We start from the raw sequence: 72,089 nt of genomic DNA, 5'->3' as shown, positions 1-72,089 counted from the left end.
CCATAACCACTTGCGGTCGACCCAATATGCCCATTGAAATCCCCTCCTATGAATAGCTTCTCAGCAGGCGGAACCTTGCGCACTATCTCATCTAACCCTTCCCAGAAGCACCGTTTAACCTCCTCATCTAGGCCCACATGCGGCGCATAGTCGCTAACGATGTTTAGGGTGCACTCTCTAACCACCAACTTAATAATCATCAATCTATCATTCCCTCGTCTAACCTCTTCTGGAGGATCTTCACCAACTTTATAGATTAACCCGTCAATGTACCTACGTTCCATGACCCAATTCTCAACCTACAGACACCCTTGTTCCCTTTACCTCCCTTCCCTCCAGCCCCACCCCTTAAACCCTGCCCTACCTCCTGCCCCACCCGCCGTTCCTCCCGAGGACATGACCTCACTCGACCATCCTAGACCACAGCCACTATACCTACGGCAGAGTAAGGGGAATCACTATCATACAAGGCAACAAACCAAACCAGAAGAATACAAGTTGCAACAACAAGCACACTAATACGGTAAATAAACTAGTACGAGGTAAGATACCAGCAATTTAACTCACACAACAAAGGGAAACTGGAAAATGGGAGGTACCAACTCCCGCGAGCAGAATAGAAAATTCAAAGCAAAAACAATAGAACCTGAAGTCACCACGAGTGCCGAGAAATGTGTTGTCCACAACAGCTATGTTTTGGAAGTTCCCGCCTGCTTTGCCCGAAGCTCGCCGGAAAATTATCTCAGCCGCCACCACCACCCCCGCTAGGCTAGATCAGTGCATCAGAAAATAGGGGTACGGGGTTGGAAGAGACGAGGTATATGGGAGAGAAAGAAAGGAGAAGAAGAAAAGGGAAATATAAAAAAAGAGGGGGAGATCTGAAAAGCAAAAAAGGGGGGAGGGGAGTAACGGGGAAGAAGAAGAACGCAGGAGAGAGAGGAAAAGAAGACAGGGGTGGGGTGGGTAGTGGTGGGCTGTGACAGAGGGTGGAAAAGAAGACAAGAGAGAGAGGGGAAAATGTTACTATATTCAACCCGAAAATGTATAGAATATAGGCTATTATTGCAAAATTATATAAAATAGCTTTAAAAATAAAAATATAATTATATAAAAACAAATTAAACTATTATGAGACATATATGTGGATGCAAATAATAAATTCGGATGCTTAAGTCACCACAAAATAATTTAGAGGGTAATCAATACATATTCAAGTAATTTAAATGCAAGAAAATCTATTTTAAAGCTTTTAAAAATTATGAATAAGTTATAGAAAATACTTATATGACTCTGATAAATTGGTGATGATACAGGAATGATAGTTTTAAACATATATGATGTTTATAAAAATATGAGTGCAAAATTGGGTATCAACAACACTTAGTCATTTTTATGTCCACCCATTTTTCATGTAGCACTCAACTCTGTAGCGCCTAATTTAACATCGCGGCACGACGCAATGTCAAAGCATTTTCAAGTGAAGTAAATAACAACCACCACGTGGCTATCTCCAACCTTTCCCAAATATCAGGTGACTATTGACCCAAATATTTTTATTGTTCTTGTTCTTCAAATCCAATGCATCGAAAGGTGTCACACTAACAATTTCAAATGGACCACTCTACTTTGACTTGAGCTTCTCGGGAAACATCCTCAACCTTGAGTTAAATAACAATACAAGATCACCCACCTTGAACTCTTTGTTCCAAATATATTTGTCATGAAGAAATTTAATCTTTTATTGTACAAAGACGAACTCTCATATGCATGGTACTGGAACTTATCCAATTCATTCAAGTGTGCAACCCGCAAGTAAGCGGCTACATCCTAATCAAGATTCAATTTCTTCAAATCCCACATTGCCCTGTGTTCTAGTTCCACCAGAAAATGACAAGCTTTCCCAAACACTAGCTGGTATGGAGACATTCAACTCCCGATTGGAGACTTCCACTTGCCCACTGGCTTGTGGATAATTAGGATTCATGACCTTGTGAGTAACACCATACTTGCTAAGTAAAGTGTCAAAAGATTTGTAACAAAAGTGTGACCCCCCATTGCTTATAATTGCACGTGGAATACCAAATCTTGTAAAAATATTCTTCTTCAAGAAAGCCACTACACTTCTCACCTTATTGTTGGGTAAGGCGACTGCCTCAACACATTTGGATACATAATCCACCATGACCAAGATTTAAGTGTTTCCACATGAACTCACAAAAGGGCCCATAAAGTCAATTCCCCAAACATCGAAAATATCAATCTCCAAGATGGTTGTGAGAGGCATCTCATTTTTCTTTGAAATTCCACTGGCACGTTGACATTCATCACATCTTCTCACTAAGTCACTTGCATCCTTGTAAAAGTTAGGCCAATAGAAACCATAACTAAGAACTTTGGCCACCGTTATTGCTTCACTATGATGACCACCATATGGCGAATAATGACAAGCCCCAAGAATATCACGTTGCTCTTCTTCCGGTACACACCTTATAATCACCCGATCCGTAAAAACCCGAAAAAGGTATGCTTCATCCAATAATAATCTTTACAGTCTCTCTTGATCTTCTTCCTTTGGTTTGAAGAGAACTAATCTAGAATGATTAAACTCACAATAAAATTTGTCAAGTCCGCAAGCTATGGCACCTCTTTCATTGAAATTGCCAAAAGTTTCTCATCGGGGAAGGAGTCATTGATTTCAAGTCCATCATGTGGCCTCCCCTCCTCCTCCAATCGTGACAAGTGGTCTGCCACTTGGTTTTCATTAGCTTTTCTATCTTGAATATCAATATTAAATTCGTGGAACAAGAGTATCCATTTAATCAATCGAGCTTTAGATTCTTTTTGCTCATAATATAGCGAAGCGCCACTTGATCAGTGTGGACAATAACTTTGGCACCCATCAAGTACGGGCGGAACTTCTCAATTGCAAACACAATAGCAAGGAGCTCTTTTTCCATAACGGTATATTGTCTTGGGAACTATTCACGATCTTACTTGCATAATAAACCGAATGAAAAACTTTGTTAATACGTTGCCCCAAAACAGCCCCAACCGCTACGTCACTTGCATCATACATGTGTTCAAAAGGCAAACTCCAATTTGGAGAGGTAATGATAGGAGTAGTTCTCAACTTGTGCTTCAATATTTCAAAAGCCCTCATACAATCATTATTGAAATGGAACTTGGCATCCTTCTCAAGGATCTTACACAATGGGTTCACCACTTTAGAGAAATCTTTTATAAAGAGTAGGTAGAAACCCGCATGGCCTAGGATACTCCGCACACCCTTCACCGAAGTTGGGGGTGGAAGCTTAGAAATCACCTCAATTTTTGCCTTTCAACTTCAATTCCATTCCTTGAGATTTTATGGACAAGGACAGTGCCTTCCTCAATCATGATATGGCATTTCTCCCAATTGAGCAACAAATTGGTCTCTTCATATCTAGCCAACACTTCGTCCAAATTTGAAAGACATTCATCAAAAGAATCCCCAACCACCGAGAAGTCATCCATAAAAACCTCAAGGTACTCCTCCATCGTGTCCATGAAAATAGCAATCATACACCATTGAGAAGTCGTTGGTGCATTGCACAGCCCAAATGACATCATCTTGAAAGCAAAAGTATCATAGGGACATGTAAAGGTTGTTTTCTCTTAATCTTCTGGAATAATGAGAATTTGTTTTAGCCCGAGTACCCATCAAGAAAATAATAGAAAGCATGGCCAGCCAATATATCTAGCATTTGATATAAGAAAGGAATTAGAAAGTGATTATTCCTTGTAACTTTGTTGAGCTTGTGATAGTCCATACAAACCCTCCAACCGGTCACCGTTCTTGTAGGAATCAACTCATTCTTATCTTTGGTAACCACTATCATGCCCCCTTCTTTGGGACACATTGAACCGGAGATGTCCGTGAACTATCGAAGATGTGGTGGATAACCCTAGCATCCAACCACTTGATAATCTCCTTCTTGACAACTTCTTGCATAGCCTCGTTGAGTCTTCTTTGATGTTCAATGGACAATTTAGCAACATCCTACAACTTGATCTTATGCATGCAAAATATGAGGCTTATTCCCCAAATATCCGGCAAAGTACACATAATAGCCCTCTTCCTCTTTTGTAACACCGCCAATGTGGAATCAACCTGCACGTTAGTCAAATAAGAGGAAAGGATAATCGATAAAGTATAACAAATGGCAAGAAATTCATACCTAAGGTGTGGAGTCAATGGCTTCAACTCCAAAGTTGGTGGCTCTTCAATAGATGGCATTGTAGGAGGAGTCTTCATATTCTCAAGATCCAAAGATAGTTTTCGGGTTGCATGGTTGTATGGCCCCATTCCTTGCAAAGAATTCACACATTCAATGAAACCATCCATCTTGTCATCATCAAAATTTAACAAAACGTCTTCAAACATACCACCAACATTGATTGCAGCACTAGTATCATCAACAATAACATCGGTCACCAAATCCACAAAATAATACACCTTATTGCTATTTGGTTGTCGTATAGACTTACACACATGGAATACCACTTGCTCATCACCAACCCGGAAAGTAAGTTTTTTGGATTTCACATCACAAAGAGCCTTACCCGTAGCAAGGAAAGGTCTCCTAAGAATGATATGAACTTCATAATAAACCTCATAATCTAAAATAACAAAGTCCGCCGTAAGAATGAACTTATCAACCCGGACCAAAATATCTTCAATCATACCCAACGGCCTCTTCATGGTACGATCGGTCATTTGCAACCTCATAGAAGTGAGTCTTGGTTGCCTAATTCCCAAAGTATTGAAAACCGAGTAGGGCATCAATCACTTACCCTAAGATCAAAAAGAACTTTAGCAAACTCGACACTCTCAATTGTACAAGTAATCATGAAAGCATAGGGATCTTCCAACTTAGGAGCTATGGAATGAACAACTGTACTCACTTGATGAGTTACCTTGATAGTTTCAAAATTCATTGAACGCTTATTGGTTACAATGTCTTCATAAACTTTGCATAACCAGTCATTTGTTCCAAAGCTTCTACCAATGTCACATTGATTGAAAGACTCTTCATCATTTAAATGAACTTCTTTAATTGAATCTCACCATTTTGTTTGGCATGTCTTTGAGGATAGGGAGGTGGAGGCTTAGGCAATGGTTCCCTAGCCTTTTGCACTACTAGTTCTGGTATGTCAATAATGTGCTCCCTATACGGGTTCACCTCCTCTTGAGTCTCTTCAACACTATCATCAATATCAATTGGAGACTCATCATTTGCTTAAACAACATTGTTTGGTATCTCTTCTTCTTATACCACTTGGTCATCATCTATATTGGGGGACTTTGAAAACTCGACCCCCGGTTGCCTTGATTGTTTCCCCGACCACCTTGATTGTTGTCCCCCCAATTTTCTTATTTCCACTCCAATTTTCTTGATTGTTGTTATCATGCCAATTTACTTTATTGTTAGAATTCCAATTGCCTTGATTATTTTGTGATCACCATTGTTGTTGATTTGATCCTTGGAATTATTTTTTTGTTATTTTTTTGCCCTTGAAAATTGTTCATATATTGAAATTCCTCATCTTGCTCATGATAAGAATCATCTTGATCAAACCACAATCATCGTACACATAATTCTCCACTCGGGTTTGCATTTGTGGACCCCTAGTCTTTTTCTTGTTCATCAAAATATTAACTCCCTCCATAGCATGAACTTCCTTAAGAGCTTACACTTAATTAAGTTGGGCATTTGCTAGTTGAGTCATTTTTTGTTGTCAATTCAGAAATGGCTTGCCCATGGTCTTGCAACTCTTTGTGGAGGTATATCATATTGGGATCACCTTGTGGAACATTAGATCGATATTGCCAAGCCGATGATGTTTCTGCTATCTTATCAAGAATTTCACATGCCTCCACATACGGTGTTATCATAAAGTTTTCACCAACCAATTGATTGACCACATATTCGTTTGTAGTAGTGATACCACGATAGAAGGTTTATTGAATCATGTTGTCAGTTATATCATTGTTCGGGCACTCTTTCACCATTGTTTGATATCTCTCCCAAATCTCATACAACGGCTCATTGGGCTCTTGCTTGAATGCCAAAATTTCATTATGAAGAGTAGCCATGTGCCCGAGAGAGTAAAACATAGCAATAAACTTTGCCGCCAACTCATCCCAAGTATGTATTGAATGATTTGGCAAACGTTCGAACCAATCTAAAGCTTTATCCCATAGAGAGAAAGGAAAAAGCCTTAGCCTCAAAGCATCCTCTAAAACATTAGTTTGCTTCCTCCCCCAACATGTATCCACAAAGCCCTTCAAATATTTATAGGCATTTTGACTTGGTACACCGGTGAAAAGGCCTCATTGCTAAAGCAAAGTGAACATCACACTAGTGATTTAAAAGTTGTCTTCCCTAATACGATGGGGGACTATTGCACTACCATAACCTTTGTTGGACAATATCTGGTGTGGTGCTTGTGGTTGAGGTGGTAGAGTTGGGGGTGGTAATGGCACATTGTCTTGTGGCACTCGGCCTCGCCGATTAGGTTGTGGCACTTAAGTTACCTCATCGAGTTGTTCTTCCTCACCGTCCAAGTCCCCCAATGGCATATTTTTGAGCTCATTATTCGCAATGTTTGTACCTATGATTTCTTCAAAAAGTTAGTAACATGGAAGAGAAAGAAGATATTTCAAAAACACATTCAAATATATAGCTAACACCATTAACACTCCCCAGCAACGGCGCCAAAAATTGATCCACGCCTAATCCACACTCAATAGTGAGTGGAAACGATCGTTGGAAGAATAGTACCCAATAAGAGTCGGGGTCGATTTCCATAGAGAGTTAAATATGGGTGTTAGGGTGTACACTTGATGAGCATAGATGAAATAGCTTAATTACACTTCCAAATAAGGGATTTTTATTATCTACTTCTAAAATTAACACTAGCAATGATCAACTAAGGAAGAGGGGCTAGAAAATGAGTAATTGTTTTTGTTATTTTTATCAAATAGGTAAAAGGTCTAAGGGTGTAACATTCACCTAGGTATTAGCCTAATGGATAAATTACGTTAATGTTTGTTTTATTGACAGGGGTATAACTCTCAACTCTAAATTACCCACTCAATACCTCTCGGTTATAGAGTGATTTTTCCCAAATTGGCTTTCTCAACCACAATTAGGTATCGATTCAAATAGTTGATATGAGCTCAAGTCTGATTTTTTCAATCTCTAGTTCAAACATCTTAATTAGGCTAGGCAAAAATTTAACTAGCATAATTTTTTGTTAGCCAAGTTTAACTAGACTAAATCTCTCTTTCTCCAGTAAGAACCAAGTCAAATATGCATGAATCAATATTGGAAACCATTAATTCTAGAAATAATGCATGAACAAGGCTAAATAATAAACACCCAATCATAAACAAGCATTAGATTAGTTCACATAAGGTTTACACACTAGGGTTGGGTCACAACCCTAGGGAAAATCTAGCTACTCATAATATAAATTGAAGAAAATAAAGAAGAAGAACTAATTAAATTGATAAAACTAAAGATTCTTCAGCCAAAATGGTCACAAATACCAAAAGTAGTAAAAGGTAATGGCTACAACACTAAAAAATATAAAACATGCTCTAAAAAGTGTTTCCTGTCTATTTATAATGACCCACAATTCGCTAATAAAATACCCTTCGGGAGGTTATGCGGCCACACAATTCTATGTGCGGTCCGCACTTTTCTTGGTTCTGCAAGTGGAGGATTTCTGCAGCCGCACAATTTGGTCTGTGGCTGCACTTCAGCTTCTGCAACTGCACTTTTCCTTCTGCAGTTGCACTTTTGGCAAGGCTTCACACTTGGTCATTTTGTACACTCTCTACACTTTTTTGAATTCTTGTCAGTGTGACCATGCTTTGTGGTCGGACAAATTGTGTGCGGTCAGCACATTTCCAATCATCCTCTAGGCTTCAGTCACCAGATCGACGGCCACATAGGTGATTCTACGGTCCGCACTTTATTCTGCGGACCGCACATTTGGCCTGCTTGACTCCTTCTTGCCTTATGAGCCGGAACACTTATATTGGAGTTAGATTTCTTCGTTAAGGTCCTATTCTCCAACATTCCTACAATTTGCACAACTTCATTAGTTTTGGGGGAAATAATCAAAACTTTTAGATTAAAACTAAAGCAATAAGGTATTAATAAGTAGTTAAAATCTACATTTATCAGAATTCAATTCAAGAAAGTTGGGTCCCACATGGGAAGGCCCTTACCAGGTCTCAACTATCACCAGGAAAGGATCGTACGAACTAGAAAATCAAGATGGGGTCAAATTTCCGATCAACTGGAACGTAACTCACCTCAAAAGGTATTATTGCTGATAAACATCGCTTATTCTGAAAGTATGTGTTGCACTCTTTTTCCTTTCATCCAATTTTTATCCCAATTGGATTTTTCTAGCAAGGTTTATAACGAGGCAGCAACGTAAAGCATACTACGAAGGAAATGCCATTAGCAGAAATAAGACATTTAAATGACAAGGCATGGAAACGACAAACTACTGCGTGATGGTTAGATACTCTTTGTGTCACGACCCAAATTCCTACTACAGGAGTCGTGATGGCACTTAGTCTCTACGACTAAGTAAGTCGATTATAATTTCAATTCAAGCCTTTTATTTTGTTTTTTTAACATATAATTAAATACTAATGTCAAAACCAATAGCGGAAATAATTACAACAACCTCCCAAGACTGGTAATACTGAGTCACGAACTTTAACTGAATACATGAAATGATCTCAAGGATCGAATACTCAATACTGTTTGATTAATAATTAACAGTACAATAAAATGGAAAGACTCCAAGGGACTGTGACGACCAAACAGCTCTACCTTGAATTCTTGCGATCACACTCTAACTCTATCCGAGTCTGATATCTCTAATACCTAGTTCTGCACAAAAATGCGCAGAAGTGTAGTATGAGTACACCATATTCGGTACCCAGTAAGTATCAAGACTAACCTCAGTGGAGTAGTGACGAGGTACAGTCAAGACACTCACTAGTTAAATAATCTGTGCAATATTGCATACAAAAATAATAGAAAATAAATAGCAGTGATAGCAACACCAATCAACTAGTGATTTAAACAGCAAGACAGCAGGAACACCATAAATATTACTCAAACGAATAATAAACACAGGTACAACCAATTAATCAAGTACTTCAAAATATACATCTTTTATCAAAAAGTATTTCAATAAAAGTTTCTAGAATATAGTCCTTTTCAATAAATATATTTCGAATATACTTCCTTCAAATAAATATATTTCCATTATAATTCTTTCAAATAAATATCTTTCGAATATAATACTATCAAATAAATATCTTCCGACTATAATACTTTCAAATAAATATCTTCCGAATATAATTCTTTCAAATAAATATCTTCCGATTATAATTCTTTCAAGTAAATATCTTTCAAATATACTTTTTTCAAGTAAATATCCTTCTAATATAATTCTTTCAAATAAATATCTTTCTAATATAATTCTTTCAAATAAAAGTCACCATGTGACACCTCATTTAACTTTCCTAGCGTGAGAAATATATTCAACATATCACATCAAATGGCACGGCAATACCTTCGTACACTTGTCCCATTCTCACCCAATATATTGTCTCATTCTCACATAATATATATATGTAGATCAAATCAATTGGCACGGTAACACCCTTCGTGCATTTATATCTTTCTCACCGTGCATACATATAACAGTACCAACTAGGTGGGAGAAATGCCAATAACAATAAAAGAAATAAAGTGGAGGCACACAGGAAGCAACAACGACTACAAGTCACATAGAAAACATAGGTGCACAATAACATCTCAAGATAAAGTCATCAATATATACACAACAAAACGATATCACAATATAATGTATGTCTCTCGTTCTCGCCTGCACGGAAACACCCTTCGTGCCATGAATATATGATAATATAAAAATAATGGCACGGCATCACCCTTCGTGCTTTTAATCTCATCCTCACCTGATAATATAAATGAATTGGCATGGCATCACCCTTCGTGCTTTACACTCTCAATGGCACAGCATCACCCTTCGTGCTTTACACTCTCCCTCACATGATAATATAATTCAAATGGCACGGAATCACCCTTTGTACTTTACACTCTCAAATGGCACAGCATCACCCTTCGTGCTTTACACTCTTCCTTACCAAGCACATGTATATCATTAACAAACAAGGTAGGAAGCATAAATAACATCAAGGAGAGTATTTAATCCACAACACAATACGACAATTCATATCACAATTTGACACTGACCACAACCAAATTACAAATATGTAGCAGAATCAATATATTTCTCAACAAATAGCCCAAGGCTCCATACAACGTATATAAAACCTCAAAATAATCAACAGAGGTGAAAAATACTCAGTATAGGGCAACGCCTTCATTAATCAAAATTTTTGATAATTATATTAACTTCTCAATTTAAACTTATTTTATAAATATTTGCAGATAAAGATTCTATCATGAATTTAATTCCAAGAAAAATATCAATCAACAAACACACGGAATTCACATAAAATCCAAGTGACAACACCACCAAATTATTATATAAAATACAAACTCGACAAATAAGGAATGAGGCGTGATAATTCAAGGATTTACCAGATGCCAATAATTATCCAATTTAATACATAAAGATGCCTAAAACATTAAACCAATAAATTTTACACATATAATCCCGAGTACGTACTCGTCACCTCGCGTACACGGCTTCCAATCACACAATTTCCACATAAGGCTCAATGCTAAGGGGTAAGTCCCCTCACTCAAGGTTAGGAAAGATATTTACCTTTTTGAAGTTATGCTGATATTCCAAAATCGCCATCTTGCTTGAATTGACCTCCGGACAGCTCAAAACTATCCAAATTAATTGTACAACTTCATTAAACTTCATCGGAAAGAATTCCGGATAATAAAACACCAACTTAAAATTCTATTCTAAAAAGTTAGCTCGGGGACCGCCCCTCAGAACCCAACAAAAGTTTTACAAAATCCGAACACCCATTCCGATACGAGATCAACCATACCAAAATTATCAAATTCCGATAACGGATCGCCCTTCAAATCTTAAATTAAATTCTAGAGGATTTCTACCATTTTCAACCCAATTCACTGATTTAGTGATAAAAACAACAATAGATTCATGCAATTTAACCAAAATCAAGTTAGAAAATCTTACCCCCAATGTTTTCCTTGAAACACTCTCGAAACATCGCCTCACCCGAGCTTCCTTGGTCCAAATATGAAAGAATGAGATGAATTTGGACTTTATTCTGCTGCCCAGGGGTTTGTTCTTTGTGTTTGCATTCGCGACCCTTCCCTCGCGTTCGCGATGAACAAATTCTCCAACAACCATTTTCAAACGCTTCTCAGACAACCTCTAGTATAATGGTCATAACCATTTGTACAAAACTCCAAATAATAAATGGTTTAATTTTCTGAAATCTAGACTCCAAGAGCTATAACTTTAATTTGTTGCTCATCTCTCCATTCCTTATAGATTGCAAGATATAAGCTTCCAAAGTCAGCCCTGTGCAACAAAGATTTCCAAACTCTTCCCACACAGAGTGTATTTTATCCACCATAACCTTTGGTACACAACTCCAAATGAAAAATGCTTTACCTTTCTGAATACTAGATACAAAGGGCTACAACTTTCATTTTTGGATCATCTCCAAATTCCATATAGATTGCGAGATATGAGCCTCCAAAGTCAGACCATTGCAATATAGATTTCCTTCTTCGCGAACGCGAAGAACAAAATCCCAGAAGCCAAATCCTTCTTCGCGAACGCGAGAGGCTCCTCGCGAACGCGAAGAACAACACTAGATATCAGAAAATCAGCATCCAAAGTAGCCCAAAATGATCTAAAACACACTCGAGGCCTCCGAGACCCCAACCAAATATACCAACAAGTCCTAAAACATCATACGAACTTAGTCGAGACCTAAAATCACATCAAACTTCGCTAAAAACATGATTCACACCCCAATTAAAGCCTAATGAAATTATGAAATTCCAACTTCTACATTCGATCACGAAACCTATCAAATTAAGTCCGATTGACCTCAAATTTTGCACACAAGTCATAAATGGCATAACGGAGCTATTCCAATTTCCAGAATCGGATTTCGATGCCGATATCAAAAAGTCAACTCTCCTATCAAACTTCCAAACTTAACTTTCTATTTTCTTTATTTCAAGCCTAATCAATTACGAACTTTCAAATAAATATCCGGACACACTCCTACGTCCAAAATCACCATACGAAGCTATGGACATCATCAAAAATCTATTCTGGATTCGTTTGCTCAAAAATCAAACTCCGGTCAAACTTTGGAAATTCAAGCTTTATAAAATCAAACCTTTTATTTTATTTTAGTTTTTCAAAAACTAACGGAAAACGTTCCTACGCACCTCGGAATAACTTTATATTTTATACATAAGTCATAAACATTGTTATGAAGCTGATCAAACTCTCGGAATCCATATCGGGACCCGGTATCAACAAAAATCTAATTATGGCCAAATTTAAGGATTCTTTAAACCTTTAAATTTCTAATTTCCGTCAAATTGAGATAATTCTAGATACGGACTTCCAAATTTGATTCCTGGCATACGCCCAAGTCCCAAATCATGATACGGACCCACCGAAATCGTCAAAATGCTGATCTGAATCGGTTTGCTCTAAACATTGACCGAAGTCAACTCAAATGAGTTTTAAAGGCAAAATTGCATATTTTCTTTCGTTTTTCACATTAAAATTTCCGAAAATAGATACATATTGTGCACGCAAATCGTGGAAGGCAGAATGGAGCTATTCGAGGTCTCGAAATACATAAATAAAATTTAAAATTAAAAAAATAACATATCGGGTCATCACACTTTGGCTCGATAACAAAGTTCCTAACGGGAAACAAAGTTTGATATCAGACCAAAAGCTATTCAACTGTTCACGAGTTCTCTTTCCCTACAAGCCACTGAGGGTGGTTAGATAATATTTGGTTCCATAGTAAAGTTCCTAACGAGAAACGAAGCTTGCTATCGGACCAAAGATTATCCAACCATTCATTAGTGGGATTCTCAAAGGAGAAAGACTTCTAGTGTTCCAATTCGCATTATTCACATTTGAACACTGGGGGAATGATATGAGAATATGGCAATCTAATTGCAACATAAACCAGAACTACAAAATTCAGGAACAAAAATGTCTCATCGGGACCAGGGACTGCACAACCATCACTGTAGAAACAAGTTGAATAAATTAGCCACAAGTAATGGCAATTTCTTTTTCAACAAAATGAATGCGTATATGTACTTTTTAATATAGAAATAAGAAAAAAAAATTCTTTTATTTTTATCTTGTTTCTTATCCAAACGATGAATTGATTTTATCATTTGAAAGTTAATCAAATACTTCAAATGCTAGTGTTGGAATGAACAGGAGACGTCCTATACAAGAGCACCATAACCATAAGAGAACCCTGTCTTATGAAACCCTCACAGTAAAGGGTTAGTTCCAGAAGTGTTTATGCCCGGAACCCAAATTATATTGGGAGAAAATACACCTGAAGCCTTGCATAATTCAATGCAAAAAAGTAAACTTTGCACAATGCTTAAAAAAGTACTTTTATTTATCAAACATGCCAAGCAGCACAAGTACAAAAATACGAAAAGAAAACAACACAAGAAAAAAACTAAATTATATAACCCAGAACTCGGGAGTAGAGAAGCATTTGCGTCCCCAGGAAAAGTAGGAGGATCTGTCGTCCGCTCAGGATCTTGGCCTTCATCATTATCCTCTTCAAGTTCCTATTTGGTTCTCGAGAACTCGGAACTGGAACCAGAAGAGTCAATTGCATCGGGCTAAGTCGAGAGGCGTCTTCAATCGGTTGACTCTAGTTCTCGGTCATTGGCAATTTAGGCATCAATATCAATGAGACCCTCTTTGGCCTCTTCCAAGGTTTTTCTTCTCATTCTATACATAGAATGTGTGTTTTCAATAATGAGGGAATCTGCTTCGTGATGGAGTTCTGATTTAAGCTGATCAACCTCGCTTGAAAGGCTATCCCTCTCGGATCTAGCGGCGCTAAGACTAAGATCAAGATCAAGGATAGTGGCTATATGAACCTTATAATGTTCCATGATCCTCTTATACTTATCCTCCATCTGGGAACGCTTCTCCTCAGAATAAGTAGCTTCTTCAGCTTTGGAGTTCAAGGCTATTTCCAAGTTAATCAATCTCTCAATGGAGGCAGATTCACGCTCAGCAGCAATGAGCACATCATTCTGGACCTTAGACCATTTAGCCTTGGCTTCTTGAAAATATACATTTAATTGAGAGGCTTCTTGGCTGAGGGCCATCACTTCCTTCTCGCTTTGCTGCAACCGAGCCTCTAACTCATCAGCTTCAGCAACTTTTGCTTCCAGCATAGGGAGGCGAGCAGCAATTTGGTCCCGTTCGGCCAACAGTTGATCCTGCTCAGACTTAAACTTTTCTTTATCAAGGATCAATTTTGAAAGGCCTTCGGAAGTAAGGAAGTTGGCATGCGAAGCAACGCTCAAGTTAGAAACTCTTTCATAACAAGTCAAAAGGAAATAGGCAGTAAAAAGACCAAGTACAATATGGAAGTTGCATTGTGCATTACCTTATTTATCATACACTCCCCCAAAAGAGAGTGTATTTTCTTCTTATCTTTCTCTGAAGTTAGTGGCTTCAGGTAATTAGGGAGTTCCACCGGCCAAGACAACAGATGGTACTCATTATATACTGAGAGGGAGACACTTCATCTCCTCTATGGATCTATAAAAGGAGGCAAATAGTTGTGCCCAAAATTCCTATAGTCTAGGGACTGGGGAGGAGGGGCATCCTCCTCTCGGGTGTCTACGGCCGGTGAGGGTGATGTAGAAGTTGCTGGTGATGAAGGTATGGACGACGTGGAAAGATATGAAGATGATGGTGTTGTGGGTTGAAAAGCAGCTACGACAAAGGCAGTGCTGGTTGTTGGTTTCTCACCCTAACCGAAGACGGAAGAGGCCCGGTACTCAGCCTCAAAGTACCGGGAGCAGCAACTGGGACTGGAAAGTGAGAATTAGCATTCTCTACCAAGTCAAACTCTCCCAGAGTGCTTGGGCATCGCCCCCGATTAGGGTTTTAAGCTCTTCAGATTGCGCATTCTATTGAACTGATGAAGGTCGTTGTCTCTTCTATAGGGAAGCCCCTTCATCAATGGCTTCTCCATCATCATCAATCACCACAATGACTACGACTGGCTTGGTTCAACTTTATTCACCTTTATTATTCTTCCCCTCAGCCGAGGAAGAACGCCGCCTTTTTGGTTGCTTTCTCTTCGGCTGGGGACTCCTAGAGGAAGAGCTTGCATCAGAAGTAGATCTGATGGCGCCGGTTCGAGTGAAAGCCTCCTTCAACAACCTCGCAGCCTCCGTGGTATCGGCCAAAACATCCTCCTCATGGATGGTAACAAAGCCCTGTGGGAGACTTGAATTCAATGAAAAAGAGGTTAACCAATTATTTTCTTATGCACAAAAGTTAGATGAGGACAATCAGTTTCAAGAGTCAACTTACCATAATTTTTGGTCTTCCACCCGTATTTGGGGGCTAGTTCTTTCTACCGGCGGGTCTCAGGCGTGGTGATGCCCAGAATTCTTTGAACCCAGTGGTCCAAGCCTTCAACCATTTGAGGTGTCCACTGAGTTGCTAAAATAATGAAAAGAGAAGAATCAACAACGGCATGAAATAACCTCTTTTCATAAGAAAAAAAAGACAGATTTTGAACTTGTGTGTACGAGTTCACGACTCAGGGAAAGATGGAGTTGTGGTCGGGATGATATCCCTGGTGGCGACAATGACAAACCGTTCCATCCATACAGGGTCGATGTCGTCATCCATGCTGGTGAGCAATGCATGGTAGCCACGTTTGCTGAAATCTATTACTCCCCCACGGAAAATCTTGGAGAGTAGAGATTAATCATGCGAGCCAAGGTGAGCTCCTCTTTCGTCTCCTAGCACAGTCGCCATAGACAAGTCACCGTTCTCCATACAAAAGAGCCCACTTGTGCCAAGCAAACTGGTATTTGTGGCACAACTCCAAAATTACGGGGTCAGTTCTCCCTCTCAAAGAAAACGCACCCAAAGTAAATGGCGGTATAAACGTACATGAATCCCTTCTTAGAAAGGTTACTCGCTCTACCAGTTCAGGAGCAATAATGTTTAGATCATGCCAATCACAATCCTCCTTCACAACAGGAATGCTGGAAGGGTGAGTGGAAGAAGGGTATATGCCAACATCCCAAGTGCGAGAACTTGAAGAAGGAAACTTCTATTCGAAGTCCTTGGATGTGTTGAATCTTTTGAGGATGATGGTGCTCACCGTAGGGGGGTCAGCATCAACATTGATTTTTTTATATTTGTTCTCCTTCGGAATCCCACCGAAGAGAAAATCGGGGTTCTAAGAAGAGTTAGTGGAAGAAACCATGATTAGAAGAAGGTTTTAAGAGTTCTTTGAAGAAGAAGATTAAAGAAGAGTGAAAGCAGGAAAGAGTTGATTTCAAAGATGTTGAGAGAGTTTGTAAAACTGTTAAGTGTAAAAGAAGAAGAATGAGGCGTATAAGTAAAGGAATATACGATTAAAATTGTGTCAATGATTACCTCGTGAACCAGGAAAAAATATTGCTAAATCATGGAGTAACACGTATTCCGGGTTTTAAATGCGGAGAGATGTGCATCTAATCAAGCATCAGAAACTTTTTCAAAGGGTTCAGAAAATTTCTCGCCAAGAAATGAATCTTCACAAACTTCCCGGTGACACAAAGATGTACCACCGGAAAGTAGGGGGATTATCTGTATAAGGTAAAATTAGTTCACATTAAATACTCGAATGATAGAGTGACACGTGGACCTAGGGACACACAGAAGACGAAGCGAGTGGAAGCCAAGACCGAGGACAACAGTTTCGGTTGGCATCGGGTAGACCCCGAAGGGAACATTATCAATGGGGACAAACAAATATTTGTCACCATATGACATTCAATTAAGAATATTGCTCAGCATTAAATACACATCCGTTATAGAGAATTTTGGCACTCATAGTCTGTCGTTGCATATTCATCAATGGCCCTCATTATTGTCATTTAAGAGGGGATTGATCCTAGGACATTGTTCCCTAGGTTTAGCTATAAATAGTCACTTCAACAGCCAGTGTAACACACGAAATTTCGGACAAATTTATGCTACACATTATTCCAAGCTAAAAAATATTTTATTTTCTGCCTATCAATATTCTTATTGCTGCCTCCGGAAGCATGCTCCCCGAATCAAGTTGTCTGCTACCTTATCTCGATTTGAACGCTAAGTCTTCCATTTAATTTAATTTATTTATCATTTTGAGATCAAGTTGATTCGCTTGTCTATAAACCACGCTATAAATTCAATTATGCCATTTTACGGGTAAATAATTTTGGGATTTCAACGTTGCTGAGAGGTCCATTGAAAATAAAATTATTACCAGATTAGAAAGGAAGTGAAGAAGACAAAACTTGGAATTATATTTCTTATTTTTTTTCTTTGACCCTACATACTAGGACTGGTAAACGGGCGTGTCAAGTCGGATATGGGTTGGTCAAATCAGGAAATGCAAAAGAGGATAAATTATCTGACCCGATCTGAATTTAATACGGGTAAAAAAGTTGTTTAACCGACAGATAATATTGATTATCCATGACTTCTTGAATATGATCACTTTTGAGAGAATTCTTAGCCACCCAAACTTGAGGAACCCCCAATTTGAGATTTTACAAATGTAAATGTTAAACCCATTACTTATTCATTTTCTAAGTGGATAATATAGTTCTTATTCATATTTGACCCGTTTTTAAATAGTTCATTATCCCTCACATTTAATGCATAATATGGAGAAATAACTATTTTCTTTCAACAATTTTGTCACCACTACTGCCTACACTAAAGAGAGTTTAACTGTATATTTTTAGTTACCATTTACACTGCTGAATTTGGAGTAAGGAAATAGATGATGTGTTAACAGGGGCGGCTCAATCAAATTGATGGTCTAAAGCAAAACTTATTAAGAGGCCTTTAGTTTCTTTTTTGGAAAAAAAATACTTCACATATATACTTTTATTTAATGTAATTTTTCTAGTTTTTTAAGATGCAAAGTTGTTAATAAGTTCTTATAATTTATTCTACTTATATTTCTTTTTCAATTGACAATTTATCTGATTCATCTTTAAGACCCTGTTTAAATAGCTCTTTTTTAAAGATTATATTGAGGTTAAATTCTTGATCTCCTCTCTTTTTTCGTGTGTTTTAGATAACCTGATTTATATTTTTAGTTTACATATTTCAATTCTAATATTCAATGAAAAGAAATATACGTATATAAGTAAAATTTACAATGGGAAAATTTAATTATAAGATAATAAAAAGTTAGAGTAATATAACTTGATTCGAGAAGTTGATAACTTGATATCACTATAAAATTTCACTGCTTTAATTCACTTGTTGCTATGTTTGAAAACTTAAAATAAATAAAAATGAAAGATCAATCAACTTATTCAATGTCTTTGCCTTATTTTTGAGAATAGATAGATTAATAGGATGGGAAAAAAGTACATGGTACAAGTTTTATTATGAGATAGAAAAGAAAAGAAAAGAAAAAAATGTATTGATATTAAAATAAATGTGTTTAAACCAAAAATAGTTTTTCGGTCAAAGTCAATATATAGAAGAAATCGGGTTACTGATAACCAAGATTTACTTCACTTTCCCAACAATTTGAAAGAATAAATTATGGAAATACGGCTCGAAAAATTAAGAAAATATGAAATTAACTGATAATCACTCCCAAAATTACGGCTCGGAACATTAAGAGTAACTTAAAGAATAATTGTATAAATTTCAATAATTGTTTCTTGTCATTACAAATGAGATTTCAGTCCTTATATATGAGCATACAATTATAAAGGTTCCCTTACTTAATTCGGGCTCACTAATGGTATTAATTGTGTTAATTGCCCCTTACCATGTACAACTGTAACGGAAATATTTATGATTAAAGATTCCTTGTAACTGTACCGATTTCCATTCCTTATTTATGACAGGTTCGTGTATCTTCCCTTGTTCACAACCTTTATTCATTTCATTCTTGTTTCTTCTTTTACAGTTGTCGGGTCCGGTTTTTTTCTCAGTGTAATTTCGTGGGTGTTTTTTCCGTGCCTTTTCAGCATTCTTTAACTCGTCTAATTAAGAACTCCACTTGTCATCACATCGATTTTCCACGTACCATGCCCTGTGAGCTTGTTGATAGTCCACGTGTCATGTCTTTTTTCCACGAACAGAGAATGGTTAAATGGTTCTCTTTCTTTCTTTTAACAAAAATCTTATAGTGTACCTTTTTACTATACAATATTCAATGGTATTTTGTAAAGAAAGTATAATAAAAACTACACTATTAATAACAAATGGGGCCTCAAAAGCTATGGGCCCTAAAGCCTTTGCTTTAGAGGCTTGACCCTCTAGCCGGCCGTATGTGCTAACGAGAACGGTCTATACGAAAAGTCTAACTTGTGCTATTATATACTAGTGGTTATGGTTAATGGCGTAATGAATAATGACAATGATTTCTTCATGAGTAAAAAGCTAAGAATCTGCAGGTATATTTTTGCTTTGTGTTTTACTGCTGTAATAATATTACCCCTTTATATATACACATCAAGTCTACCAGTTCATTCACCTTCTTTTGGGATTTGTCTTAGAGTAAAAGTAGAGAAAAAAGATGAAGAAAAGGGCGCTTTTTAATAAGATCAAGAAAGAGGAGCTCAAGGCCGGGGATCACATTTACACATGGCGACTCGGCTATCTCTACGCACATCATGGTGAGCGTTTACAGCTCTCTTTTACTTTAAGCTCGTTTCAGTTCAATTCTCATTTGTCTACATATTTGGGAATTTACTAAATGTTGAAAGTAGAGCTGGGAAATTTGCAAAAGGAAAGTAGTCATTTTCCTCATTTTGGTGAAAACATATTTTTGATCTCAAGGTAACCAAGCACTGAAAAACGTTTTCTTGATGATTAGATCTTCATACAGTATCTTTTCGATCAATACTACGAGCACTTAATGTTTGATCATATTTAAAATTTTCACCATTTTTTAGTATGTAAATATTTTTATATTTAATGTACTTATTTTAGCTTTTATTTTTAACCTTTTTATACGTTTTTTCTTAAGGAAAATTAAAAATCACAAAAAAGAGTTATATTTTTAGATAATTAATTTTGTTTTCATTTACAAAAGAAACAAAAAAAATTAAAATATATTTTTATTAGTATAACTTTTGTTTAAGTTATAAATATTCTGCAAATAAATATTGAATATTTAGTACTTTATTCCTTTGATTAGTAAGATGTAGCATTTTACGTTATTTATCTATTATCTCTAAATAAATAAAAAGAAAAAGAAAAGAAGAGTAAAAAAAATGGAATGAACGAAAAGGTGGTCAACGAATTGGTCTTGGAAAAGGTCCATTCTCTTACTCATTTCTTTTATTAGTTGTTGTGTAGCTGGTATGGTTTTAAGAGTGATATTAGCTTCTTGTTCAGCTATTTTTACGTGTTTGCTTTGTTAGATGATATGCTACATTTGTTTTTTATTTTAAAAGTCTTCTTTTATTAGTTGTGTGTAGTTGGCTATGGTTTTAAGAGTGATATTGGCTTCTGCTCTATTATTTTTACGTGTTTGTTTTGTTAGTGTCACGATTCCAATTTCTCTCCGTAGGATGTCATGACGGCACCTAATCTCTAAGACTAAGTAAGCCTAACAAAATATGAAGAATAACTAAAACAATAATAAATTAAATCTCAAAACATCCACAACTATATATATATATATATATATATATATATATATATATATATATATATATATATATATATATATATAAAGAAAATCTGCAACCCAACATATACATCTCCCAAAACCCGGTAAGTATTAGTCACTAACTCTAGATACACTACAGAATACTCTTATACATCACTGTCTACAAAAATATAAAGAAACGAGAAAAGAACAGGATAAAAGGAGACTTCGAGGCCTACGGACGCGGGCATGTGTACCTTAAAGTCTTCAAAACAGCAACACATCGCACTAATATCGAGGCTAATAGATGTACCTGAATCTGCACAAAAACATATGCAGAAGCGTAGTATGAGTATACTACAACGGTACCCAGTAAATTCCAAACCTAACCTCGGTAGAGTAATGACGAGGTCAGGTCAAGGCCCTACTGGAGATAATAAGAAACAAGACAGAAGATATAACGATATAGTGAAATTGACAAGAAAGTGAACAATAAAGAATTTATGAAAAATAATAACACGGAATCAAGGGAAGCTAATACAACACGGAAGAAAAACAAGAATTTTACATGTTAAGGAACCAAAAACCAAACAATATAGCAAATAAAGAAGATCAACAAGGGCACTCCCGAGGTACCGCCTCGTAGTCCCAAATCGTAAAAAAACAAATCTCAATCTTTCCTTATATCACCGCAGAAGCCTTGGTTTTGAAAATCATTTTCCTCAAATAGCATACCACGTTTTAGCCCACCTTATCACACCGCATTACTTCTATTAGTTCCCCTACTAGCTACGTGTATCAAGCCCACCTTATCTCACATTATGCGTTTCAACACCCAGACCTTATACCACCGCATGCGTATCAATAATCACAACAGCACGACAGAAATCTCGTGCAAATAATAACAACTGCACGGCATAAACCTCGTGCAATAATAAATACCGCACGGTAGAAACCTCGTGCAATAATAAATACAGTACGGAAGAAACCTTATGCAAACAATCACCTCAACAATAACACGAAAGCCAAAACACAATAACTAAATAAATGATCTTTCACAACTTACACCTCGCCACAAAAGAACCACGACCTTGCAATTCAACACCAAACTCAACAGCAAAATACTTCAAGGATTGCAATTTCAAGTAAGGAATTCCAAAGTTAAGTAATGAATATAGAAATTAAGAAAAACAAGTAATTCAACTAAACAAGTGATACAAGTTGCAAATAGGAGATAAGGCAAGTAGACACGTGATATTAGGCTAAACATAATGACTACAACATGCTAAAGTAACTCAATTAAGGCATGAAAAGAAAACTACGTAGAAAAAACCGGAATTTCAATATTTAGCCCGTGTACGCACTCGTCACCTTGCGTCACGGCCTTCACATATCACAAATTATCACCACAATACCAAATCCTAAGAAAAATTTCCCCCACACAATGTTAGACGAGTCACTTACCTCAAATAATACTCAATCAATCAATTTGAAGGCTTTTCCCTCGATTTTTCAACTGCAAATAACTCGAATCTAGCCAAAATAATTTCATACTATAAATATAACTATAGGAAACTAATTTAAATAATGAAATAATGATCTTAGCTAAAATTGAAAAATTGCTTTAAAAGGTCGACCCGGGCCCACGTCTCAGAACCCCGACCAAAATTATAAAATTCGAACACTCATTTGATATCGAGTCCAATAATACAAGAATTATCCAAATCCGACCTCATTTAGCCCTTCAAAACCCAAAAATTTGGTCTAAGAACTTCTACACTTTTTCCCCAATTCTTTCACCCCATATCTCTAATTACATGATAAAATCAATGATATATTAGCGAAATTTAATAAAAAACGAGTTAATAATCCTTACCCCAACACTTTATCTAATAATCCCTCAAAATCTCGCCTTAATCCGAGCTCTCAAAGTCCAAATGTGAAATAAGAAAATGAACCCTCGTTTTGAAATTTAAGTTCTCCTGTCCAATTATCCTTAATCGCGAATGCGGGAAATGCCTCACATTCGCGAAGCACAAAAATGATCCAGCCCAGATTCCTCTTACGCGAACGTGAGGATCCACTGGCGAACGCGGTGACCAAGGGTTCTCAAGCTTCGCGATCGCGAAGCCCTTCTCGCGAACGTGTAGACCACGCATGAGTCTCATCCCACGCTGCCTTCCTCATCGCGAATGCGTAACCCACTCCGTGATCGCAGAGCACCAAGTCCTGCCCCTTCGGAACTCGAAGGGTAAACTTCCAGCAAATCTCTGAAAGACTCTACGCAAATGCATAGAAGGACACCAAAACTGAGAAAAACCAGCAACTTCAGAAATTCTTCAAAGTTCTGAAATGCGCCGAACATGGTCTGAATCACACCCGAGGCACTGGGACCTCAACCAAACATATTAAAAAGTCTTAAAATATGATACAAACTTAGTCGACTCAAATCACATCAAACAACATAAAAAATCTGAAACCAATGTCGATGCATAACAAAACAACTCCGATTGACACTAAATTTTACACACAAGTCATAATTGATAATACGGACCTACTCCAACTTCCTAAATCAAAATCCAACCCCAATATCAAAAAATCTACTCCCGGTCAAACTTTTCAAAATCTTCCAACTTTTGCCAATTAACGCTGATATGACCTACGAACCTCCAAATCAACATCTGGACAAGCTCATATGACTCAAATCACCATACGGAGCTATTGGAATTGCTAAAACTCCATTCCGTAGTCGTCTTCACATACGTCAAACTACGGTCAACTCATACGACTTAAACTTCCAATTTAGGGACTATATGTCCCATTTCACTCTAAAACTCTTCCGAACCTGACACCAAGCTCCCCGGCATGTCACGTAACCACAAATAAAATAGAGATAGAAATAAATAGGGGATCGGGGTTAATATTCTCAAAATGACTGACCAGGTTGTTGCATCATCTCCCTCTTAAAGCAAACGTGTTTCCTCGAACGAGTATAGAGACATACCTAAAGTGGTGAAAAGATGAGGATAATGGCTACTCATATCATGCTCGGTCTCCCAAGTCGCCTCCTCGACTGGTTGACCCCTCCACTGGACCTTAACTGAAGCAATGTTCTTTGACCTCAACTTTCGAACCTGCCTATCCAAAATAGCCACCGGCTCCTCAACATAAGACAAAGTCTTGTCCAACTGGACTAAGCTGAAGTCTAACACATGAGACAGATCGTTGTGATATTTCTGGAGCATAGAAGCATGGAACACTGGATGAACTGCAGCTAGACTAGATGGTAGTGCAAGTCTGTAGGCCACCTCTCCAACCCTCTCAAGAATCTCAAAAGCTCTGATATACCTAGGGCTCAGATTTACCTTCTTCCCGAACCTCATAACACCCTTCATGGGCGAAGCCTGGAGCAAGATCCACTCCCCAACTATGAATGCAACGTTGCGAACCTTCAGATCTGCATAACTCTTCTGTCTGGATTGGGTTGTACGAAGACGATCCTGAATCAATTTAACCTTTCCAAATCATCATGAACCATGTTTGTACCCAATAGCCTAGCCTCACCCTACTCAAACCAACCCACTGGAGACTGGCACCACTTACCATACAAAGCTTCATACGGGGCCATCTGAATGCTCGACTGATAACTGTTGTTGTAGGCAAACTCCGCAAGCGGCAAGAACTGATCCCAAGAACCCCCAAACTCCATCACACACGCACGAAACATATCCTTTAATATCTTAATAGTGCGCTCGGATTGTCCGTCCGTCTAAGGATGAAACGATGTACTCAACTCCATCTGAGTACCTAACTCATGATGTACGACTCTCTAGAACTACAATGTAAACTACGTACCCCGGTAAGAGATGATAGATACAGGCATGCCATGAAGCTTGATAATCTCGCGAATGTAAACATGAGCCAGCTGCTCTGAAGAGTAAATAGTCCCCACTGAAATGAAATGAGCTGACTTGGTCAATCTATCCACAATCACACAAACTACATCGAACTTCCTCTGAGTCTCTGGGAGTCCAATAACAAAATCTATAGTGATCCTCTCCCATTTATACTCTGGGATCTCTACCTTCTGAAGAAATCCACCTGGTCGTTGATGCTCATACTTCACTTGCTGACAATTTACGCATTAAGCTACATACTTCACTATGTCCTTCTTCATTCTCCTCCACCAATAATGCTGCCTCAAGTCCTGACACATCTTCGCGGCACCTAGATGAATGGAGTACCAAGAACTGTGAGCCTCTTGGAAAAACAACTCATGTAAGCCATCTACATTGGGCACACAAAGACTGCCATGCATCAGTAATGCACCGTCATCTCCAATAGTGACCTCCTTGGTATCGCCATGCTGAATCGTGTCCTTGAGGACAAGCAGATGGGAGTCGTCATACTGACGCTCTCTGATACGATCATAAAGAGAAGACCGAGAAACCACACAGGCCAAAACTCAACTAGGCTCAGAAACATCCAATTTACCAAACTGGTTGGCCAAGCCTGAACATCCAAGGCTAATGGCCTCGCTACTACCGGTAGATATACTAAGCTGCCCAAATTCTCTGCCTTGCGACTCAAGGCATCGTCCACCATATTGGACTTCCTGGGATGATATAGAATGGTGATATCATTGTCCTTAAGAAACTCTAACCACCTCCATTGTCGCAAGTTAAGATCCTTCTGTTTGAACATATGTTGTAAACTCCGGTGATCGGTGTAGACCTCACAAGGGACACCGTACAAATAGCGCCACTAGATTTTCAAGGCATGAACAATAGCTGCTAACTCGATGTCATGGATAGGATAGTTCTTCTCATGCACCTTCAGCTGTCTAGACGCATTGGTAATCACCCTACCATCGTGCATCAACACCGCACCGAGACCAATACGCGACGTATCACAATACACAGTATAAGACCCCAAACCCGTAGGCAATACCAATACTGGCTTGTAGTCAAAGTAGTTTTGAGCTTTTGAAAGCTCTCCTCACACTCCTCGGTCCACCTGAACGGAGCACCCTTCTAGGTCAGCCTGGTCATAGGTGCTACAATAGATGAGAAGCCATCTACAAATCGATGATAACACCCCGCCAAACCCAAAAAACTTCGAATCTCCGTAGTTGAGGATGAACTGGGCCAACTCTGAATGGCTTAAATCTTCTTTGGATCTACCTTGATCCCCTCAATCGAAACTACATGACCCAAACATGCCACGGAATCTAGCCATAATTCACACTTCGAAAAGTTTGCATATAACTTCTTTTCTCTCAAGGTCTGAAGCACAGTACTCAGGTGTTGCTCGTGATCCTCCCGGCTCCGGGAGTACACCAAAATGTCGTCAATAAACACAATGACTAATGAGTCAAGATAGGGATGAAATACATTGTTCATCAAGTGCATGAATGTTGTTGGGGTGTTGGTCAGCCCAAAAGACATCACAAGGAACTCGTAATGTCCATACCGAGTCCTGAAGGCAGTATTCGGGATATCTAGCTCCCGAATCTTCAACTGATGATAGCCTGGACGCAAGTCGATCTTAGAGAATACTAGGCACCTTGTAGATGATCAAATAGGTTCAATATGTGGTAATTGATACATGTTCTTCACTGTAACCTTGTTCAACAGGCAATAATCAATACACGTATGCATAGAAGCATCCTTCTTCTTTACAAATAAGACAGGAGCACCCCAAGGCGACACACTGGGGCCGAATGAAGCCCTTATCATGCAAGTTTTGTAACTGTTCCTTCAACTCGCCTGGGGCCAGATGATAGAGTGGAATAGAAATGGGTTGAGTGACGGGTTCAATACCAAAGTCGATATCTCTATCGGGCGGCATGCCCGGAAGATCCGCCGGGAATACATCTGAATAATCCCTCACTATCGGAAATGACTCAACAGTAGGAGTATCAATACTGACATATCTCACATATGCCAGATACATATCACACCCCTTTCTCAACCATCTGCTAAGCCTTTAAAAATGAAATGATCCTGCTAGGAACATAATCTAAAGTACCTCTCCACTTTAACCGCAGTAGACCTAGCATAGCCAATGTCACCGTCTTGGCGTGACAATCAAGGATAGCATGATAGGGCGACAACCAGTCCATGCCCAAAATAACATCAAAATCTATCATACTGAGCAACAATAAATCAGATCTGGTCTCAAAACCACCGAGAATAACTAAACACGACTGGTACACATGGTCAACAAAAATAGAATCTCCCACATGTGTAGACACATAGACAGGAGAACTTAAAGAATCACGGGATACACTCAAATACATAGCAAAATAAGATGACACATATGAATAAATGGATCTTGGATCAAATAAGACTGATGCATCTCATTGACAGACTAGAACAATACATGTGATGACTGAGTCGGAAGCAACTGCCTCCGTCCTAGCAGGAAGAGCATAATATCTAGTCTGGCCTCCCCATCTAGGGAGAACTCTGCCTTCCCGACCTCTACATCTAGCTGGTTGTGCATGTGGGATGGCAGATGGTGCGGCGACCATGGACTGAGAAGCCTGAGGACTTGGTGGAATACGCGGATCTTGAGTAGTCTGTGGAGGTGCACCCCTCATAAGTCTGGGAAAATCCCTCACCATATGGCGAGTGTCACCACACTCAAAACAAGCTCTCGGGGGATGTGGCTGATGTGGCTGGATCGGGCCTAATCGGCTGGACAGACCGCTGAAAGCACCCCATGCAGGAGGTGCACTAGAAAATGGAGGTGCATAATAGGGAGCCTGAGGCCTAGGAGTGGCCGGGATACCGCTGGAAGCTGGAAGTGTTGAATGAACAGGGAAACTCACATAGCCCCTACCATGACGAGCTGTAGCTGGGGCACGAGTACCACTATATGTGCCTAAATCTCGAAACCTCTTGGGCTCCCTCTCCTCTCTCTCCTGAGTCAACATACCCTTCAATCTCTTAGCAATCCCCACTAACTGCCGGTATGCGATGTCCATCTCCAACTCTCGGGCCATGCTAAATATGATATTGGGGTTGAGCCCCTCGATAAATCGACAGACTCGCTCTCTATCAGTACTAACCAAGGCTGGTGCATGCCTAGCCAAATCACTAAACCGGACATACTCCGACACAGTCATAGAACCCTAGCGCAACTTCTCAAACTCTGCGCGTCATGCATCTCTGGGGCTCTGGGGAACATACTCCATCAAGAACATATCTGAGAACTAAGTCCAAGTGATTGGAGCTACCTCGGCCGGACTACCCAACTCATATGCTCGCCACCACTTATAAGCTGCTCCCCTAAGCTGGAACGTAGTGAAAGCAACCCCACTAGACTCTGTAATACCCATAGTACGGAGGATACGGTGGCACTCCTCAAGAAAACCCTAGGCATCCTCTGACGCCAAGCCACTGAAAGTAGGAGGGTGGTACTTCTTGTACCTCTCAAGCCTAAGTTGCTCCTCCTCATAAATTGTTTCCCTAACCTCAGGCTGAACTAGGGATATCGGCGGCACTAGTATGATCTCTGGAAACTGGTCAACCTGGACCCACTGCTTTCGGGTACGGGCGACGGGATTCTGTGCTCCTCCACCGGCCTGAGATGTCGCAGGCGCAAGTGGGATCAACCATGCCTGAGCTAAGGTGTCGAACATGCTCAGAAACTGGAAGAGAGTCTCCAGGAGAGCTGGTGCAGTAACAGGCATCTCAGGTGCCTGCCCCGCAACCGGAGCTACTGGTGGCTCCTTTATAGCAGGATAAGGAATCAGAAGTAGAAGATTCTGCATGATAAGGAATCAAAGAAGTGAAGTTTTTCCTAACAGTTCCACAGCCTCCCGAAGATAAGCACAGATGTGTCTGTACTGATCCGTGAGACTCTACTAAACCTGTTTGTGACTCATAACACCTATGAACCTAGGGCTCTGATACCAACTCATCACAACCCCAATTTTCATCTATAGGATGTCGTGACGGCACCTAGGCTCTAAAACTAGATAAGCCTAACAAAACATGCAGAATAACTAAAACAATAATAATTTAAATCTTAAAATATCCACAACTATATATATATAAAGAAAATCTGCAACCCAACATGTACATCTCCCAAAATCTGATGAGGTACAAGTCACAAGCTCTTGATACAGTACAAAATGCTCTTATACATCACTGTCTACCAAAATATAAAGGAACAAGAAAAAAACAGGATAGAAGGGGACTCTGAAGCTTGCGGACGGGGGCAAGTGTACCTTGAAATCTCCAAAGCAGCAACATAGCGCACTAATATCGAGGTTGATAGAATGTACCTAGATCTGCACAAAAATATGTACAGAAGCGTAGTATGAGTACATCACAGCGGTACCCAGTAAGTGCCAAGCCTAACCTCGGTAGAGTAGTGACGAGGTCAGGTCAAGGCCTAACTGGAGATAATAAGAAACAAGACAGAAGATATAATGATATAATGAAAATGACACGGAAGTGAACAATAAAGAATTTATGGAAAATAACAACACGGAATCAAGGGAAGCTAATACAACACAAAAGGAAAACAAGAATTTTCCATGTCAAGGAAACAAGACCAAACAATATAGCAAATAAAGAAGATCAACAGGAGCACTTCCGAGGTACCGCCTCGTAGTCCCAAATCGTAAAAAACAAATCTCAGTCTTTCCTTATATCACTGCGGTAGCCTTTACATTTGGTTTTGAAAATAATTTTCCCGAAATATCATCTCGCATTTTATCCCACCTTATCACACCATATGACATCTAGTAGCTCCCCTACTAGCCATGCGTATCAAGCCCACCTTATCTCACCACAGGCGTTTCAACACCCAGACCTTATACCACCGCATGCGTATCAATAATCACAACGGAATGGCAGAAACCTCGTGCAAACAATAACAATCGCACGGCAAAAATCTCGTGCAATAATAACAATCGCACGGCAGAAACCTCGTGCAACAATAACAACCGCACGGTAGAAACCTCGTACAAATGACCAAACAATCACCTCAACAATAATAGGAAAACCAAAACACAATAACTAAATAAATGATATTTCACAACTTACACCTTGCTTCAAAAGAACCACGGTCTTGCAATTCAACACCAAACTCAACAACAAAATATTTCAAGGATTGCAAATTCAAGTAAGGAATTCCACAGTTGAGTAATGAATAAGGAAATCAAGAAAAACAAGTAATTCAACTAAACATGTGATACAAGTTGCAAATAGGAGATAAGACAAGTAGACACGTGATATTAGGCTAAACATCATGACTACAACATGCTAATGTAACTCAAATAAGGCATGAAAAGGAAACTACGTACCAAAAACTGAAATTTCAACATTTAGCCCGTGTACGCACGCGTCACCTCGCGTACACGGCCTTCACATATCACAAATTATCACCACAATAACAAATCTTCAGGAGAATTTCCCCCACGCAAGGTTAGATGAGTCACTTACCTCAAATCACGCTCAGTCAATCAATTAGAAGGCCTTTCCCTCAATTTTCCAACTCCGAACGGCTCGAATCTAGCCAAAATAATTTAATACTATAAAAATAACTATAGGAAACTAATTTAAATTATGATCTTAGCTAACAATTGAAATATCGCTCTAAAAAGTTGACCCGAGCCCACGTCTTGGAACCCGACAAAAATTATAAAATCCGAACACCCATTCGATATCGAGTCTAACAATACAGGAATTATCCCAATCCGACCTTATTTAACCCTTCAAAACCCAAAAACTTGGTCTAAGAACTTTTACACTTTTTCCCCAATTTTTCCATCCCAAATCTCTGACGAGCTCGAAACACACATTTATATTATGCTCGTTAATCAAATATAGTATAGTATAATATCGTATCCATACAGATTGGATTTAAACAATATTCTCGTAGTTTCTAACTTGATCGTTGTCCAAGATTATCAACAATTGAGATTTATAAGATTTCTAACTAAAATAAACGAAGATCTAAAGTTATTGAATAATGACAATTGAAATAAGGATAAGCAAGGAAGTTATCAGTGGGAGAAAATAGGGGTTGATAGGATAGGTGCCAGATAATTGTTTGAGATCTAACTCTAGATAATTCACTTCTAATGTTAAATGAGTCTCTCGAATTCACTCAATTATTAGTTCAAACGTTCAGCAAAAACTCCTCTCTCGATTAAGACGTAACCTCACGAGATGAACCACTTAAAGCACATGACGATATGCAAGAATGCGTAGTGAATTGGTCTTTAGGAAAACCTCTTTCGATTATTGTCCTAACTAGGGTTAATCAATAATTCAACTAGCCTCTTTCAATTACTAAGAAGAATTAATAAACTCAACCAACAATATAATGCAAAGATATCACAAGTTATGCCTCTCTCGATTACATGAACAAGTGAATATAGATGAAATAATTAAATCATCCAAAAACGCTTCAATACATAAAACTATAGTTATAATCCATAAACAATCATCAATACACCAAATCCATCAAACATTTAAGAGAACTACTCCATGGATATGGAGCAATTCATCACAATTAAAGTTAAAGTATATAAAAATATAAATTCAATCCAAACTCGGGTCTTGAGTGAGGAAAGAATGATGAAATACTTGTGCTTTTACTCTTCCCACTTCTCTTTAGGCTCAGTAGGTCGAATATGTGTCCAAAGTCCAGAAAATAACGTTTTCCATGTATTTATACCAAGTAGCGTTGGGCCTAGACGAAACCACATTCTCTTAGCTAAAATATGATATTTATTCTGTAACAATTGCACAGGCGCGCCGCATGGGGAGACACGCCATGCGGGGCATTAATGGAGAAATCCAGAGAGCTCAACTTCTGTCAGGTTGCTACTGCTGCCTCGCACAATGCGCCGCACAGTGCGTCGCATCAGTGCACATTTCTCAGAGTACGGATTTTGCTTGCGTTTTGACATCCACACTTGGTCCTCAACACCCGAACACGATCCCGGCTTAATCCCTTGGGATTTTACTCAGATTTCAAAGCTTAAAATAGCTAGAATTCATTCCAAAATATCTACATAGCTCGGATTCACTCCTACAAGGCGTAAAACACACAATAAATACTAAACACTACCAATTAAAGCTCAAACATGAATAAAGTGCAGTAAATTAGAGTACAATAAGTGACTAAAATACGAAATTATAGCCTACCATCAACACCCCACACTTAAACCATTGCTCGTCCTCGAGCAATCAAACTACACTTCATATAGAAACAACCTTTTTAAACAACTCTAATAACTCATCACACCAAAAATATTTAAAATAGACTAAGCACAATACCGTAACATCCTAGCCTTAAAATATGACTCAAAATCACCACACATTATTTATAACCCGCTCACTTACTCTAACACAGAGGTCAACAATATTACATTTCCTTCATGAATCAAGTGCCCTCACACAACAATAGAGAGTAGTTCCACACATAATGAAATTTAAGAACAATAAGGAACTCAAGATAGAAAGAATTCAGTTATTACGGCGCAAGTTTGATGAACTCGAAACACACACTTAAATTATGCTCGATAATCAAATATAGTATAGTATAATATCGTATCCACAGGGATTGGATTTAAACAGTATTCTCGAAGTTTCTATCTTGATCGCTATCCAAGATTATCAACAATTGAGATTTATATGATTTCTAACTAAAATTAACTAAGATCTAAAGCTATTGACTAATGACAATTGAAACAAGGATAAGCAAGGAAGTTTCAGTGGGAGAAAATAGTGGTTGATAGGATAGGTGCAAGATAATTGTTTGGGATCTAACTCTAGGTAATTCACTTCTAATGTTAAGTGAGTCTATCGAATTCACTCAATTATTAGTTCAAACGTTCAGCAAAAACTCCTCTCTTGATTAAGACTTAACATCACAAGATGAACCAATTTAAGCACATGAAGATATGCAAGAATGCGTAGTGGATTGGTCTTTAGGAAAACCTCTTTCGATTATTCTCCCAACTAGGGTTAATCAATAATTCAACTAGCCTCTTTCGATTACTAAGAAGAATTAATGAACTCAACCTACAATATAATGTAAAGATATCACAAGTTATGCCTCTCTCGATTACATGAACAAGTGAATATAGATGGAATAATTAAATCATCCAAAAACGCTTCAATACATAAAACTAGAGTTATAATCCATAAATAATCATCAATACACCAAATCCATCAAACCCAAAGAGAACTACTCCATGGATATGGAGCAATTCATCACAAATAAAGTTACAATATAGGAAAACATAAAATCAATCCAAACTCGGGTCTTGAGTGAGGACAGAATGATGAAATCCTTGTGCTTTTGCTCTTCCCACTCCTCCTTAGGCTCCTTAGGTCGAATATATGTCCAAAGTCCAGAAAATAACGTTTTCCCATGTATTTATACCAAGTAGCGTCAGGTCTAGACGAAACCACCTTCTCTTAGCCGAAATATGATATTTACTCTGTAAATATTGCACAGGCGTGCCGCATGGGCGCCACTCCATACGGGGAATTAGTGGGGAAATCCAGAGAGCTCAACTTCTGTCAGGCAGCCACTGCTACCTCGCACAATGCATCGCACGGTGAGTCGCATCAGTGCACATTTCTTAGAGTAAGGATTTTGCTTGCGTTTTGACGTCCAGACTTGTTCCTCGACCCCCGAACACGATCTCGGCTTAATCCCTTGGGATTTTACTCAAACTTCAAAGCTTAATATAGCTCGAATTCATTCCATAACATTTACATAGCCCGAATTTACTCCTACACGGCATAAAACACACAATAAATACTAAACACTATCAATTAAAGCTGAAACATGAATAAAATACAGTAAATTAGAGTGCAATAAGTGACTAAAATACGAAATTATAGCCTACCATCAACACCCTACACTTAAACCATTGCTCGTCCTCGAGCAATCAAACTACACTTCACATAGACACAACCTTTTTAAACAACTCTAATAACTTATCACACCAAGAATATTTATATAGACTAAGTACAATACTGTAACATTCTAGCCTCAAAATTTGACTCAAAATCACCACACATTATTTATAACCCGCTCACTTACTCTAACACAGGGGTCAAAAATATTACCTTTCCTTCAAGAATCAAGTGTCATCATACAACAATAGAGAGTAGTTTCACACATAATAAAATTTAAGAACAATTAGGAACTCAAGATAGAAAGAATTCAGTTATTACGGCGCAGGTTTGACGAACTCGAAATACACACTTAAATTATGCTCGATAATCAAATATAGTATAGTATAATATCGTATCCACATGGATTGGATTTAAACAGTATTCTCGTAGTTTCTATCTTGATCGCTATCCAAGATTATCAACAATTGAGATTTATATGATTTCTAACTAAAATTAACTAAGATCTAAAGCTATTGACTAATGACAATTGAAACAAGGATAAGCAAAGAAGTTATCAGTGGGAGAAAATAGAGCTTGATAGGATAGGTGCAAGATAATTGTTTGGGATCTAACTCTAGGTAATTCACTTCTAATGTTAAGTGAGTCTCTCGAATTCACTCAATTTTTAGTTCAAACGTTCAGCAAAAACTCATCTCTCAATTAAGTCTTTAACCTCACGAGATGAACTAATTTAAGCACATGAAGATATGCAAGAATGCATAGTAGATTGGTCTTTAGGAAAATCTCTTTCGATTATTCTCCTAACTTGGGTTAATCAATAATTCAACTAGCCTCTTTTGATTATTAAGAAGAATTAATGAACTCAACCAACAATATAATGCAAAGATATCACAAGTTATGCCTCTCTCGATTACATGAATAAGTGAATATAGATGCAATAATTAAATCATCCAAAAATACTTCAATACATAAAACTAGAGTTATAATCTATAAACAATCATTAATACACCAAATCCATCAAACCCTAAAGAGAACTTCTCCATGGATATGAAGCAATTCATCATAAATAAAGTTAAAGTATAGGAAAACATCAATTCAATCCAAACTCGGGTCTTGAGTGAGGAACGAATGATGAAATCCTTGTGCTTTTGCTCTTCCCACTACTCCTTAGGATCCTTAGGTAGAATATGTGTCCAAAGTCCAGAAAATAATATTTTTCCATGTATTTATACCAAGTAGTGCCAGGCCTAGACGAAACCACCTTCTCTTAACCGAAATAGGATATTTACTCTGTACAATTTGCACAGGCGCGCTGAATAGGCTGACGCGCCATGCGGGGAATTAGTGGGGAAATCTAGAGAGCTCAACTTTTGTCAGGTAACCACTTCTGCCTCGCACAATGCGTCGCACAGTGCGTCGCATCAGTGCTCATTTCTCAGAGTACGGATTTTGCTCGCGTTTTCACATCCAGACTTGGTCCTCGACCCCCGAAAACGATCCTGACTTAATCCCTTGGGCTTTTACTTAGACTTCAAAGCTCCAAATAGCTCGAATTCATTCTATAACATCTACATATCTCAAAATCACTCCTACAAGGCATAAAACACACAATAAATACAAAACACAATCAATTAAAGCTCAAACATGAATAAAGTGCACTAAATTAGAATTCAATGAGTGACTAAAATACGAGATTATAGCCTACCATCAATCTCTAATTACGTGATGAAATCAGTGATAGATTAGTAAAATTTAATCAAAAACGAGTTAAGAATCCTTACCCCAATACTTCCTCTGAAAATCCCTCAAAATATCGTCTTAATCCGAGCTCTCAAATTCCAAATGTGAAATAAGAGAACCACGTTTTGAAATTTAAGTTTTGTTGCCCAGTTATCCTTAATCGCGAATGCGGGAAATGCCTTGCGTTCGCGAAACACAAAAATGATACAGCCCAAATTCCTCTTACGCGAACAAGAGGATCCACTTTTGACCAAGGGTTCTCAAGCTTCGCAAACGCGAAGCCTTTCTCGCAAACGCGTAGACCACGCGTGAGTCTCACCCCAGGCTGCCTTCCTCTTCGCGAACACGTAACCCAGTACCACAATCGCAGAGCACCAAGTCATGCCCCTTCGCGAACACATGGCCATATTCGCGAAGGTGAAGGGTAAACTTCCAGAAAATCCATGAAGACTATGCGAATGCGAGAGTATCATCGCGAACGCGTAGAAGGACACTAGAATTGAGAAAAACCAGCAACTTCAGAAATTCTTCACAGTTCCGAAATGCGCCAAACATGGTCTGAATCACACCCGAGTACCCCGGGACCTCAACCAAATATACCAACAAGTTCTAAAATACGATACGAACTTAGTCGAGGCCTCAAATCATATCAAACAACATCAAAAATACGAATCACACTCCAATTCAAGCCTAAGAATTTATGAACTTCCGAATTTTGAAACTAACGTCGATTCATACCAAAACACCTCCGATTGACACCAAATTTTGCACACAAGTCATAATTGATATTACGAACCTACGCTAACTTCCGGAATCAAAATCTGGCCCCGATATCAAAAAGTCCACTCCCGCTCAAACTTTCCAAAATCTTCCAATTTTCCAACTTTCGCCAATTAACGCCGAAATGACCTATGAACTTCTAAATCAATATCCGGACAAGCTCCGAAGACTCAAATCACTATACGGAGCTATTGAAACTGCCAAAACTTCATTCCGGGGTTGTCTTCACACAAGTCAGACTACGGTCAACTCCTACGACTTAAACTTCCAATTTAGGTACTATGTGTTCCATTTCACTCTGAAACTCTTCCGAACCCGACACCAAGCCCCCCCGACAAGTCATGTAACCACAACATGAAATAGAGGGAGCAATAAATAGGGGATCGGGGCTAATATTCTCAAAACGACCGACCGAGTCGTTACAGTTAGATGATATACTACAATTATTTTTAAATCTAAAAATGACTTTTGGGATCTACCATTTAAATAAATAATCTTTGAAAGCATATATGAATTCATCAGTGAAGTTTGATTTGATTCTTAGCCGTTGGTTTAGTGTTAAAGGAATATTCATGATAAATGGGTTAATTGCTCTAAATGCAGAATTCAACCGTCTGTCTTTTTGGGTTGTGAATTTTAATTTTAAATTTTCTTTCTTTCTCTTTTGTTTATGTAGTTTCTGTTGGGAATTAAGTTGCTTTCCTAGGGGCCGTTAAAATTGACACAGAATTTAAAAGAATTTGAGGCCCTTTTGTACATATGGGACGGAATAATAAAATTGCAAGTTAATTAGCGCATTTTCTGTTATAAATCCATAAGAATAGAATAGACTCTGTAATCCTTCTCCCACAAATAAATTTTCATTAATGTATGAACTTCACAATTATCTCAAATGTACTTCCTCTGTCTCATATTATGTGTTGTATTTCTCTTTTACACGCCCCTTAGGAAATATTAATTAGAAAAGCGATTGGACTATTTTACCCTTATTTATGTCTTAAAATATAATCTCTCTTCATTAAATATATATTTTATTTATGTGTTTTTTTTATTTTCAAGAACAATTATTACTAAGGGTAAAAAAGGAAAAAACGATCAATTTTGTCTTAAACTTCTAAAATGATAAATAATTTGAGATAACTATTTTAATAACTACGACTGTTAATATGAGACGGAGGGAGTAGCGAACAAAAAATAAATCATAAATACGTTAAAATGCTTTAGGCATGCTCTTAATTAATCTGTTATCGTGATAATTTGGTATATAGAGTTGATGATAAATAGTATAACATTGTTATCTCGCAAGCCAACTCTTGTTGTTCTTGGGAATAGTGTAATAATATGTCCTTGGGCAGTACCTTGAACATCCATCTTGATTTAGATTTCTTAGCAATGACAAAGGCAGATCCGTTCTTGTCTTAGTCAAAACTTCTATCATTATCTTTCGCATAGCTTTTCTGTTAGATCATTAAGATGAGTTTAGTCACATAAAGAAGATGTTTGAGTGATCTTCCCAATCAAAATGTTGGAAGTGATGAATCGGCTTCTTAGTGGTACAACTTCGGATGAGTTTTTTTGCTAATTGTTTGAGCCAAAATTTAAATTCAGGTTCAACCAATTAGATTTAAATAAAGTAGAGTCAATCTTAGCCAATATTAATATCCAAAAAATATGCTAACGGACTTTGTAGTAGATAATATGTATGTTTGACGAATGGCAATAAATGTAGACAATACTGACAATATTCAATGACTCAAAAGGAGGATGATAGCATTAAATAACAATATATAGCAATGAATGACATTTAAGTAAATAAGAACATGTGAATCACCCGAAAAAGGGTGAGATCTGTAAATATTTCTTCTCACAATGATGAATTATTGATGAGCCTTCGAATATTCAGGTTGTTCTTGTTATTTAGCTGTATTTGTAAAATAATTATGGAGAAGATAAAATAACATAAATGTAAAAGAAACATAATTTAATCTGAGCCCACTGAATTCACAGTGTTTCCTTAAGGAATTTAATCCCCTTCTAGTACCCAAGGTTCTGGATTATTTCCTCCCAGGATAGAACGAATTGCACACTGATGTAGCGATACTTCAAACACCAATGTTTCAGCGAATACAAAGATCGGTAGCAAATCACACTTACTGATGCTTTATTTGTAGTTAAAATAATGCAGAAGAAAGGAGGAGAAGTCAGAAATTCGTACGAAAAATCTGAGAGAATGGACTGGTATTTATAGCCAATGTTGAGCTCAAACTGAAGAGGTGCAACTCTTCAAATCCGAAGAGGTGCCAACTGTTTCTTCAAATCTGAAGAGGTGCAAACTGTTCTTCAACTCTTCAGATTTGCAGAGGTGCAAACTGTTCTTCAAATCTGAAGAGATGCAAACTGTTTTGTAAATGTCTTTTACAAAAAGCGAAGGGCATATACTATTACGTTTGGATTTAATATTAATATTCCGTTTACAAAAAACCGGCTATTTAATAACAATTCTGTTAATATTTACTATTAACAAATAAATTTGGTCCAAAAAATTAATCAATCGATCGATCATTTGACCGAATCCGAAGCCGAAGCCGAAGCCGAAGCCGAAGCTGAGCCGAGCCGACCGAGCGAGCGACGACGACGGCGCGAGGCTTGCCTTCTTCTTAACTCTTTAAGAGCTAGAAGAAGTGCAATTGTATATATACCCATCAAAATCTTTTCCTCTTCCAATATGGGATAATATTCCTTTGTCAAGGAAGGAAACTCAAATATTTTTAATTTTCCTCCATTTCCCATTCACCCTCTTTTAAGCTACATTTAAGCTTAAAAAATCCAACAATCCCCCACATGAATGGGGAATGTCTATATCACGGAAATATGCATGAAAAACTGTGTGATTCGCAAGCAAGGATTAATTGTATCAGGATAAGTAGGTTTCCCTTTGAACTCTCCGTAGTGAACTTATGTCGGATATACTCGGTCAATCGGTAGATTTGATATCTTTGAACCGTCGAACTTTGGTGTATACCTAGACAACCATAAGTCACACAACCAACCCTTAACCGTCTTTGGCTCTCATTGTTGTGTTCGTTTCAGCCATGAACACTGCCTGGTTTAATAAGTGCGTAGAGAATTGGCCTTACAAAATTCTCCTTGAAGCGGCTAACACTTCACACTTACATAGGTGATTCCTAAACGTGTTATCCCGTAGATACACTATTTGATATACCCAGTATCAAATTTAGAAATCATTAAAAAGCCTTAATGCTTTATCCTTGGTACTGAACATTATCTCATCACGAGAATGGACCAAACTTTTAGTTGACAATGTTGAACCGTCATTAATGACTTTGTTTGATCTCCTTGAAATTAGATCTTGGGATCTCCAGTCTTCTAGGTAGAGTTACTGCCACAATGGCTTGTTCTCGGCCATAGTCCCATTCCCCTCGATAATTTCTCAACTACCTCTCTAGTTAGGCCTTTTGTAAGTGGATCCGATACATTATCGCTTGATTTTACATAGTCAATCATGATAATTCCTCTAGAGAGTAATTGCCTAACGGTTTTATGTCTTCGTCGTATATGACGAGATTTACCGTTATACATCACGCTCCCAGCCCTTCCAATTGCAGCTTGACTATCGCAATGTATGCATATACATCCAATGGTTTGGACCAAAATGGAATGTCTTCCAAGAAATTCCGGAGCCATTCAACTTCTTCACCGGCTTTATCTAAGGCTATGAATTCAGCTTCCATTGTAGAGCGGGCAATACAAGTTTTCTTGGACGACTTCCAAGATACCGCTCCTTCGCAATGTATGAATATTGGTGCCAACGGTTTGGGCCAAAATGGAATGTCTTCCAAGAAATTCCGGAGCCATTCAGCTTCTTCACCGGCTTTATTTAAGGCTATGAATTCAGCTTCCATTGTAGATCGGGCAATACAAGTTTGCTTGGACGACTTCCAAGATACCGCACCTCCACCAATAGTGAATACATATCCACTTGTGGACTTAGAATCAGTTGAACCGGTGATCCAATTTGCATCACAATATCCCTCAATCACCGCAGGATATTTACTGTAGTGCAAAGCAAAGTCCTGGGTATGTTCTAAATATCCCAAAACTCGTTTCATTGCCATCCAATGAGATTGACCTGGATTGCTCGTGTATCGACTCAATTTTCTTATAACACAAGCTATATCTGGTCGTGTACAATTTATGATATACATTAAGCATCCTAACACACGAGCATAATCCAATTGTGATATGCTTTGGCCTTTGTTCTTTGCTAATGCAAGATTCACGTCAATTGGAGTCTTTACAACTTTAAACCCTAAGTGCTTGAATTTTCCAAGTACTGTCTTAATATAATGAGATTGTGACAATGCCAGACCTTGAGGAGTCTTATTGATCTTAATCCCTAGAATTAAATCAGCAACTCCCAAGTCCTTCATATCAAACTTGCTAGTTAGTATACGCTTAGTCGCATTTATGTTGGCAATGTCATTACTCATTATCAGCATATCATCCACATATAAGCAAACAATGACTATGTGATTTGGAACATTTTTAATGTAAACACATTTATCATATTCATTTATCTTAAAACCATTTGACAACATTGTTTGGTCAAATTTCGCATGCCATTGTTTGGGTGCTTGTTTTAGTCCGTAAAGAGACTTAACAAGTCTAAATACCTTATTTTCTTTACCAGGAACCACAAACCCTTCAGGTTGTTCCATGTAGATTTCTTCCTCCAAGTCTCCATTTAAGAAGACTGTCTTAACGTCCATTTGATGAATTTCAAGACCATAAACTGCAGCTAATGCTACTAACATTCGTATGAACGTAATTCCTGTAACCGGAGAGTATGTATCAAAATAATCAAGACCTTCTCGCTGTCTATACCCTTCGACTACAAGTCTTGCCTTATATTTATCAATAGTGCCATCATCTTTCATTTTCCTCTTAAAAATCCATTTAGAACCCAAAGGTTTATTTTCAGAAGAAAGATCAACCAATTCCCATGTATGGTTATTCAATATGGATTCTATTTCACTATTGACTGCCTCTTTCCAAAACAATGATTCCGATGAAGACATAGCTTCTTTAAATGTTCGAGGCTCATTTTCCAATAAGAAAGTCACAAAATCTGGTCCAAATGAAGTAGGCGTTCTTTGACGTTTACTACGTCTTGGATCCTCCTGAATAAATATACTTTCTTTTGTTTCTTCCCGAGGTCGTTTAGATCCTTCACCAATCGACTCACATTCCTTGTTATACGGGTATATATTTTCAAAGAATTCAACATTATCTGATTCTATAACCGTATTATTATGAATGTCGATATTTTCTGATTTATGAACCAGAAATCGATATGCTTTACTATTGGTCGCATATCCTATGAAAATACAATCAACGATTTTCGGTCCTATTTTTACTCTTTTGGGTTTATGAATTTGCACTTTTGCCAAGCACCCCCACACTTTAAAATAATTCAAGTTGGGTTTCCTTCCTTTCCATTTTTCATATGGAATGGATTGTGTTTTGCTATGGGGTACTCGATTTAGTGTCCGGTTAGCCGTAAGAACGGCTTCCCCCCACAAGTTCTGTGGCAAACCAGAACTTATCAACAATGCGTTCATCATCTCCTTTAATGAACGATTCTTTCTTTCCACAATCACATTGGATTGGGGCGTGTAAGGGGCAGTTGTTTGATGAATTATTCCATATTCTAGACATATTTTTTCAAAAGGAGATTCATATTCGCCACCCCTATCACTTCTTATCATTTAAATTTTCTTGTTAAGTTGCGTTTCAACTTCATTTTTGTATTGCCTGAATGTATCTATTGGTTCATCTTTACTATTAAGTAAGTAAATATAGCAATATCGAGTACTGTCGTCAATAAAAGTTATGAAATACTTCTTTCCATCGCGAGATGGTATTGACTTCATGTCGCAAATATCTGTGTGAATTAAGTCTAAAGGATTTGAATTCCTTTCAACTGACTTATAAGGATGTTTAACATACTTAGATTTCACACATATTTGACATTTTGATTTGTCGCATTCAAACATAGGCAATACTTCCAAATTAATCATTTTTCGCAAGGTTTTGTAATTGACATGACCCAAACGTATATGCCATAATTCATTTGACTCAAGTAAGTAAGAAGAAGCTGAAATTTTATTATTATTCTCAATAACCATTACATTCATCTTGAAAAGGCCCTTAGTGAGGTAACCTTTTCCTACAAACATTTAATTCTTACTTATTACAAACTTATCGGATACAAAAACACACTTAAACCCATTCTTAACAAGAAGTCCAGTAGAGACTAAGTTCTTTCTAATCTCGGAAACATGAAGGACATTGTTCAAGGTCACCACCTTACCAGAAGTCATTTTCATAAATATCTTTCCAGATCCTTCAATTTTTGCCGTTGCAGAATTTCCCATAGAAAGCGTCTCTTCGGGTCCAACAAGAGCATATGTAGCAAATGCTTCTCTAACAGCACAAACATGGCGAGTGGCTCCAGAATCAATCCACTACTCCTTAGGATTTCCTACCAGGTTGCAGTCAGAAAGCATAGCACACAAGTCATCGATATCTTCGTGCTTTTCAACCATGTTTTCTTGGCCCTTCTTCTTGTCTTTCTTTGGAGCACGACAATCTGCAGATCTGTGTCCAGCTTTTTCACAGTCGTAGCAATTTCCGTTGAACCGTTTCTTGCTTGGGTTGCTTTTCAGTCCATAAGCCTTCTTCCTCTTTCTATCCTCAACAATGTTTGCTCCCATTATTGTTGAGTTTCCACGTCCTTTCTTTTCAGCAGTTTTATTGTCCCCTTCGATTCTCAATCGAACAATGAGATCTTCAAGGGACAACTCCTTTCGTTTGTGTTTCAAGTAGTTTTTGAAGTCCTTCTACAAAGGAGGCAACTTTTCAATCATTGCTGCAACTTGGAATGCTTCATTGATGACAAGACCTTCAGTGAAAATTCTGTTAGTAGAAACAATATAATTAATACTTTCAACATTAGTATTAATTTGACTTATACCTTCAGCAAGGAGATCATGAATAATCACTTGCAATTCTTGGACTTGGGTAATAACAGACTTACTATCTACCATTTTATAGTCCAAAAATTTAGCGGCAACGAATTTCTTTAACCCGGCATCTTCCGTTTTGTATTTCCTTTCAAGCGCTATCCACAGTTGTTTTGACGTCTCTATATTACTATAGACATTATACAGATCGTCCTCTAGTCCACTAAGAATGTAATTCTTGCATAGAAAATCAGAATGCTTCCACGACTCATTCACGAGAAAGCGTTTATTTTCTGGAGTTTCGTCGGGCAGAAAAGGAACATCTTCCTTAATGAACTTCTGCAGACTTAAAGTCGTCAAGTAGAAGAACATCTTCTGCTGCCAGCGCTTGAAGTCAATCTCGGAAAATTTTTTGGGTTTTTCTGCCGGCGCCAATGCCGGTGTTGTTCGGCTTGTCGATGCATTGGCAGTTACCATAGGAACAGTCTGGTTCCCGTTGTCATTCGTCATTTCTGTAAAAGAATGACACAAACAAACGTTAAAATCACGTAGATTTTAATCTCCACTGGAGTAGAAAACCACACAGGTTTTAGTCTCCAGAAATAGTGAATATAACACAAATACAGAAAATACTAAATTCCTTAAGCTTGTTATTTAGCTGTATTTGTAAAATAATTATGGAGAAGATAAAATAACATAAATATAAAAGAAACAAAAATTAATCCGAGTCCACTGAATTCACAGTGTTTCCTTAAGAAATTTAATCCCCTCCTAGTACCCAAGGTTGTGGATTATTTCCTCCCATGATAGAAAGAATTACACACTGATGTAGCGATACTTCAAACACCAATGTTTCAGCGAACACAAAGATCGGTAGCAAATCACACTTACTAATGCTTTGTTTGTAGTTAAAACAATGCAGAAGAAAGGAGGAGAAGTCAGAAATTCGTATGAAAAATCTGAGATAATGGACTGGTATTTATAGCCAATGTTGAGCTCAAACTGAAAAGGTGCCAACTGTTTCTTCAAATCTGAAGAGGTGCAAACTGTTCTTCAACTCTTCAGATTTGAAGAGGTGCAAACTGTTCTTCAAATCTAAAGAGGTGCAAACTGTTTTGTAAATGTCTTTTACAAAAAGCGAATGGCATCTATTATTACGTTTGGATTTAATATTAATATTCCGTTTATAAAAAATCAGATATTTAATAACAATTATGTTAATATTTACTATTAACAAATAAATTTGGTCCAAAAAATTAATCAATCAATCGATCATTTGACCGAATCCAAATTATCCGAATCTGAAGCCGGCGAGGCTTGCCTTCTTCTTAACTCTTTAAGAGCTAGAAGAAGTGCAATTGTATATATACCCATCAAAATCTTTTCCTCTTCCAATATGGGACAATATCCCTTTGTCAAGGAGGAAACTCAAATATTTTTAATTTTCCTCCATTTCCCATTCACCCTCTTTTAAGTTACATTTAAGCTTAAAAAACCCAACAGTTCTTGGATCAAGTGGGAAAGTTATGCAAGAATCTTAGTAAAAAGGTATTTCTCGTGTGCTTGCAATAAAGCCAGATTCTCTACATAAAGTCAATATGTATTCTTACAAGTGAATATCATATGTCTCATATCTTTCTCTCTCTTTTTATTTATAGGAACATATACCTAAAAATCCTAATAGTACATGTACAGAGAATGTCCACTAAAATATTTTCTTTTGTATCTTATCCTAAAACTAGCCGTTATAACTCTTTCTAAGATGCTCGACCTCGGTCTTCACTGACTGGTTGACCCCACCCTTCATCTCTTAAGGGACTACTTCGACCTCTGGCAGGCGTTTGTTAAAGTCGTATTGGTAGTACGTGGCAGCCTAGGAAGACTCTCTTAATGCTGACGCGGCCTGTTTGTGTCAAAGATAAATTTTGGCCCATATACTAATATTTGTCTGTTGATGAGCAATGTGGAAGATAGAATTAAGCAAGGAAAAGTACATTCTCTCTAACAATTTAACAAGCGCGTGTGGCATATACCCCTGAATTAACTGACATATATATCCTCTTTTCAATCTCAGGAATATATGTTGATGCTGGAAAAGTGATCCATTTCACGTCAACAGCAGGTAGGGAGATAGGAACAGGAACAGATGCTGATCGTTTCATCTTTAGCTCATCTTCCTCTCTTCGCTCTAAATCCCAGTGTCCAACATGTGGTGATCGACCAAGGAATAATGGGGTCATCTCTTCATGCCTGGAATGCTTCCTCTCTGGTGGTAAACTACGCTGTTTTAAATATGGTGTATCAATAGGTGTCTTTCTTGCCCAAGTTAGAGGAACATGTACTACTGCCCCTTCTGATCAGCCAGAGGATGTCCTTCACCGTGCTGAACTTCTTCTTAGTAACGGTTTTGGAGATTACCATCTTTTCAAGAACAACTGTGAGGATTTCGCAATCTACTGCAAGACGGGTTATGTGATCCTAGGAAAGCCCGTAGGGTGCAGTGGTCAGGTAGGTGGTGTGGTAGCTTCAGTTGCTGCTCTATCATGTGTTTGTGCTTATTCTGTCATGTGTCCATCTCTTGCACCTATTGGTCTTGGAACGTACTGTATTTCAAGGTATCTTTCTGATATTGGAGTCCGCAAGGAAGCGGAGAAAATAGCTGTAGAGAAGATTGTTTCCGGTGATGACCTTATACCTCTCTGAACCTGCATTACTCAAAATGGCTTCTTGCATGGGACCAAATTCTGAATTTACTTAAGCAAGAATTCTTGATTTGAACTAAGTGTTTTATGATGTGTACCTCACTATTCTTATCATTTCTGAGATACTACTTATTATCACACACCTTGTTGTGATTTTTTCCTTTCTAGCTATCTGGATCTATGATGAAAGAACATATCCTGCATCGTTTGTTTGCAGGCGTATCATTTGGTAATCAGTATTGCCTATCTTTTGATTTGATTTTTGCCCTTGCTACTGTTATTTCCCTCCTTCAATATTATGCTAAACTACAGTTCATGTGGTCAGTTGGACACCCTTCGCCAGAAAATATATCGTGCATATAGATCAAATAATACTATTCTTCTCCACACACATACTGCAAATTCCTGACTGTGTTACACTTATTAAGCTGTGCTGATGGTACTTCAGTGCAGAACTGTTGATGCACAATATACCCTCCGTTTTAATTTGTAGTAACTTATTTGTCTAGGTACGAAGTTTCTGAAAAAAGAGTGCACTTTTGAAACTTGTTGTCAAAAATAATTCATAAATATCTATGTAGCTATAAATTATCTCATTAAGGGTAAAATAAGAAGTTTAAAGTCAAATTTACAAAGGTGTTTTATTTTTTAAAGTGATTAAAAAGGAAATAGGTTCATTCTTTTTTAAACGGAGCGTATAATATTAACATATATGATTTGGGCTCTTCCATTTTGCTACTGTATCGCTCCACAAAACTCTGCCTATGTGAGCAAGGCGGAGCTAGAGTATGACTTACGAGTTCAGGAATCTAGTCATTTTAATCCAAATCATATTGTTGTCTTAAGAAATTCATTGAATGTGTACAAATCATTAATTTAGGATTCAGTAATTTAAAAGAATTAGAATCCTAAATTCATAAATTTCAAATCCTAATTTCACACGTGAGCTTCTCAAGTATAATCGAGTCAAATCTGAATAATGTGGCTCCTCTAACTGTCAATACTAGTTTAAAATGATGAAATGTATCCATTGAATTTCAAACGCTAAGATCGCTTTAAGTTTAGCCTGTATTAATGGTAAACCGGTGAATTTTTGCGCTCTTCGCACGGTTATAATTGGATAATGTTTTGAATGATATTTTTTGAGTTTACCTGAAATAAAATAGATACTTTGTAGAAGAATTAACCCAAATAGTCGTACACCCTACCACTTAAACTAATAATAACTGTGAATGTATATTATATGTGTAATTTATGTACTACATGTATATAATTATGTATAATTTATATATATGACTCGAAAAAATAAATAATTAATATAGTAGGCTATTTGTGTAAAGATCCCTATTTTTTATCCATAAGCATATATAAATTGTTTATATCACAAATAGTAATTTTTTATCATTATGAACAACTTGGTCAACTTGAGGGACGTCGTGTTATTATTACTGGCATTAAAGTAAAATAATTGAGTACTGGCTTGGCAATGTTGCTGAAGTTTCTAAACTCTTCAATTGGTTTATGTTTATACACTAAATAAACATGTTTTAACATATGAAATTTATTTAATCGTAAGTGATAAAGAAGAGTCATAAAATATGTGTACTTCTTGAATTTTAATCAAATTCATGTAAATATTGGACGCATTTCGCAAAACAAATATGCGATACATATATATATCAAATGCTACTATTTTTTTACATACATACAAATATAACAACCAAACACACTTAGAAAATTCCTGAGTTTGTCGTTGTGCTACACTTATTAGGCTTTGCTGATGGCACTCAGAGTGCAGAGACAAGTACTGTGGGAGTTGTGTGCAGGATTGAACACGCCAATTCTATTGCTGGGATTGAGTATATCTCCTTTCCAAAAGCACGTTCTTTTCCCTCTTTAATAAATTTAACAATTTTTTAAAAATTAATTAAACATAATTAATTTAATTTTTTTAGTTAATAAAGATTGCTTTTTTTTTTTTTTTTTTTTTTTGCAAAAACCTATTACTTGAGATATCTTATATAAATATATGTCCACTATTCGTATGTGTTAAAAATGATGTAATTTTAGATGGTAATTTTACTGAAATTGTATTGGAAAGTCAAAATAATCTTGAGATATCTAAAGAAAATTTCTCCTACCACATGATGATTTATTCATGAAAATAATTTTTGACAACAACATCCCAGTGTAATCCCACAATTGGGGTCTGAGAAGGGTAGGATGTATGCAGCCAGATGGGGGTAATGAGTACTAACTGAGGGGTCTCCAAAACCAACCCTTCTTGCCGACTCATTGTACTAATTAGGGAATTTGGCATGACATGACAATCAGGTTCAACAATTGGCATAAAAAAGCCTACATTTTAGAATTTGGCATACGGTAGCCTAAAGTTATTCTCTCTCTCTTCTAATGGTTCAACCATCATCCTAAACATGAGCTCCATCAAAATTATTTTCATTAAAAATAGCAAAAAATATTTAAAACCCTCTCTCTTCTCTCATAGCAACCATCATCCTAGAAATTAGGTTCCATTTCCTTGAATTGTATCCGACAAATCTCCCTAATTTTTCTAAATTTTTTTTTTGTTATTATGTATATCCAAATATACATGAGCTCCATTATCCGACAAAAGCCTACATTTTAGAATTTGGCATACGGTAGCCTAAAGTTATTCTCTCTCTCTCTCTCTTCTAATGGTTCAACCATCATCCTAAACATGAGCTCCATCAAATTTATTTTCATTAAAAATAGCAAAAAATATTTAAAACCCTCTCTCTTCTCTCATAGCAACCATCATCCTAGAAATTATGTTCCATTTCCTTGAATTGTATCCGACAAATCTCCCTAATTTTTCTAAAAATTTTTTTTTGTTAATATGTATATCCAAATATACATGAGCTCCATTATCCGAAAAAAGCCTACATTTTAGAATTTGGCATACGGTAGCCTAAAGTTATTCTCTCTCTCTCTCTTCTAATGGTTCAACCATCATCCTAAACATAAGCTCCATCAAAATTATTTTCATTAAAAATAGCAAAATATATTTAAAACCCTCTTTCTTCTCTCATAGCAACCATCATCCTAAAAATTAGGTTCCATTTCCTTGAATTGTATCCGACAAATCTCCCTAATTTTTCTAATTTCTTTTTTTGTTAATATGTATATCCAAATATATATAATTCCGTAATAATTATATTATTTGTGTGTATCATTGTGTATAACATAATAAAAATGTATATATCAAAAAGTTTATCAAATATTTATTTTCCTTCTGTGTATAACACATTTCAGATTGCAAACTCAAGTTTCAAGAGGACTCCACATGTGCCATTGTATCCCATGTATATCTCCGTGTACATAAGTGATATCTCATGTATATCAAGTGTATCTGTGTATATCCATGAATATTTGTGTTATATACACGACATACAATGTGATATACATATGCGTCCATACATAATTTATATTATATACACGATATACAAAGTGGTATACATAGACGTCCATAAACATCTCTATGAGATACACTGATGTGCACGCTATACAACGTGAGATACACATGTCGTAGTTGACTTTAGGTCTGATTTTCTTACCTAAATCCAATCTAAATCACTTCTAATCTTGCTCAAACTTTTTATATAGCCTCATCTAGATGTTTTCAACCATTTTCAATCACACTCACTCGTTCAATCTAACAACACCCAAAACAAAGTTGAACTCTATTTTTTTCTTTTCTCTCTTATATTTTGCTTCTGATTTTCTCTGATGTAAGATCAACCTTACCTTTTCATCCCACTGATAAACTTTGGCTATACAATGCTAATTTTTTTGGGGGCTGCCTTTGTCAAAATAATTTATGGCTAATAATTTACCAATTCCTCTTGTATGTTGTTCCCTAGTGTCAATTTCTCTACAAACTAACTGGATCTTCATTACATCAGATTCAAGCCCAAAGGTAGGCCCAAGATCAACAAACAATTGATATTGATTATGTAGAACTTCTATCGAAGAAAAGCGCAGATATACCCGATTTTGGAGCCTCCATTGAACTCAATATTCACATTGCACAAAAAATTATTATTTTATCCACTTTGGAATACACTTCAGACATAAATTTATAATTTTACCCACTTTGAGACACACTTCGGATGTCACGTCTGAAGTTTCAAAAATTCGCATATGAAGTTAAAAAAATTTTAGTAGCGTTTGCATCTAAAGTTCTCCTTATGACAGTGCAAACTTCAAACGTACATTTAAAAATTTCAGATAATGTTCGCGTCTGAAGTTCTCTCCCACCTCCTGCCCCAATAGTGAAAAAATTATACAATCGCATCTGAAGTTATGTAGTGTAAACTTCAAAGTTCAAAACTGCACTTAAGACTAACTAGTATGAAGTGCAACCAATTTTTTGCATGCATTCTAGACGAATTAGTCTTAAGTGCAAAAAATTATATACTTAAGATACACTTAAGACTAATTAGTCTGACTTAAGACGTTTTCATTTGAAGTTCATATGTCCAAAAATGAAAATTGTTTCTTCAATTTTAATAATCCAACACACGATTCAATGCTCAAATCTACTCAAAATAAGCTTAAATTTGAAACTTAAGTTTTAAATATCATAAAAAAACAAACCACAATCATTAATTTATCCAAACAATAATAAATCTAACAAACCATTTACGTCATCTTTAAGAATCTCTCTTTCTAATCGTATTATCGTGTTGGCTTTATAACATAATAACAAATCAATTGTACCATTGATACCCATTAGAAACCCAAATTATTCTTTGCAAGAACAAGAATTTACCCCAAGAAATAAATTATAAAATATTACACTTAGCCGAAAAGTCCGAGAAGTACATGCATCATAGTGAAAATAGTAAAGAATAATTAATCCACATAGTCACCCACCTAATTTATTAAATTAAAAATAGCCGACAGATGTATAATATATGTAAAATTCATGATCATATATGTATAATTATGTCTAATCAATGTATAATTTATGTATACCGGCTAGAAAAAGTAAACAGTGAATATGATCGGCTATTTGTGTAACAATCCCAATAATAAATATACAGTCATTCAATTCACGAAACGGAAGAACAAACAAGAATTTGTAGTCCGATTGGAAACAGAAATAACCTAGTTGCGCATTATCTATAGATAACCCATGATGCACATTATTGAGTTGTTGATGACTCGCGGATGGACCAACATAATCCAAACCTCCAAAATTAGGTATATTTTAAGTGTTAGTTGGTTCATAACTTGTAAATTTCATATTTGGCTAGTAACCCCTTTGGAAAATATAAGTGTTAGTAAGAATATGATATATAAAAAATGCTACAATAAGGAAAATTGATTTACCACCCGAACAGTGAATTATGTAAACTTGGCGACATTCTATGCTACTGCATCAGGGAGAAATTATGTCCTCGCTCCTCATTCGCCCGTACAGATAAGTTTAGCTCTGGCCAAACTCTTTCATACGGAACATGTTCGGATAAAACTACTCCAAAAACACCACAAGATGATTGAGGGTTATCCGTATTTTGCAGAACATCAATATTGTTGACGTATTCGGACTTAAACGTACATTTCTAGCATTTTTAACACAAGAACATCCCGATGTTCATTCGGAGTCCTCAAAATATCTTGCAAAATTTCATTATCTTCGATGTTAAACTAAGCATAACAAGCAACCCCTTGCGGAGTAAACGAATAAGGATATCTTCCGGTTACCTTAATATTTACCGAATGTGTCACATCCCTTTTTACCCCAAAATATATGTATGTCCTGGATTGTTGTGGGTTAAAGAATTTTTCCAATTAAAATGACAAATTTGAGTAGGGATTATTTTACTTACAGAGTCGCCACTTGAAATTAATTTTTTGGGTATTCCAAGTCACCTTTTATTTGAATCTCTAGTCAAAGGAATGTTTGACTCTATTATTATTGGTCTACGAAAATAAAGTCCGGGTAAGGAGTTCTGTTGAACGGGGAGAAGGTGTAAGGTATTCCCAGAATTCCGTAGTTCTAGCACGGTCGCTTTATTGACTACATTTGGCTTATATTATTTTTGGATAACCTGTGTTTTATTGGTTCTCATGTTTTACCTATGTTCGCTTTTATTTCTTCATTAGATTTATGAAAATTATCTTGAAATAAGTCACGCGTACGTGTACTCATTTTTATTTGGCGTGTCAAGAATCATATCATGCGTACGTGTACACAATCAATAACACATTTATTATTATTCAAAATTGATTGGTCAAGTCACGTGAACGTGCGCTTGTATTTGAGGATAAGTATCACAGCTATGCCACGGAAACCGTACACATAACCATGATATTTAATTATTTAAAGCGTGCCTAAAGAAACTAGCGTACTTGAATTATTTTCCTAAACTAATATGAAATTATTGTACGGCCGAGAGTTTATGGAAAGTAAGTTATTTGGAAGTCGGGAAATATTTTAGCTATTTAAAGTATTGACAAGTTATCCACACTTAGAAATATTTACAACTTACTACTTTATCTTTGAAATTATGAGACATTTATCTATTATGGAAGAATGAGCTAATTATTAATCTAGTGACTAAAACTATTGGGCCTGGCAGATTTATACTCAATCCGACCCATGTTTAATTCTTTCTTTCCTATTAAATGTCGTAGCTCATTTCTAGTTCACTTACTTGAACTCCAACGCATGGCCCATTAATATGGCAAGATCTTCATTCTTAATTCTAAATAGCAAATCTCATAAAGGTGAAATCCTATACAAATAATATGTTGATAAATAGCTTGAAACGTGTAAAAAGAAACTATAACATGATAATGTGTATAAATAAAACAGCACAACACATGAACCTTTATAAGAATATCACACAAACAATAAAATAATTAACAAAGGGAGGATAAGTAATGAACCTTTAAGCAAAAAATTCCTTCAGAACTTGATTAATAAAAAATATTGATCCAAACAAGTACACCAAACCAAGGGCAAATTGACAAATGAACAGAAAATCTAGCGACGAACCTTCTAAAATTCGAGCCCGGACTGAAACTCGACTGTACCTCGTGAGACTGTTTGTTTTTAGCGTGAGAGAGATGACTACTAATGAAGCTTCACATGGTATTTTCAGGCTTGAATTTGAGGCATTTTGAGTCTGAAATAGGCAGATGAATTGCTGGATTTTTTGAAAGAAAGAGGAAGAAAGAATGAAACGAGCAGAAATTCCCTTAGCGCAGAAGAAGAATTTTTCCCCCTCAATTCTCCCCCCCCCCTCTCTCTCTCTCTCTCTCTCTCTCTCTCTCTCTCTCTCTCTCCTGGTTACATTTCATTCTCAGTAATACAGGGTTCCAACCCGTAGTTACATTCCTTCTTAATAATATAGGGTGCCAAACCCTGGTTACATTTTCTTTCCGTAATATAGGGTACCAACTCCTAGTTCCATTCCTTCTCAGTAATACAGAGCTCCAACCCCTGGTTACATTATCTCTCTTTAATATGGGGTACCCCCGGTTGCATATCCTCATATAGCTAGTTTATACTACTGTCTTTGTATACCTTTCATAGATTAGATAATATATAACTTTCTCTAATAACTCACAAAACCTTTCTAGTGCTAAACTAAAGCAGAAAACTTTTGTTCATTTTGTTCGTCTTTTATGATTTTGCAGGACCCTGCCGTAAAGCACAAATTGTGACGATTAAAGCTTGCAGTATCAATTCTCGTCAAAAAAAGAAAAAAGAAAAGAAGAAGAGGTCTTTCGATCACAAGATAGTCGGAGTTAGCTTTGATAATATGTCAGCAACCCGGTTTTCCAAGAATCAAGTTTCAAACTCTGATAAAAAAGCAGGTCATCAATCTTCAAAGTCAAGGCACCCATCTTTCAATACGGGTTTACAAGATTTCAAGTGAAGATGAAAGATTCAGGACACAAAGAGTAGATAAGATTTTGTATTTTCCTTCTTCTTTAATGTAATTTTCTTTTTCATTTATTGTTGTAATAAAAGGACTGCGGGACGGAGCCTCGACCACACCTCACTTGATTCTCCAACTCATCATTCCACCATTCCATTCTTCATACTTGAATTACACACGACATGATTCCCCAAACCCGGGATATGTAGGTTTTTCAAAACCAGGACCCGGTTGCACTTTTTTCTCTTCTCTATATTTCTTTCACTTTGAATAAAGATATGTTCAAAATTAGTCACATGGCTCATCTTTTCTTTGCGTGAAAACTCTTTATCTTTCCATACAAAGAGGGGTATGCTGTGAGCACATAATATTTGACCATATTTAAAATTTTCTCATCTTCTATTATGTAAATATTATTAGGGGTTTAATCTACAGTTTTTAGCTTTGTTATACTTTTTTATAGGGTAAAAATTTAAAATAATTTAAAAGGGCAATTATTACTATTAATATTATCTTTATCTTTATCTTTATTTTAAAATAAAAAAAAAATTAAATATTTTTTTTAAATTTCGGGTGGAAAAGAAAAAGGAAAAGGGGAAGTATGGAATTAAAAAATAAAAATAAAGGAAGGTGAAAATTTTAAAAAATTAAAAGAAAGTGGGAAATAACAAAAAATAAAAGTAAAGGAATGTGGGAAATAAAAAAATGAGTAAAAGAAAGTTGAATTCTTTTAAATAAAGTAAGTGAACGTGGAATTTTATTAAAACAAAAGTAAAGAATGTGGGAATTAAAAAAATAAAGTAAAGGAAGGTGGAGAATATCTTTTTTTAAAAAGAAGGAAAATGGGAAGTGGAATTTTCTTAAAAATAATTAATTAAAAGAAAATCTGAAAGATTTCGAATTTTTTTCTATAAATAGAAGAGATAAATGGGAGAAGAGAAAGACACAAAGAGACAGATAGATAGAGATAGATAGAGAGAGAGAGAGAGAGAGAGAGCGATAGAGAGAGAGAATTGAGGGGAAACAATTCTTCTTCTGCGCTAAGAGAATTTCTACTCGTTTCATTCTTTCTTCCTCTTTCTTTCAAAAACTCCAGCAATTCATCAGCCTGTTTAAGACCCAAAAATACCACAAAATTCAAGCCTAAAAATACCATGTGAAGCTTCATTGGTAGTCATCTCTCTCACGCCAAAAACAAACAGCCTCACGAGGTACAGTCGAGTTTCGGCCCGGGATCGAATTTTAGAAGGTTCTTCGCTAGATTTTCTGTTTATTTGCCGATTTGCCCTTGGTTTGGTGTATTTGTTTTGCTCAGAATTCTTTTTGCATTAATCAAGTTCTGAAGAAAATATTTTCTTAAAGGTTCATTACTTATCCTCCCTTTGTTAATTATTTCATTGTTTGTGTGATGTTCTTATAGAGGTTCATGTGTCGTGTTGTTTTATTTATACACATTATCATGTTGTAGTTTCTTTTTACATGTTTCAAGCTATTTATCAATAGATTATTTGTATAGGATTTTATCTTAATGAGATTTGCTATTTAGAATTAAGAATGAAGATCTTGCCATATTAATGGGACATGCATTGGAGTTCAAGTGAACCAGAAAAGAGCTACGACATTAAATAGGAAAGAAAGAATTAGACATGGATCTGATTGAGTATAAATCTGCGAGGCCCAATAATTTTAGTCACTAGATTAATAATTATCCCATTCTTCCATAATAGATAAATATTTTCTAATTTCAAAGATAGAGTAGTAAGTTGTAAATATTTCTAAGTGTGGATAACTTGTCAATACTTTAAATAGCTAAAATATTTCCCAACTTCCAAATAACTTCCTTTCCATAAGCTCTTAGCCTTACAATAATTTCAAATTAGTTTAGGAAAATAATTCAAGTGTGCTAGTTTCTTTAGGCGCACTTTAAATAATTAAATATTATGGCTATGTGTACGGTTCCCGCGTCATAGCTGTGATACGTAACCCCAAATACAAGTGCACGTTCACGTGACTTGACCAATCAACTTCGAATAATAATAAATATATTATTGATTGTGTATACGTATGCGTGACATGATTCTTGACACGCCAAACAAAAATGAGTACACGTATGCGTGACTTATTTCAAGATAATTTTCATAAATCTAATCAAGCAATAAAAGCGGGCATAAGTAAAAGATGAGAACCAATAAAACACAGGTTATCCAAAAATAATATAAGCCAAATGTAGTCAATAAAGCGACCGTGCTAGAACCACGGGACTCGGGGAATGCCTTACACCTTCTCATCGGTCAACAGAATTCCTTACCCGAACTTTATTTTTGTAGACCAATAATAATAGAGTCAAACTTTCCTTTGACTATAGTTTCAAATAAAAGGTGACTTGGAACACCCAAAAAATCAATGCCAAGTGGCGACTCTATAAGTAAAATAATCCCTACTCAAATTTATCACTTTAATTGAAAAAACTCTTTAACCCACAATAATCCATGACATACATATCTTTTGCGGTAAAAAGCGGTGTGAAATCTCTGGAGACTCTGCTTGGGAACTTCAAGAATTAGAGCGTGTACATTGACTTCATTTGGCTTTATTAATTTTTGTATATATTGTGATTTATATGTGCTACTTGTCCACTTTTTACCGCTTTGATATTGTTGAACTGTACATATAAACTGTCTTCTCATGCACCCCTCTGAGTCTTTTGAATATAACCTTGGGAATCACAGATACATGCACCATTATTTTTTGAGATAAAGCCTGTGGGCCTGGGCTCCCATTGACGATTATTAGTCATCAATGTTTAAGAACGGGAAGGGTACAGTAGTTAAGACGGATAAGTATTGCTCCTGGTATGCTACCCTTTCCCAACTCGAGTTATTCGCTCCTTTTATGGCAAGTCTAGATACACCTCATCCCCTTGGATTTTTAAAACCTAGAAGAACAAGCAACATGCCCGGTTATCCCTAGTAGGATTGTTTTATTGCATCGTGTGCATTTGACTTAGCGAAACTCGGCACAGGGTCGGGTCCGTATAGGATAGGTACATTGTTGAGACCAATATGTTCATGTTATGTGCTATCTGTTGCATTAATTGGGAGTCTTGCATTTTGATCGGCTTTAGGATAAATCAGTTGAATGAATAAGAGAGAAATTATCCGATTTTTGTACAAATGTCCATTAAAAGAAAAATAAATTAAAAATAATATAAAATAAGGGGACGTTGTGGTCTGAATTGTATAAGAGTAAGAATTACCTTATTCTTGATCTTCCCGAACTACGCAAAATCTTATTCATGTTCCCACATGATACGTAGGCAACCAACATCAGGTTCGATCGAATGATTTTGAAAAAAGAAAAGTGAAAAAAATAGAGAAAAGAAAAAAAAAAGAAAGAGAAAAAGAGTGTGTTCATTCTAATGTGCTTGTTGTTTTGAAATAAAAGCTAGTTAAAGGTGGTCGATTTTTTGGTTTGCAGTGGTGAATCACGAAAAAAATCCAGGATCATTCTATCATCTTCTCAACTAAGGGAATAAGCACCGCTAATGTTGATCCAACTATGATCACGAAAAGGCAAGTACACAGTTTGGTGGTGAAAAATATAGGCAAATGTTTGTTGACTCTTACCAGGTTTGAGCAACAGGACATGCTTGGTGTGAGATGATCTATGATGATAGGGAGACATGTGAATGTTGCTATGAAATTTCTTATGCCGCCAGTCCTAAAATTCAATAGCCAATATTGGGAACGATTTGACCACAAAGTCGAAATTTGTTGATTCCAAAGCAATCAAAATTGTTGAATGCCTTGGAATGCTTATCTGCAAGTCCATGGATAGGATTTCGCTTAGTAACTGAAAAGTCACTCCCTTTTCGCCCGGGTAGGAGTCATAGTAGCTTATTTTGTCATGTTTTCTTCATCTTTTTGTGTTATCAGACCCTTCCTTTCTTTATTCAATAAAATACAGTCAGTCATATTGTGTCCATTTTATGCATAGTTCTTTATCCGCTAGTTCTAGTGACATGACATACATGCAGAATTTTTGGCCAGATTTTAGAACATTGATCTAGTCATGAATTTGATAACTAAAAGAAAATGATACTTTTGAGGATGAATAAAGAGTTGAAACACTTCGAAAATAAGTATAAGCCAAGTATACGTGGAACTAAAGCATTCATACCTATGGAGGTTAAAGATCTCTACCTATAAATTATTGTGAAGATCAGGCTTAAGGATGATCAGATGGGTTGAAGTCTGTTTAGCACTAAAAGATAGAAAGTGTGTTTCAAAAGAAGATGCAATATAAATAATTTGAAACGAATCAATCAGTATCAAAATGCACACTTCCACATCAAGAAAGAAAGGTCACCCAAATTGACAGGGGTGATTCCCTGCGAGAAAATTATTACTCATACAGCTTTACACTGGACAAGACTAGAAGACAGCATGTTTATAAATGTTATGATTATGAAGAGATAATATGTTTGGCGTTCTCGAGGCTAGGAGACTTTTTTTCCTAGTACCCACTCATTTTATACCACTTGTTACCCCTTTTGAGCCTATGTTATAATCTTTGACTCCCCTCTCTTGGAATCAAGTCTAGCGTCAAAAGTCCAAAAAATAATAGTCTAAGGTCCATGCACCTAGAACATAAGAGCTGGGTCATTTTGCAAAAAAAGAAAAAAAAGAAAGTAAGATGAAAAAAGAAATAGTTAGGATTTGAACGTAGGCAACTCTATACTAGGGTTCAGTCTAATGAAATCAAAAATAAAAATCTCCCAGTATCTGAAACTGGGGCAGAAGTTAATTTTATGTTATAATGATGAGTCGATTCCAAGAGTTGTAAGATATAACCCTTTATCTTGAATCTATTTTAAGCCTTTATGCAGCCATTTCTTTTTAACCATATCAAAAGCCTTCCAAATAAAGATCTTCTGATAAACCTTCAAGAATACCAAGAGACGCATTGCAATGAGCAACCATTGTCATACGACATAGAACACTATCAAGTTGCTCACACAAGAAAGCAAAAAAAAAAAAAGTAAAAAGAAATGAGAGAGCCTTACTAGTGAAAACCTTCACGGGCACTTAAGGCGACGGTAAGTAGAGATAAATAAATGAGACAGACATGTTGGTGAAAACCCCTCGGGGAACCACTAGTCGAAGGTGAGACGTGAGTCTGATGCAAAATAATTGGCATAAAGATGCTCAGTTTCAAAGCTCGAAGGAATGACAAGAGGAAAGGTTAGATTGGTCTGAAAGATGAGGCCGTTAAGTCCAAAATGCATGTCATGATCACTAAGGCTGGCTACCACACTCACATGCCCTCTTTTCCCTTCCTTTCCCATAAAGGTTTGCATCTCTTGTTAACAATAACTTCCTTTTATTTGTGCATAGATTTGTGTTTTTGCTTTTGGGTCAGTCCTCATCAAAACACGCAAGAAATGATTTCAAAATCTGCTACCAACTTTTCAGTTGCACAAAGTAAATTTTGGCTAGAACGTTCAAGATAACGCTTTTCGGGAGCAACATGCACTCAGTTGTTACAATTAACATATCTTGAGGATTCGCGCAATACAAAGGTTCCTCCCAAAAAATACTCCTATTGGCCTACTTGTCAAAAGCAAGCAAAGAAAAGACCGCAAGATTAATCATGGATTTCTTGTAGTATCGAACAAAGCTTATGGTGTATGCACAACATACAAAAGGCACATAGCCAGTTGAGATTCGTTCTAATAGACAAATTGCTTTAGAACAAAAGTCATGCAAGATATCAGAAAAATGGTTAAAAATGTGTGTTCCTTTCTGAAAAAGGCAGATTGAGCCACAAACACAATCAGAGTTGATGCAGAGAGAAAAAGTCTCTTGAAAACAACAATTGAGTCTACCAGCAGTGGAGACAACTACCACTACAGTCAGTCTTCCAAAAGCAAATGGGCATAAAACTAAGCTCCCAAAGACATCATGGCCACAAACCGACCACCACTTTTAAAACTCACAATTTTTCTTTGTTTGAAGCAAGAACGAAGCAGTGCAGAATGACAATTCTTAAAGGATGAATGGCATCAAAGGTAAGTTTCCTCAAAATATTCTCTTTCCTTTATTTTTAGCATGTATCACTACCGCTCATACCTCTTATTTTCGGAGCTTAATTCAGGTAGAACTGTTTCGCCTAGGGGGATCCAGCTCATAGTTTCGGGTAGAAGTGGTCTTCGCATAGGTTGGTTTACGTAGCTTAACTCAGGTAGAACCATTTCGCCTAGGGGAATCCAACTTATAGTTCCGGGTAGAAGTAATCTTCGCTTAGGTTGTTTACATAGCTTAACTGAGGTAAAGCCTTTTCGCCTAAAGGGACCCAACTTATATTTCCGACTAAAAGTACTTTTCACTCAGGTTGTTTTACATAGCTTAACTCAAGTAGAACCTTTTATCCTAGAGATACTCGACACTTTTTGAATAATACAGGGCGCCAACACCTAGTTATATTTCCTTCTCAGTAATATAGAGTACCAGCCCCTGGTTACATTCTTTTCAGTAATACATGGTACCAACTCCTGGTTACAGTCCTTCTCAGTAATACAGGTTGCCAACCCCTGGTTACATTCCTTCCTAGTAATACAGGGTGCCAACCCTTGGTTGCATTCCTTACTAGTAATACAAGGCACCAACCCCTAGTTACATTCATTTTTAGTAATACAGGGCGTCAATCCCTGGTTACATTTCTGTCACGACCTTATTCTCTCTCTGTAAGATATTGTGACGGCACCTAGTCTCTAAGACTAGGTAAGCCTAACAAAAATGCGGAAATTACAAAATAGAAGTAAAGCTAAACAAATAATTGCAATAGATAGCTAAATAACTGATAACAATACCGCTCGGTATTTACAATAATCAACACTCTAGTAATACACAGTACTCCCAAAACCCGAAACATCATAAGTCACAAGCTACAGAAGGAAACTAGTATCTCTATACACCAGAGTCTAATAAAAGAAGTACGAAAGGTAAATGACATAGGAAAGAATAGAGGGGGACTCTGAGTCTGCGGAAGCGAAAAATGTACCTTGAAGTCTCCGTGCAACAGCAAACACTCTCAGCTAATAGCCGGGCTGATAAGAAATACCTGAATCTGCACACAAAACATATGCAGAAGAGTAACATGAGTACACCACAACGGTACCTAGTAAGTGCCAAGCCTAACCTCGGTAGATTAGTGATGAGGTCAGGTCCAGGCCCTACTGGGATATAATAATAAGACATATGCTATAATAAAAATGAAGTAAAACGGAGAATACAACAACAAGTATTCACAAAGCAATAACAAAACCGCACAATGATATAACAACAAGGGCGCTCCCGAGATATCGTCTCGTAGTCCTAAAAGTAAATATACAGGGAGAACTCCCGAGGTACCGCATCGTAGTCTCAGAAGTAAATATGCAGGGAGAACTCCCGAGGAACCACCTCGTAGTCTCAAAAGTAAATGTGCAGGAAGAACTTTCGAGGAACCACCTCGTAGTCTCAAAAGTAAATATGCAGGGAGAACTCCCGAGGAACCGCCTTGTAGTCTCAAAAGTAAATGTGCAGGGAGAACTCTCGAGGAACCGCCTTGTAGTCTCAAAAGTAAACACAAAACTTAAACCGATAAATACAACAGTTAACAGCGAGAATGCTACAGTATGATTGATAAATATCAAGGGAAAACAGGAAATCAATTAGGCATGTTGCACAAAGTTCAAATAAGCAGTTAAAACACGTAGACATGGGATATTAGACTAAACAGAGTAACTACACATACTGGTATAACTGAATTAAAATGAAAACAAATTACTACTTAGTGAAAAATCCGATTTTTACAACAAATAGCCTGTGTACGCACTCGTTACCTCATGCACACAACGCTCACATATCACAACAGTACCAAATCCTAAGGGGATTTCCCTCACACAAGGTTAGGCAAGCCAATTATCTCAAACCAAGCTCAATCAACCAGTAACAATGCCTTTTCCATTAATATCCGACTCCAGAATGGCCCAAATATAGCCAAAATCAATTACATACCATAAATACAACTATAAGAAATTAATCTAATTAATAAAATCAAAGCTAAAGAAAGAAATTAAAAAATCACCCCAAAAGTTCTCTCCGGGCCCACGTCTCGGAATCGGATAAAAGTCACAAATATGAACACTCATTCACTCATGAGTTCACTCGGACCAAAATTATCTAAATCCGATGTCAAAATCTTAATCAAAACCAAAAAATCTTAGTTGAGGAACTTCTTCCCAATTTTCCCAAAATTTCAACCCAAATCCGAAATTAAATGATGAAATCAACAATAGATTAGTGGAATATAACCATAAATGAGTTAAGAATCGTTACCCAAAGGTTTTCTCTGAAAATCCCTCAAAAAATCTCCCAATCCGAGCTCTCAAAGTCCCAAAATCGAAATTGGAAATCAACCCTCGAAATCCTATTTTCTGCCCAGCAAACTCGCTTCTATGAGCCTTCCCCCGCACCTACGGAATACTCATCGTTGGTGCGAAAATGACTTAAATGGCTAGGACCGCATTTGTGAGCTTTGGGCCACACCTGCGATCCCGCTACTGCGGCTTGACTTCCGCACCTGCGCTCACAGACCTTCTTGACCAACAACTTACCTGTTCCCTTCACATCGCACGTACGATACCGCGCCTGTTGTCCCCCCACCGCAGGTGCGAAACACCAAAAACCAACAAAACTTCAGCAATTGCATAAGTCCAATATTTCATCCGTTAAGCATCTGAAACACACCCGAGGCCCCCGGGACGTCAACCAAACATACTCACAAGTCCTAAAATACCATACGAACTTAGTCGAGCCCTCAAATTACATCAAACAACGCTAAAAACACGAATCACCCTCCGATTCAAACTTAATGAACTTGAAACTTTAAATTTCTACAACCGATGCCGAAACCTATCAAATCACATCCGATTGACCTAAAATTTTGCACACAAGTCATATTCAACATTGCGGATCTACTCCAACTTCGGGAATTAGAATCCGACCCCGATATCAAAAAGTCCACTACTGGTCAAACTTCCCAAAAATTCAACTTTTATCATTTCAAGCCTAATTTAGCTACAGACCTCCAATTCACATTCCGGACATGCCCTTAAGTCCAAAATCATGCAACGGAGCTAACAGAACCGACGAAACTCCATTCCAGAGTTGTCTTCACACAATTCCAACTACGGTCAAAATCCTAATACTTAAGCTTCCGTTTTAGGGATTAAGTGTACTAATTCATTCTGAACCCACAAGAACAACCTCACGGCAAGTCACATAAGCAGAAAAAGATACGAAAAAGTAGTAAACAGTGGATCGGGGCTATTACTGATAAAACAACCGGCCGAGTCGTTACAATTTACTTCTCAGTAATAAATGATGCCAACCCCTAGTTATATTCCTTCCTAGTAATGCATGGTTCCAACCCCTGATTACATTTACTTTCAGTAATGCAGGGTACCAACCCCAGATTACATCCTTTCTCAATAGTATATGGTGCCAACCCCTGGTTGCATTCCTTCTCAGTAATATAGGATACCAACCCCTGGTTGCATTCCTTCCTAGTAATACACGACACCAACCCCTGGTTACATTTATTTTTTAGTAATACAAGGTGTCAACCCCTGGTTACATTTCCTTCTCAGTAATACAGGGTTCCAACCAATAGTTACATTCCTTCCTGGTAATACAGAGTGCCAAACCCTGGTAACATTTCCTTTCAGTAATATAGGGTACCAACTCCTAGTTCCATTCCTTCTCAGTAATATAGAGCTCCAACCCCTGGTTACATTATCTCTCTTTAATACAGGGTACCCCCGGTTGCATATCCTCATATAGCTAGTTTATACAACTGTCTTTGTCTACCTTTCATAGATTAGATAATATATATAGCTTTCTCTAATAACTTACAAAAATTTTGTAGTGCCAAACTAGAGCAGAAAACTTTTGTTCATTTTGTTCGTCTTTTATGATTTTGCAGGACCATGCCGTAAAGCACAAATTATGACGATTAAAGCTTGCAGTATTAGTTCTCGTCAAAAAAATAAAAAGGAAAAGAAGAAGAGGTCTTTCGATCATAAGATAGTTGGAATTAGCTTTGATAATGTGTCAGTAACCCGGTTTTCCAAGAATCAAGTTCCAAATTCTGATCGAAAAGCATGTCATCAATCTTCAAAGTCACGACACCTATCTTTTAATACGGGTTTACAATAATTCAAGTGAAGATGCAAGATTCAAGACACAAAGAGAAGATAAGACTTTGAATTTTCCTTCATCTTTAATGAAATTTTCTTTTTCATTTTTTGTTGTAATAACAGGACTGCGGGCTAGAGCCTCGATTGAACCTCACTTGACTCTCCAACTCATCATTCCACCATTCCATTCTTTTTACTTGAACTTGATAAGTAGGGATTTTGACCACTTATTTGCTCTCTTTTACTTACGTTTTAGCTAAAAAATGCTTAAAGGTATTCCCGAGAACTAATGAAATGTGCTTCCTTGCAGGAATATTGGGAAACGAACCTAAGAAGTAAAAATCAAATAAAAAGGAGTAAAATTGGACAAGAACCAAAACAAGGCAAAAAGGGCTACAATGCGGACATCACAATACTATGTGTGGCTGCAAACTTTGAAGATGCACTGATAGAATTCCTTCACAGAGTGCGGACCAGACAATTATTGTGCGGCCGCAGAAGACTAGATTTAGAAACCTGTAGTTTGGAAGCTTGAAGATGTGCGGACCGCACTATTATTGTGCGGCCACAGGATGCCAAAATGCGACCGCACTCATAAATGTACGGTCCGCATAATGAAGCCCGGATCCAGTCCAAGAACAAGAGTGCGGCCGCACTCAGAAATGTGCGCTCCGCACAATTAGAGGAAGTGCGGCCGCATCTCACTTTTATGCAACTGCAGAAAGTCAACCTGGCTAATCAATCTCAAAGTGCGGACCGCACACATAATTGTGCGGCCGCACAACCTTCGCAGGGGTAATTTTGTCAGATATTTTCAACTGGGTATAAATAGATCTTTTTGTCATTATTAGGTCAAGTTTTCTACACCTGAACACTTTTAGTCAATTTTATTTACTATATTGGGTAACTTTGTACTAATTAAGCATTTAAACATTAGATTTTCTTTCCTTAATCAATTATTATGCATTTTATCTTAGTTTTTTCTTTAATTTCTTCATTTTACATGAGTAGCTAAATCATTAGCTAGGGTTGTAACCCAATCCTAGTATGGGTACTTAATGGATGATTGATTTAGGGCTTATTTATGATTGAGTATATGATATTTAGCCTAGTTCTTGCTTGAATTTGAGAATTGATGGTTGCAAACGTTGATTCATGCCTAATTGACTTAGTCTTTATTTGAGAAAGTGAGACTAAGTCTAGAAAAACTTGACTAACAAGAATTTGTGGCGAACTCCTTTAGTCAGGTTGCCGGGGAGCAACATTAATAAAGACTAGTGGTGTGACAAATTCCTGAGTTCGCCACAAATTCTTGTTAGTCAGGTTTTCCTAGACTTAGCCGGGGAGCAACATTAATAAAGACTTGTGCCCAAACTCACTCTAATTTGTGGTGTGTGTTTGGGCAATATTAATTTTTGGCGCCGTTGCCGGGGAGCAAAACGGATTTAGCTATATATTTAGTTTTGTGTGTGACTTGTCTTCTTTTATTTCTGGTTTACTAACCTTTTAATGAATTGATTGTAGGTAAAAAAAATGACTCTCAACAATGACCCTCTCGAAAACATGATGTAGGGGGATGTGGACGTGGAAGATGACCCAGTTGAAGAGGTTCCTCTTGAACCTCAAGCAAATAGACAAGGTCGACCGCCTCAAGACAACATTCCCGTTCCTCCCCCAAATCCACCAAGAGCGGCTCCACACCGGGTGTTTCCGAATAAAGGGTACGCAAATGCCTTAGTCCCGTCCCGCATTAGGGAGGGCAACTTTCAAATCACAAATGTTATGCTTACATTGCTTGAGCAACGGGGATTCTTCACCAGTGCTCCGAATCAAAATGCGTACAAGCATTTGATAGGATTTGTGGACACCTGCTGGGGGAGTAAACAAACCAACGTTTCCGAGGATTCTTTAAGGTTGAGACTATTTCCCTTTTCTCTATGGGGGAAAGCCTTTGACTGGTTAGAAAGATTGCCAAACCATTCTATCCATACATGGGATGAATTGGCAGAAAGATTCATTGCCAAGTTCTTTTCTCCCGGGCATATGGCTACTCTTAGAGGCGAAATTCTAGCATTCAAACAAGAATCCAATGAGCCTTTGCACGAGATATGGGAGAGGTATCGCACTATGGTGAAAGAGTGCCCGAATAATGACATGACCGAGGCTATGATTCAACAAACCTTCTTAGATGAAATGTCGAAGCTTGTGAAATCTTAGATGAAATGGCGGATACTTCATCGGCATGGAAAAGTAGATTAAATGTTCCTCAAGGCAATCCAAATGTGATTCACCTACATAAAGAATTGCACGATCATGGGCAAGCAATTGCCGAGTTGACCACTACAATGAATCAATTGGCCAAAGCTCAACTTCAACACGTTCAAGGTCCTAAGCAACTAAATGCAATGGAAGGTGTCAAATGATGGTGAACAAACGAAGGCAAAAAGGGTGAACAAGTGCAAAACCGTGTGGAACAATTTGTGCAAGATGATAGTGGATTCGACCAAGACGAATAATACAATGAGCAAGAGGAACAACTCTCAAGGCCCGAATCACCAATAATAGCGGTCTCAAGGAAATTAGAACAATCAAAACCACCAAGGCAATTGGAGTGGTGGTACCAACAATCAAAGTAATTGGAACACTAACAATAATCAAGGCAATTGGAACAATCAAGGCAACCAAGGCAATTGAGGTGGAAACAATCAAGGATATTGGGGAGGCAACAACCAAGGGGGTTGGAAGGGTAACCAAGGGAATTGGGAGGCAGGCTCTCAAAGGCCCCCAATGTATCAACAACCAAACAACTCACCTCATTATCCGTCTCAAGGTTCTAGTTCTTCCAACAATGAGATGGGACGGATCGAAAATATGTCCAAACAAATGATGGAGAAAAATGACGACTCTGATTCTCATTTAGCCTCTCACAACAATTCAATCCACAATTTGGAGGTTCAATTGGGGCAAATCTCGCAAGCTTTAAGCAATCGTCCGAAGGGGGCACTACCTAGTGATACGGTGGTGAACCCGAAGGGTGGGAACAATATGGGACATGTCATGGTCGTAACAACAAGGAGTGGAAGAGGTGGAGATGCAACCACCTCAAATAAAAGAAGAATTGTTGATGATGATGTAGTGGTTCAAGATGATGAGATTCCAAGAAATGTGGTTCAAGCTAATGAAGAAGTGAGAATTGATATTGATGATAATGTCGAGGAGACCCAAGAAGAAGTGAACCCGTCTAGGGAATACGTGATTGACATACCAGAACCGGTAGTGCAAGAGGCCAAGGCACCAATTCCAAGGCCTCCTCTTCCATACCCTCAAAGGATCGCCAAGAAAAATAGTGAGAACCGATTCAAGAAGTTTATTGACACAATGAAGAGCTTATCCATTAATGTGTCATTAATTGAGGCGTTGGAACAAATGCCCGATTATGCAAAGTTCATGAAAGATTTTGTGACAAAAAAAAGATCAATGAATTGTGAGACTATCAAGATGACACATCAAGTGAGTGATATTGTGGACTTAATGGCTCCAAAATTGGAAGATCCCGACGCTTTCACAATCCCTTGCACTATTGGAAGCGCCGACTTTGCCAAAGCTCTATGTGGTCTAGGGGCAAGTATTAACTTGATTCCCTACTCAGTGTTCAAAACTTTGGGAATTAGGCAACCAAGACCCACATCTATGAGGTTACAAATGGCGGATCATACTATGAAGAGACCATTGGGTATTATCGATGATGTGTTGGTTCTTGTTGATAAGTTCATCCTTTCGGCGGACTTTGTGGTTCTTGATCGCGAAGTGGACTATGAGGTGCCTATTATCTTGGGTAGACCTTTCCTTCCTACGGGGAAGACTCTTGTTGATGTGGAAGCCGGTGATCTCACCTTTTGATTGGGCGATGAAAATGTGCTTTTCCATGTGTGCAAATCTATGAGGCAAACAAAAAGCAACGAAGTTTGTTATTTTGTGGACTTAGTGACCGAGGTAATTGTTGATGATGCTAGTGCAATGATGAATGTTGATGATACCTTAGAAGCTGTATTGATTAATCATGGTGATTATGAGAAGGATGGTTATGTGGAATGTGTAAATGCATTACAAGGAATGGGGTCGTATACTTATGAACCCCGAAAATTGTCCTTAGTTCTTGAGAACCGGAAGACTCCTCCAACAAAGCCCTCAATCGAGGAGCCTCCCACCTTGGAGTTAAAGCCACTGCCCTCACATCTCAGGTATGAGTTTCTTGGCCCACGTTCTACTTTACCTGTTATTCTTTCCTCTTGCTTAACTAACATGCAGGTAGATTCTACTTTGGCGGTGCTTCAAAAGAGGAAGAAAACTATAGGATAGACATTGGCAGATATTCGGGGTATAAGCCCCCGTCTTTTGCATGTACAAGATTATTTTGGAGAAGGACGCCAAACCCTTCATTGAACACCAAAGAATATTAAATGAAGCAATGCAAGAGGTTGTGAAGAAGGAGATCATTAAATGGTTAGATGCCGGGGTTGACTACCCCATTTCCGATAGCTCGTGGACCTCTCCGGTGCAATGTGTCCCAAAGAAAGGGGGAATGACTAAGGTAACAAATGACAAGAACGAGTTGATCCCCACAAAGATAGTAACCAGGTGCAGAGTTTGCATGGACTATAGGAAGCTCAACAAATTCACTCGGAAAGATCATTTTCCACTTCCATTTCTTGATCAAATGCTTGATCTGTTGGCCGGACGTGCTTTTTATTATTTCCTTGATGGATACTCTGGCTACAATCAAATTCTTATTGATCTGGAGGACCAAGAGAATACTACTTTCACTTGTCCCTATAATACTTTCGTATACTCGCGGATTCCATTTGGGTTATGCAATGCACTGGCAACTTTTCAACGGTGTATGATGGCCATGTTCACCGATATGGTGGAGGATTTTCTTGAGGTCTTCATTGATGACTTTTCCGTGGTGGGAAACTCTTTTGATGAGTTCTTGGACAACTTCGACAAGGTATTGGCAAGATATGAGGAAACAAACTTGGTTTTGAATTGGGAGAAATGTCACTTCATGGTCGAGGAAGGCATAGTCCTCAACCACAAAATTTCAAAGCATGGTATTAAGGTCGATAAGGCCAAAATTGAGGTGATCTCCAAACTCCCCTACATCCGTGAAGGGAGTGAGGAGCTTTTGGGTCATGCGGGGTTCTATCGCCGATTAATCAAGGACTTTTCTAAGGTGGTAAATCCCTTGTGCAAACTTTTGGAGAAGGATGCCAAGTTCCATTTCAACGAAGATGGCTCAAGTTTAAGTTGAAGGCACTCGAATTGCTCAAGTTTAAGTTGACTACTACTCATATTATCACCGCACCGGATTGGAGCTTACCTTTTGAGCTCATGTGTGATGCAAGTGATGTGGAGGTTGGAGCGGTGTTAGGGCAACGTATCAACAAAATCTTCCATCCGGTCTACTATGCTAGTAAGATCATGAATGATGCCCAAGTCAACTACACATTGACCGAAAAAGAGCTCCTTGCTATTGTTTTTGCTATGGAGAAGTTCCGCCCGTACTTGATGGGTACAAAGGTGGTTGTTCACACCGACTATGCGGAGCTTCGAAATTTTCTAAAAAAGAAATATTCTAAAGCAAGACTAATACGGTGGGTGCTTCTTTTGCAAGAGTTTGATCTAGAGATTCAAGATCGCAAAGGTAGTAAAAATCAAGTGGCGGATCACTTTTCTCGCTTGGAGGAGGGGAGGCCACATGATGGCCTTGAGATAGATGATTCATTTCTCGACGATAAACTCCTAGCCATTTCTATGTCCGGGTTGCCATGGTTCGCTGACTTAGCAAATTATCTTGTGAGTGTCATTGTACCGAATGAGTTCTCTTCAAACCAAAGGAAGAAGCCCAAACAGGATTGCCTTGACTATTATTGGTATGAGCCTTATATCTTTCGGATTTGTACCGATGGTGTGATTCGACGTTGTGATGAATGTCAAAGGGCCGGTGGGATTTCTAATAAGAATGAGATGCCCCTCACCACCATCTTGGAGATTGACATTTTTTATGTGTGGGGCATTGTTTCATGGGTCTGTTCGGGAACTCCTGTGGGAACACTTACATATTGGTAGATGTGGATTATGTGTCAAAATGGGTTGAAGCCTTGGCTTTACCCAACAATGAAACTCGAAATGTGGTGGTATTTTTGAAAAAGAACATCTTCACGAGATTTGGTACTCCAAGGGCCATTATTAGTGATAAGGGATCGCACTTTTGTAACAAAGCTTTTGATACCTTACTCGCAAAGTATGGTGTCAATCACAAAGTGTCCACTCCCTATCATCCTCAAGCAAGTGGGCAAGTCGAAGTCTCCAACCGGGAGATCAAAAGTATTTTGTCGAAGACTGTGAATGCCAATCAGACAGATTAATCAAAGGAACTTGATGATGATCTTTAGGCTTATAGGACAAAAGACCGATTGGTATGTCTCCATATCGGTTGGTGTTCAGGAAAGCTTGTCACCTGCCAGTGGAACTTGAGCACAAGGCTATGCGGGCATTGAAGAAGCTTAATCTTGAATGGGATGTCGCTGCCAACATAAGGGTGGCACAATTGAATGAGCTTGATGAATTCTGGTTCCATGCATGTTCAAGTTCGTCCTTGATCAAGGTCAAGATGATGTACCTCCATGACAAGTACATTCGGAACAAGGATTTCAAAGAAGGCGATCTTGTGCTATTGTCCAATTCTCAGTTGCGGATGTTTTCGAGAAAGTTGAAATCCAAGTAGATTGGTCCGTTTGAGGTTGTGCATGTGACACCCTTTGGTGAATTAGACTTGAAGAACAATAATGATGAGGTGATTAGAGTCAATGGTCATTTGGTGAAACATTATCTTGGCAAAATTGATTATGGCCACGTTGTGGCGTTAGTTCATTTCAAGTGATTGATGGTAACCTGTGTCGTGCCGTGACGTTAAATCATGCGCTTTTTGGGAGGCAACCCATGTGTCTTTTTCTTTTTCTTTTTCATTAGATAGGCTTTGTTCTTTGCTAACTAGTTTTGAAGTGTATGCAGGAATGGATGTGCATTCCAGGGACTGTGTCAAAATTTAGCTAAGTGTTGAAAAAGTGTGGACCGCACATTAATTGTGCGGACCACACATTAATTGTGCGGACCGTACAATTCTAAAGGCAGCAGCAGAAATCACTTTGCGGCCGCACAATTGGAAGACCAAAAATTACAAGTTCTCTGAAGTTGGCCTATTAGAATTCATAGCCAATTTGCGGCCGCACACAAAATTGTGCGGTTCCGCACAAATTCTTCGGTCGCACTCATTTTTATGCGGACCGCAGAGTTTCTTCAAGGTCCAGGTAAAAAGTGCAGTCCGCAGTCAAAATTGTGTAGCCGCACTCGCCTTAGGTTTGGGGCGACTTGATCAACCTATAAATAAAACCTCAAGGCATTATTCACTACTTTACCACTCTGAGTTCTTGAACCCTAAGCAAACACAATGCACGATCAACTAGTTCACAATCTTCCTTCATTTCATCAGTGCAGATTCCTATCTTCATCCTTCATAACTGGTATTTTCATTACATCTTTAGATTTTGCAATTTCTTTTAGTTTTTGTTCTTTTGTGGTAGAAGTATTGTTAGACCTAAAATGTCAATTGTTAGTCATGGGTGCTTAAAATCATGCGGGTAGTTTCATACATGTTCATTAGGGACTAGGTAAACCATTAATC

The 72,089-nt window shown here is 37.5% G+C and overlaps 4 protein-coding genes and 1 long non-coding RNA gene across 5 annotated transcripts in view; 3 read left to right on the top strand and 2 right to left on the bottom strand.

Moving 5' to 3' along the window:
- The window catches only part of LOC138899231 (uncharacterized), a 733-nt gene extending 449 nt beyond the window's left edge, over window positions 1-284 (bottom strand). The window contains exon 1 of the mRNA XM_070185372.1: window positions 1-284. This exon is cut by the window's left edge and continues 4 nt beyond it. Coding sequence (XP_070041473.1) covers window positions 1-284 — 284 coding nt within the window.
- Window positions 285-14,024: 13,740 nt separating this feature from the next.
- LOC138899230 (uncharacterized) lies at window positions 14,025-16,014 on the bottom strand. The gene is made up of 3 exons (XM_070185371.1): window positions 15,980-16,014; window positions 15,398-15,603; window positions 14,025-14,629 (listed from the first exon to the last, which is right to left on the bottom strand). The coding sequence occupies exons 1-3, from the start codon at window positions 16,012-16,014 to the stop codon at window positions 14,025-14,027; spliced, it is 846 nt and encodes a 281-aa protein (XP_070041472.1).
- A 3,710-nt stretch (window positions 16,015-19,724) lies between these two features.
- Window positions 19,725-46,424, top strand: LOC104089572 (protein LEAD-SENSITIVE 1-like). The gene is made up of 3 exons (XM_070185782.1): window positions 19,725-19,793; window positions 19,896-20,015; window positions 45,538-46,424. The coding sequence occupies exons 2-3, from the start codon at window positions 19,916-19,918 to the stop codon at window positions 46,164-46,166; spliced, it is 729 nt and encodes a 242-aa protein (XP_070041883.1). The 5' UTR covers window positions 19,725-19,793; window positions 19,896-19,915; the 3' UTR covers window positions 46,167-46,424.
- Window positions 46,425-55,029: 8,605 nt separating this feature from the next.
- LOC138899598 (uncharacterized) lies at window positions 55,030-58,075 on the top strand. The gene is made up of 2 exons (XR_011411333.1): window positions 55,030-55,313; window positions 57,580-58,075. It is a non-coding gene; the product is annotated as an uncharacterized lncRNA (long non-coding RNA).
- A 9,057-nt stretch (window positions 58,076-67,132) lies between these two features.
- LOC138899229 (uncharacterized) lies at window positions 67,133-68,245 on the top strand. The gene has a single exon (XM_070185370.1). It carries the CDS (start codon window positions 67,133-67,135, stop codon window positions 68,243-68,245), a length of 1,113 nt encoding a protein of 370 aa, XP_070041471.1.
- Window positions 68,246-72,089: the final 3,844 nt, after the last annotated feature.

The sequence above is a fragment of the Nicotiana tomentosiformis genome, chromosome 9 (assembly GCF_000390325.3).
Source record: "Nicotiana tomentosiformis chromosome 9, ASM39032v3, whole genome shotgun sequence".
In the NCBI taxonomy this organism is placed as follows: Eukaryota; Viridiplantae; Streptophyta; class Magnoliopsida; order Solanales; family Solanaceae; genus Nicotiana; species Nicotiana tomentosiformis.
The sequence above is the reverse complement of the archived record's forward strand: the minus strand, read 5'-3'. Positions and strand labels throughout refer to the sequence as shown.

Coding starts and splice junctions, on each gene's coding strand:
- LOC138899230 (XM_070185371.1), bottom strand. CDS start 16,014: ATGGATGACGACATCGACCCTGTATGGATGGAACG. Junction 15,604..15,979: donor GACCCTGTATGGATGGAACG/GTTTGTCATTGT, acceptor ATTGAATTCAAG/TCTCCCACAGGGCTTTGTTA. Junction 14,630..15,397: donor TGAGGGGAAGAATAATAAAG/GTGAATAAAGTT, acceptor TTACTTCCGAAG/GCCTTTCAAAATTGATCCTT.
- LOC104089572 (XM_070185782.1), top strand. CDS start 19,916: ATGAAGAAAAGGGCGCTTTTTAATAAGATCAAGAAAGAGGAGCTCAAG. Junction 20,016..45,537: donor CTATCTCTACGCACATCATG/GTGAGCGTTTAC, acceptor TTTCAATCTCAG/GAATATATGTTGATGCTGGA.
- LOC138899229 (XM_070185370.1), top strand. CDS start 67,133: ATGTATCAACAACCAAACAACTCACCTCATTATCCGTCTCAAGGTTCT.